The sequence below is a fragment of the Sipha flava genome, unplaced genomic scaffold (genome assembly GCF_003268045.1).
Source record: "Sipha flava isolate LNK unplaced genomic scaffold, YSA_version1 89_pilon_pilon, whole genome shotgun sequence".
In the NCBI taxonomy this organism is placed as follows: domain Eukaryota; kingdom Metazoa; phylum Arthropoda; class Insecta; order Hemiptera; family Aphididae; genus Sipha; species Sipha flava.
In genome coordinates this window covers 850,557-916,622 of record NW_020273631.1, presented here as the reverse complement: position 1 = coordinate 916,622, position 66,066 = coordinate 850,557, and the positions used below count along the sequence as shown (strand labels likewise).

Sequence of the window (66,066 nt, the reverse complement as noted above, 5' to 3'; positions counted from 1 at the left end):
ATGCGTATGCTTGCTCCCAGGTGGAGGAGCCTGTATACACTACTCCTACCTGGTAACGTGGAACGGGATAAAAACGGGAAGAGAGAGAAAGAGAGAGTGAGAGAGAAAGGGTGGGCGAGGATATCACGGATGTCGAGAAAAGGGTTATACAGACATAATGAGTTTCCATTGCCATTGTAACAAGCCTCATAATATTCATCCACGAGCGCGCCCCGCTGCACCTCTGTGAACCTCGTAGCTGACGGTCTTCTCGCTTTCCCCGCCATACATATCCACCCCCACACACTCAATCTTCGCTACCACTACCACCTTCCCCGACCACAATTGCTCTTTGCTGAATACAAACGGCGGTAGTATATGCGTACCGTTCAGTTATTCACACAGTCGAAATCTCCGAAAACTTCCCCGCCCTCTCTGGCCTCACAATCATATTGCTCACACCCGTACAACATTAATACTTACCCGTATATATTATATTATACACTACACCTGCGCTGCACCGACTTGCAGTCCTTGAATTCCTTCGTAATCATATCTACGCGTTTACTACCCTTCCGGACGAGGTCGCGGTGTGTGTGTGTGTGTGTGAAAACGATTATTAGCACTTTTGAACTTACAGCGTGTGGAAACTTTAAGAATCACATCTTAACGGTGGAGAGAGACTTAAAGAGACAGAGAAAGATAGAGAAAGAGAGAGCCATTGTGTACAACATTATAACCGGCATTGTGTCTAAACTATGCGCGTCGTCACTATTAATACAATGCATCGTACATCCGAACGCACGAACTATGTTTTGTATTATAATAATACACATCTAAATTATATATATAATATTATATCTTTACTTTGACTGTCACGACGAGGAAAGAACACTGCGTATTCATTCGCATCACACCGCCGTGCCTCTTATAACAGACGAATTATTATTATTACATACGAGCAGCAGTACGCCGTCATCTCCAACAAATAAGTTATATTTCGTTATATTGTTATGTTGCTGCTAACTCGCACAGAGTCGAAGATCACCGAACGCATGTTGTTACGTATGATTATTATGATATTGGTACATTGTGCAAAGTCTGCGGACGGAATGCAGTCAAATGCGATCGTTTTAATTATAGCTATACATTTAATGAACTGCAAAACGTGTAAATAATGCAAATAAAATAACGATAAATGTATTTGAAAAGTTATTTTCGATATGAATAACTACACCGTAAAATTTATTTCACAAATAAATCCGTTTGATCCATCAAATAAATTATATTGTTTAATATTGAAAAAAAACTCCCCGATGAGAATTCGATGAAATAAATATACACATTATCATGAGTGTACAAATAATTTGTAAATGAAAACCTACAAGATATGCTGATATGTGTGTACATAAAAGTGTTTTACAAAATGGTCACTATTAAAGATTTATTCGGATGAGATCACATTTTAACTATTTGAAAATAATACTCTACCTCCTAGAATAATATGTTTGTTTCGTAAAATCGGTTGTTGTATCATACATTTTTTCAGTAATTGTTAAATAACGAGACATAAAATATTGAACTAAAAATACATTTCTTAATTAGACAAAATCAGTGGCGTATTTACGAGGGTGGGGGTCCAGGGGTACTGGACCCCCCCAGAACATCTCCAAAAAATGTTATGTTTAAAATTGTTTGATAATAAAACGAATGTTGATAAAAAATAGTGTCTTATTACACCAACAAATTAAATGATGAAAAAAAAGGCATAAAAATATTCACAGCCTACTCTAGGCTAGTAAACATTAATACATTAATATATTTATACGTTTTATACTATAAACGGTAAATCGATTATAAATAAGGATTTCTTTCGACGTCTACGTGTAGATATTGACTCAGACGTCAGAATAGGTCTATCCTAGTTGGTCTTGGTAAATTGTACAGATTCACTTAGAGTTGTAATAATAATACATTTATTTTATTGTATTCATACTCATATCATTACTATCATAATTATTGTTAACTCTTATATTGTAACTTAGTGTCATATTAAAACATAATACACTTTCTGTACTATTAATACCAAAGGGTATCTACCCGTTTATAATGTAAAATAAAATAAAATAAAAATAAAATAAAATACATATTTACGTCGGATGAAAAGTAATATTTATTTATTTGTCGACAAAGCGATGGGTCACAACGTTTATATGAACGCCGTATCAATGACCGTTGAACGCGGAATGCGATAAAATATTAAAATAAACCGTAATCCTTTCTATGATATTAATTAATTATACATAACGGTTTCTCGTAGAAAAACGAGTGTGCACTGCTATGGTGCTGCGTCTAATAAAAACACGATAAGTAATCATGAAGCATAATAGCAAAAAATTAACAACAATTCTTACATATTTGCAGAATTGGGTATATTAAACATTCACAGGGAAGTTGAAATTAGTATTGATGAAGTGATAGAGGAGTTGGCTAAAAAATCGAGACAACTGGAATTTATTTTATAACAATATTTTATAATATATAATGCTAAATGATATATAGGTACATATATATAATATTACAAAAGACTTTACGATTATTACATTATATATTTAGTTCAACTTCCTCCAAAAACTGCATAAGGACGTAACTATTACAATATAATATATAGTTTATATTAATTATGTATAAACTGTGGACCCCCCTGAAAAAATTGAAAATACGCCACTGGACAAAATAGATAACACCAAGAAATGTATATAGAATCTATATCAAAGATAATAAATATAATATAATAATATTATGATATCATGATATAATATTATAATAGTTCTTAATTGTTTACTCTGATACTTTATTCAAGTTTTGACGAAGAAAGAAATGTTTGAAAGTTTCGACAAAGTGAAATAGAAACATGATTTTACTACATGTACTACATTCATCAATATCATATTTTTTTTTTTTTTTAGTTCGGCCGCAACGTTCAATATGAACGTTCAGTCCGCGCTCCGTTATTATATTGCTATTATATAATTTGTCACAATAATATTACATCATTATCATGCCGCATACAACTAAAACAACGAAGCGAAACCTATCTGACAGTTCGCCCAGACAAATCGACAAAAAAAAAAGTTTTTATCACCCCGAACCGTTACGCCGTACTCAACACCGATGAAGACAATATACTCGCCACACCTTCAACTAACACCACGGAAGATCCGGACAAACCACCTCACAAAGTTCACAATGCTAAGCCCGTGGCTCCTCCTATCCACATCAAAAACATATCCAACTTCTCAGCATTCAACACCGTCCTAAAAAATATCACCGGAACCAATGGTTACACCTATAAGTCAACTCCGTCACATCTCATTGTACAACCCACCGATAAACGAACTTACAATGCAATAATAGATCATTTACATGAAACAAACGCAAGTTTCCATTCATTTACCCCCCTCCCCCCAATTCATCGCACATACAGAGTCGTCATTAAAAATTTGCATAATTCCACCTTACACACCGATATTACTTCTGCTCTTACTGAACAGAGACATTCAGTCAAGATTATTTACAATGCCAAAAACAGGAACAACTGCCCACTTCCAGTATTCTTCGTGGATATCCGTCAGCAAGATAATAACAATGATATTCATGAAATTACATCTCTTCTCAACACAATAGTGAAAATCGAAAAACCATTCAAAAAAAGACGTGGCCTACCGCAATTCCATAATTGCCAAGACTATGGACATACAAAGAACTATTGCAACCATGAAGCTCGATGTGTCAAATGTGGTGAAAACCATCTGACAATCGAATGTACCAAGGACCGAAATAGTCCAGCCAAATGCGCTCTATGCGCCAAAGACCACACCGCAAACTTCAAAGGATGCCCAGCATTCGAGTCAATATTTAAAAAATCTGCTCAAAAGTTTCAACCAGTCAAAGATCCTGACCCTCACTCTCAACAGTCTCAACCCAGAACCAAAACCAAATCATATGCAGAAGCCACCAACAACCAAAACAAAATCACAGAACAAATATCAAATACCTTTTCAAAACTCATATCCAATTTAAGCTCTTTGATTAATCCATTAATTTCCCTCCTTACATCAGTCTTAAACACACTAATAGCTAAGGGTATTATCTCTCCATAATACTACTGCACACCGTCTCATAATACCTTTATAATCTTATCTTTTCTCAGACTTATCCTCATTAATTTTATCTAAAATTTTAATTGAAATTATGTAACGTCCAACCAAGTATATCATTATTAACGACTACATTTTGTTAATTTAGAATATATATATTATTATTATTACTATTATCTCTCTCTAAAATTAGTTATCCGTTATTTTCATTTCTTAACATCATTATTATATAAATAATACCTTGTAATAACATGTAATATGTTGACATATTATAAGTTTAAATAAATAAAAAAAAAATAATTTTTTTTCACCATATTCATTCCATGTACAATATTGACTGATAGTTTTCGAAATAATGTTTGATAATATTTTTCTTTTTTCTTTTACTTAATATGTAAATAATTATATTATATACCGTGGAAAAACGGACAAAAGAAATTCCATCTAAAAACTTCTCATCTTATGTAGATGTAAAGAAATATTCCGAAAACCATTTTTATTAGCATTTTTAAAATATTTCAGCACTGATACATATATCAATTTTTGAAGTACACTATCTATTTGTAAAACCGAGACGACCTCTGATTCGAGGTATATATTTTTCAATATAATTCGACAGTTTTAAATAAAATAATTTACCTATAGTTTTCGTAGATAGTTTGAATTAATTATATTTTATTGTAAAATATTAACTATGATACATATAATTTTAATTACATATTATAATGTTTTCGAATCCTTAGTATGAATCAGCGAATAATTTTAAGTGATTTTTTTTAATTGATTATGGTAATAGAAAAGAATAAATTTTAATTAAAAATAATCTTAAAGTGAGGAAAAACCAAATTACCAACAATTCAAGGTTTTCAAAATTAAAACAAACGTTTGAAGTTTTTCTTTTGCTTTTAATTTTTGTCAAGTGTTCGTTCTTGGTAATCAACCCCATAGTTAGTTTGAAATAATACTTCATTTTACCTTCATCCAACAATTGAGACAAATCTCAACTGCTCTTCAGAGCTTATGAAGAATCTAGTAAGAGGTTCAAATTGGTATTTATATACTTTATACACATTTATCATTTATGAAAAATTCTTAATTTTCATTGCACACATATATAACATGTACATGACTGGAATGATTGACAGCGCTCACGAGCACGCCCAAAAATTCATACCAAAAATCTACAATAATTCTGGTGAATTTAAATCCATTGAACTATTATAGTTACTTTAATAGGATATTTTAGTTAAGCGTTTTAATTTATTCTGATATACGTATTGAACACGTAGAATCGTGAACGTAGAATCGTAACTCTCTTAGAACCCGACCGTTAAGTATCTTTATGTAACGTTCGACAAATTATTACCAGGGGACCACACTTATGATCTAAGTTTCAACAAGCTCATCAACGCCTAGCATTGCTGTTCCCTATGGTAAATAAGAAATCTAGTTTAAAAAAAAAATGTTTTCTGCTTATTTATAAGCAAGTACTAGGCCCATTTCTTACATATGCTTATTTTATTTTAAGACGATGTGCACTAACTCACTTAAAAAAAAACTATAAATGTTTTGAAACAATAATTTCAAGTCCTCCATAAATTGTAAGAAATCAAAATATTCATAAAATCTCAAAACTTCATACTACGTTAAAAATTTTACTGATAGTTTCTTCAATTCCAATTCGAAGTTAACGGGTTCAATGAATAATTTCTTTAATAAACCACCACCATTTCAACATCATCTTAGACGAGGAAGCCTCCATAACCTAATTATTTAAATACATTTAGCGTTCAAGCCATTAATCACTTACATTATAACAAATGTTAATTTATTATTATTAATATTAATCATTATATTTGAGCAAAACGAAACTTAAATATAATTATTATCACTAGATAACCCAAGCCAGGAATTTCACATTGTACATAGAAAATAAAATTGAATAAAAAATAATAATAATAATGTTTTAAAATATTTTACTCATGATTCGAAGAACGTTTTTACAATACTTTAATCTTCATTGCATAGTTATAAAATATAATATTTGCAAAAAGACTTGAGACAAATCACAATAAAATATAAAACACAAATAAAATGTAATTATTATTGTTTAAACTACAACAGATGAATAAGATTAAATGTTTATTTTTTCAAAACTTTTAAACCATTGGGGATTGTCATTCAAATTGTTAATTCAACTATATTTACAATTACTTATATGTAATTTAGTCTTAATGTGAATTTTATATCACATTCCTTATCAGTATAAAAAATTCTTAAAAAAATAATTTATGATATAAATCCTATATATTCTTCATAACACACAAAATATAATTAATATCTATTCAATAGTGTATGTAATTGTATTTACTAAGAAAAAAATGTAAATAGCAATTTGAATAATCAAAAGATCAAATACTTGTAATAATTAAAATATGGAAGCAAAGATTTATTCAATAATGTGATTATTTATTTAAAAATTATTGCTAATGTTGTGGTATAATCACATACATTGAACTTGAATTAATAATTATCCCTAATATCCACGGAATTTAAAGAATTATTAGTTTGATTATTTTACCACTTGACTTTGTATTAATTTATATCAGTTGATAAATTTCAGTTCACATTTAATATACGTAAAATGTGCATAATTATATCATGAATGTACTTAAAAATTACCATACATTTAATTAAAATTAGTCTGGTGTATAATACATTTTCTTTAAAAAACCTGTCGTATATTAGTCAATATTTAAGAATAATACGAGTATAGGGTATTATCCAGTAGGCATATTACTCATAAAATAACATTTTATATTATAATACGCTTATAACTGTTTATCTACTAATGTGATTGTAATTTAAATAAATTAAATATAATAATCATATAATACATATTGTGTAAACCTAATTTATTTATATGTTTTCTAGCTAAAGAAAATACATTACTCCTTAAAGTCTACTTATATACAATTTCTATTAATAATTTGAACAGTTATTACTATAATAATGAAAAATCATACATGCATCTATATTGAGTTATATTACTCGTATATTTAATACTTACTTTATTTAACATCGTACACATAATTTAAAAAAAAAAAAAAATCATCCAACATATATATTTACTAGTTATCTAGTTATTAAATCAGTAAACAAATTCGGGAAATTATTTATCAACGACATACAACTAAAATTACGAGTTATTATAAAAAATCTAGACCCCACTATAGTTATTTTTAAATTAGTAGAACGTTTTTAGAACACGGTTGAACTGCATTTATTTTAGTCGAATTTCACTTGGGCTGAAAAAAAGGTAATGGTTAAACTAACTGCACATGGATAAATATCAGGTAGTGATCGAACTTCATACGAGCTCAAAAAAGGTATTTCAACAAAAGTATCATGATGCATTTGAAGCAGTGGCGAATTTAGCGAAGGAGTCTAGATTAGCCTAGAATAGGCCTGATTCCTCCCAGACTCAAATATATTTGATTTATTATATAACTATTCAGGGACGTAATTTAGAGGAGGGGTCAGGGTGTACGGTTGTAACCCTTACTTTTAAAATATTTCTAATTGGCATGCGCCCTTCTAAAATAATGCATGATTATTAGTATGATTAAAATTAAATTGTATTTATTTATCGATATTAATATACTGTGAATCATGATTTCAGCTTTAAATTACATTAGGTAGAACCGAATATCGTGCTATCAATTAATTAAATAAACAATAGTTTGATATAATAGATATGAAATACCTATTGCTAAATCATGAAATAATTGTACGTGCACAGCACAAAAGGCAAAGTTGTCTTAATGCGATTATACTTATGTATTTAGTTATGATTTTTGATTATTTATGTTGATGCAATGATTCGGCCTATGATGTATACAAGCCCAGATTATGATAATTTAGGAACCGAGGCCAAACCATTTTAGGTACCCATAACAATAGTTAAAATATTAGTGATATGTACATAAATATATTTCAAAGACAAAAAAAAAATATATTTTAATTTATAAATTTATTTCTTACTATTTTAAGTACAAAAATAAAAATGTTATTTGTGTAAATAATTTTTTTTTTGATTTTTGAGAAACAAGCCTTTTAATAATATCATTGGTATTAATTATCTCTAAAACATCACTCTCTGAACACAAAACCATAAAACTATTTAAATTTTCTTGAATATCTCGTTCTATATTTGTTTTTTATACGAACTAAAAAAAGAGTTAAAAAAACGAAAAAACCTACTATCCACTAGGGGCCCATTATTGTTTGATATCCGTTGTTGGCCCGGGGCCATGGCCCCTTCTGCCCCCCCCTTGATACGGGCTTGGATGTATGGAAATAACTGAAAGCAGAATAATGGACATATACGTATATCTATTTTTATATGGTCAAATTATTGAACATATTACTATATCCAACATAGCTATGTTAGCTATAATTATTTTTCTGCACGTAGTGGAATAGTGGAAAGCCGCCTAAAATGTGAACTTTCTTTCGAACAAGTACACTTCGATCCCTACCTACTTTTTACCCTAGTGTAATTCGACCATCCAACATTTTTAAAACATTAAAATACATTTATAAATAATAATTTATCGTTTGTTACTCATTTTTAAATGTAAATACATACACATTTTTCTATATCATAAGCTGAATAGTTAATATGCAAGGTTAAATTACATTTCTTAAATCGTAGTGCAGAATAAGGACTATTCGTTTTAGCAGCCATTAAAAATTATATTTTGTTAAATGTAACTATATAAAAATAAAACCAAATTAGTTTTTATTTTATTTTAATATTAAAATTTATGAAAAGTGATGTAAAAAATTCAAAAATTAAGTTAATTTTATTTCTTTTAAATAATTATTAAATATTTGTTTTACATTTTTGCACCTAAAATACATGGACAATCTATTTATGTTTTTAATGTTAAGATAAAATGTACAAATATTAAAGTATGTAAAATATATTATATCGACTCATTTTTTTTAATGACAATCATAATTATACATATTTAAACAGATTTAAAATTAAATACAAACGTGTTCCATAAAATTTGATTGTACTTTGGTATACATTAAATTAAGTGTAATAAGACTAAAAATTAATTAATTAATTATTAATAATATAATAAATATGTCGTTTACATTTAAGAGCGAAAAAGCGGGTGTACTGAATTATGTTGTATAATTGTTACTATGATTATGTATCATTATTACTATGATTATTATGATTATTACTATCAATGTTTACAAGACTATTAGCGGTTATTATACGGGGCGCAGGGCATGTGGGTAGGGCGACGTATCCAATGGGATTGGCGACCGTGGCTATGTGCATCCGCCCTCCATCCGAAACCACCCCAAACTGTGGGCTGCGCAGGGGTGAAGGGTAGCCGAGAACGCACGCACCCGCCGGTCCCTTTAGTTAGATACGACCAACGCACCATGTGTCATTCAGTTATCGTGAATGTGAGAGAAGGTCCACATCACCGCGATCACGTTGAAAGCATTCTCAATTTCGATAAGGATATTACGCCGTCGTTAAAAAGTGTTTAACTAACAAACTAACCAACTGATAATATAATAATATCTGTCTGCGCATCACCAATCACGAGGACACAATATGGATACAACCAAAACAGCCAGGAACGTTTACTCCATCGATCAAATTCTCGGCACAACTCATCCGTCGAAAAGCGGTAAGTTATTAATTAATACCTATTTTAAATCAAAGGAGAAACAAAAAAAAATCATTTGTGAATGGAAATCAAATCTTAAATAAAATATGTTTAAGTTATAATAGTATTCGTTCACATTGATAACCAACATGATCCAATTTCAAGTTGTGTTTAAATAAATAATATAATGTCTTAGCAAACCAAAGAAATAAACTTTGGTACTTGGATCTTTGCGGTTCAAAAAAAAATAAATTAAGAAAGTAATACATGCACTTCAATTCAGAATCGTAGTAAAAACTTATTAAATAATCATGAAAAGAGTAAATTATATTACATTTTGTGTTCTGTTCAAAGACCATTTTTATTATTTTTTATTTAAAACAGAATTATTCTAAATAAATCGATTAAAACAACAATATAATGTAATTTTTCATCAATAAATGATTTTATAAATATTAACAAATTTAAATTTGATGTGATGAACAATTAAAAAATGCAAATATCAGAATACTAATATTTTATCACGTTATTCAGTGAAATACTTTTCATGTTTGCTGTACAATATGAATAATTACTCATTTTTACTTAATTTGAAAATAAATTGTAATTATAATAAATTGTAATATAAATAAATTTGAAAATAAATAAGTCAGGAATTATTTTATCGATTATTATTCGTTTCTCTTATACCTATGTTTATCGGTTTCCAAGAAAACATTAATTCAATTCAGTACTGGAATTTCAATTTTAAGTGGATTTGGTCAAATACACTTAATTATAATGTATTCTGAAAAAATATTTATAATTAATACGCTAAAAGGTACACGAAACATATTAGCATCAAAGCCGTTCAAAATTTCACAATAAATATTGAAATAAACAGTAATTATTAGATTCAAAATTAAAAGGTTATATTATAATATTGAATTTGATATAACGAGCATATAATTTAAATTAAAATCGTAAATGATTCATGAACTAAAATAATTTATTTAATTAATAAAGATTAAACCATGCTTATTTCGTTCTCAATTGAAATTAACGATTGAACTATAATATTTCAATTGCTTAGTTTAATGAATATGCTAACAAATTATTTATTCCTTATACACCTGTATTTAACCTAAAACAATTAACAATACATAATTCGTTTTATACATACATACTTGTAGTCTGTAAATCGTATTATATCACAAGAATTATGTTAATACATTGTGCATTAAAATTAAAATAAAGTATTTTCACTCTTATGGTATATTTCAACAACATCAATGATTTTAATAAATTGAAAATTGATTATGGGTTATAGATATTTTTCACATGTACCTTTCTATATGGTTTTCATTCGTATATAATAATTAAATCTGAAATCAAGTTGTTGATATTTGATCTCAAAATACATAATGAATACTTTAATTAATTTTCAATTACACGAAAATTATTTTCTAATAGTTAAACACAAGAAAATCAACTTGAATGATCGACGATAATTGTATTTATAATTAACTCTTTTTATATTGAAATTTTTGAAAAACAATAATCTTTTCCACTCAGGGTTATAATATTTTTGTATGAAAAATAACAACGACAAAAAAGTAGTTGTAGAAAACGTAATTTATTAACTCTTATAAAATAATAACGATAATATTGTATCACGCAGGTGAGCATTATACGTGTACACTTATATTTAATAATAAAAAAAAAACTTTGAAGTAGGCATGTGATGGTGGAGCAATAACGGTAGTGGTGTTGGTGGAGGCTGCTGGGTGTATGGTGAATCCGGAAGGGACGGGAAACCCGTTGGATTTCGACGGAAGTCAAGTCGCACGCCGGCATGTGTGCGACGGAGATGGGAAGGGAGACTACAACGGGTGTAAAACGGACGAACGCACGTACGTACGTACATGAATTTCGTATCTGTTGCGCGAACATTGAAATGTCGAAACTCCGCCGCCGTTTCGCGTATATTTCGTGCGCAAAAAAACGTATAATCGTATAATAACGTTCGTGTAGTATGGGTTAGGTTCGTATATCGATATAAATGTACGCACGTATAGCCGCGCACTCGCACGCGCGCACACGATTCGAAAACCGAACATTTTGTAAGCCGATTATTATTACATATATGTATTTGCGGGACGAGGGTTGCATTATACAATCAACGCGCAATAACAAAAACTTTCGCGTAAGCGGCTCAGCACCGTTTTAATACACGATTATTATAATATTATATGACGTACAACGTGTGCTTACACGTTGCAGCCGCTGACGCCGCGTGTTCGACGGGTCTTGCAGACATTCGCTCGTAATTAGGTACGTGCTCGTGTACAGCGGAATAATAATAATAATAATAGTACAATGTGATACGGCGCACGCGTAATTATTAAAATTTCGTTTTTACCCTCAACGCGCACCACCCCCGCAACGACAGGAAACGCGTTTCGCGTTGAAACTACACGCGTGTACCAACATATACCTATGCACGCGCAATCGGAACGTGGTAATGAGGGACGATGGCCGGACGGGTGTAAGCCTGTACGTTCGTAATGGGCTTACGTTACTATTGTTTGTCTGCTACTCTGCACGACGACGAAGACGTTTGATTTTCAGACTGTTTTGATAACCTTTTTCAGCCCTAGTTTAATGCACCAACAATAAACGCGCGTTTACGGTATAAGATTTCGAGTGAAACTAACCAGAGAGATTACAATTATATTTGTAACCTTGGTGTATACAATAATAATTATAATGCGATTATCATTTACTCTTTCTTTTTCTTTTTTTTTTTGTGCTAGAACTTTAGTGCGCTACGTTTGCAACAACAGCTGTATCGGACGGATCGTTTTTTTTTTTTTTTTGTATCGATCGGAAGATAAAAACAATAATACAATAAACATTAATTTATCTAGCGAACTTATAAAATTGTTATACTCACGGTCACCGTACTTAAGATAAAATAAGAAATTGTTTTTTATTCACGACTAATTGTTCATAATTGAACCAAACTAACTTGTTAACTTGCGTTAACAATTTTGAAAACCATTCTATCGTATTTTTTTTTGTATTTTTAGTGTACATATTTTATGTTCAAAGTATTTAACTTCAGATCATTTTTACGAATGTTGGCGTTAATTTTATATCATAGTTTAATGGACATTTATTTTAAAAACATCCTTACATAAAATAAGAAAAGCATTTAAAATGTTCTAAAGATTATTTACACCTATATCCAAACAGAATTGTTCTATACACTCTGATCATCTAAATGTTAAACCGATTGGAATTTAAAGTACTATCTACTGCAGTATTAATTAATACTAATTTACCCGTTATACTTAGACTTTATTCCTGATAGCCCTCAGAAAAATTGTCTACAATTTTCCAACAATTATTTTCTGTCACTAGTTCGTTCCAATGATAACATATTATTCTACCATGCTATGGGCGAATTTAAAAGTTTCACTGTTCAACTCAACAAAAATAATAAAAAATAAAATAATTTTTATACTCGAATTAGAGAAATTGAAATATTATCTAAAAATATTTTTACAGACAATAATAGTGTTCATTGTCAATCAAAACTGGACGCTTTGTACGCCACCAGTGGAAACGTTTCATCATTACATCGGTCCGATGAAAACGATGACGATAAACCTCGAAAAGTTCGCCGGAGCAGAACAACATTTACCACGTACCAATTACATCAATTAGAAAGAGCTTTCGAGAAAACTCAGTATCCCGATGTATTTACCAGAGAAGAACTTGCGTTACGATTAGATCTCAGTGAAGCCAGAGTGCAGGTGAAATTGTTCATAAGATTTTAATTATATTTGTAAACTTAATATGTATTATTTCGTTCAGTAGTCGGTGTTTTGATTCTATTCAAAGGTATCTACATTATTAATTTCGTAAGAATTTTCCTCTTTGAATTAATACAGTCAAAATGTATTAAGACATAATAATATAAAATAAAGTTTTATGCATTATACAATAATAATTGTATTTGAACCGTTCTAGTATTATTGATCATATGCTTCACTTATTTAGTTGAAAACAAATGGATTCTGTAGCAAAATTAAGATTGTTGTCGCTGTTAATTTTATCAACGTAATTAATATTTGACTTAAATTCAAACGTTAAAACAATTTTCATGGTCTAAACAATATTAATATTAAATAATATTACACCTTTATTCCAAAGTATATTATTATTTTCATTGTGAATATTTATGTTCAAAATAATGACGTACAATGCTGCAATGGGTTTATGAATTGTTACCCAATAATTTCCATCAAAACTCATTATACAGTATATAACCTGTATAAATTACAAAAAATTAGAATAATATGTTCTCGATGTCTTTAATATTCAAATAAACCCAACTCAACCTACCGAAACTGGAGCATCTGTTATCCAAACAGCGCCTAAAGCAAGAAGCCTTAATTGTTACCTTCCTAAATATGTCACTGTGTTTTTGCTGGTTAAATCTTTTTTACTTGTTGTCATCCTATAATAAACACTGTTTGCGCATTTGCATTTTGTTGGTGATAAATAACAGTTGAGTATTTATATTAAGTACAGTCTATAATTACAGAATAATTCAATTGAATAAACAAACATTATAATAATTTTGAAAATTCAATTTTAATACCAAATTAATTAAAGATAATTAACAAAATGTACTGATGGTGTTTGAAACTTATTTCAATGCTAGGTATAACCCTATACTTTAATCAATAATAATATATATTTTATCTAAATGTAAATGTAGTGAGTGAATATAATTGTCTCACCTAGTATTTTTTTTAATTTATAAGAATTCCAAAATATTAAAACTCTAAATTGCTACAGTATTTATCGTAAAAATAAAAGTGTCACGTTGTAAAACATATTACTCGCTCTGCTTGAAATCCTATTAATCCGAATTGATATAAGGAGCCGTGAAATATGAAGAAATATTTATGTAATGAGATATAATCTTTAAGGTTTCATTGAATAGTCTGAAATACATTCAATTATCCATCGAGATATTATGTTAAAATAGTTAATTCTCTAATTTATATTGTATAATAGAAGTAATATAGGTTATAACTCTGATTCAAAATATGTTTTAATTAATTCAATATATTGTTATGAAGTAGTAAGCAGTTAAATTTTGATAACTTTAGTTACGTACCAATAAAAAAAACTTACCTACACACGTATATTTATACAATTTTAAAAATAATTTTTTTTAGTTGTCCTTGTACTATGATTAAATTAACATTATCTGTTTTTAACGATACAATTACTTCATTATTTCAAATACATATGTATACAATTTTTCTTATACGATCGCCCCAAGGGTTCCATTTTGAGTCTTAATTGTATATGGTTACTCTTATGGCTATCCTTTTGTTCCGGAATCATATAAGTAACAGCTTAATTTAAATCTACTACATTTACGATGTAAGACTTAAATAATTCCAAAAGCAGTTGAAAACAATGGAAGCAGATTAATAGATTTTTTTTTCCAAGTATAGTCGCACAAAAACACCACGCTAATAGTATACCACAGAACACTCAGAGCGGACACAAAGACGGCGAAAAAAAAAGAGAGAGGCTACAAAATCTCTACATTATATACGTCAAAATTTTCTTTTTTCTTTCTCTCTCTTTCTTTCTCTTTTTTTTCTATTGCCTAGGCCGCCTGCTCGACACTGTCGATTGTCTCGCTCTTTAAACGATTCAATAAACCAATTGAGATGGACTTAAAACCCGGCGTGCGCGGTCTGCCCGGTAATGAATTACAAGTTAATTGGGGTGCAATTTCTCGACAACCGATTTAACATCTCTCTAATTTCCTAACGATCATTTAAGTGCATTGTTCGTATGGCCTATATGTATAGGGAGAGTCCCATTGTGTTGCACAACACACCCTCGTACGCGCGCGACGCGCACAATCAACCCCAATCGGACGTCCAAATAGAGCATTAACCCTCCTCCACGTGTCCACCCCGCCGACTGACGACGCCGACGCCGCGCCGTAGCCGCTACCGACGGATCGTTCTACAATGGCTTTTGGGTGCCGAAACTTCCACCGGTTTATTAAACTCCCGTTTTAAGTGTATTGTCAATATTTTAACCTGACCAATAAAAAAGGGATTTCTCTCTTTCTCTTTCACTCCTCTTCTCTACACTTTCCATCCGTAAACTGTATTCGTATATTAACCCTCTTACTCTACAGTTTCCAAGCACACGCGCCGTTAAGCCAAACTAAATTAATTATACCCCCGATAAACAATCTTCGATGGTCGGTTCGTATCGACTGCGCGCGGCAGACAGTGTTCATCGTACATATTGTTAATAAAATGTAATCGTCTATAATAACTGGTGAGCGGTAATATATACAGCATTTGTTACCTGCCTAAGCGTAATTTCAACAAATTAACGATTTACATTTTGTAATTTTTGATTTTTTTCATAATTAATTCCCATACCATCGCCTTCGTTTTTTTAATATTTCTTCCGAAATTAACTTATTTTGAATAAATATGAACTATTACCAGTGAGTTCATTATTTTTAGCGTTAAATAAAAAATATTTTAAAATCGAATTAATACAACGGTTTTGAGAATGATTTTTTTTTTGTCCTGTCTTTACCATTTATATTTTTATTTTTCTGTAAATATTTCAATATAGAATATTTAATTTATAATGTCTCATTTATATTTTCAACAAATGCATACATATAACAGAAAGATAATATATTTATATTATTGAATATAATATGGTATAATATCGTGAAGATAAAATTAAATTCGATAAAAATATTAATTTAAAATAAGAATTTATTTTTATTTTTCCGATGAAATCGTTCAGTTATAAAATACGTGATTGCGTTCGATAAGACTATAATTTTAATACTGAATAACTATAGAAATTTAGTATTATAAATTATAGGTACCTGTAATATATAATATAATAATGTATTTTTTGTGTAGGTATGGTTTCAAAATCGGAGAGCTAAATGGAGAAAACGGGAAAAGTCAATGGGCAGAGAGTCCAATCCATACATACCAGACCACGCATGTAAGTATTGAATAGTTGCATAGTATAGTATAACAACATATAATGACGCATAATAATTTTTGAATGCAAACCATATTTTTTTTACTAAATAAATGTAGTTATCATCAATTTGACCAAACCATTTCATGAAAATATAATATTTATTTTAAATGTATATCTAGTTTAATTTTCTATTAATATTTTCATTTGCTAAAAGTATACAAAATAATTTTGAATTTGAATACATTTTCAATAGCCAATAGGTATATATATACATATATGTATATGTCTTAAACACGTTTTACATAATATTTATATATATTTCTCAGTAAAAATTATCAATGAAACATAATTTTTAATAATTCTATATCGAAACTATTTTTTTCAATTCATACACAATTAATTTTCAATTTGTAGAACATAATGATACATTTATTCATTCACATATAATATCATATAGATATCACATGAATCGTAGACACTCGTACAAATCAATAAATAATAGTATTACAGTATTATGCACTCATATATGTTAATGGTATAACGGTACATGGCTAACCAAGCACTAAATATCCCATTAACATTAGTCTCAATATCAATATAAATATACCTACAAATAAACCAATAAACATACCTAATATAGTATAATATTACTCGTGTATTACAATAATATTAATTTAAATCAAAACGATCGTATATTTAAACGAAAAAAAAAACAAAATAACAATCCTCCGGGTACTATTATAGAAGAATCTAAATCAAATAAATAAATAATAAATAAATCTGATGTAGTTTTATAAAATATAACAATTCAATTTAAACTTATGTTGATTAATAATAATTTATCCCAATAGAATCATGTTTTTTACAATTAAACGTCTGTAACGCTTCAGTGTTAGAACATTGATATTTAAAATATCTCTGCTCTTATTGATATTAAAACACCATTAGCATTAATTCATTGCCGATCAACGAATTACCATCTGTTAGTTTTTAAATGAAATATTAATTATTTAACGTCACATTGATGTAACACGATTTATTTATATAAGTCAAGCGTCTATGCATAAGGTTGCACGGTCTTTGCTGTGTTATACTTTAACGGCTTCTCTTAATATTTGTTTAAATGTATCATGATAAAATAATAAAAAATCAAATTAAAATTAAAAGTATTTAAATGTTTAATTCTCATAAATAATATATAAATTAATATAAAAATAAATAAATATATAAATAAATAAACAAATATTTTATATATAGAAATGAATAAATACATAAATAAAACAATTAAAGATTAGCCTGGACTATTATTATATTTCTAAAGTACAACCGGTTTCAAGTTAAAAATTCATCTGTAGCTATATATAAAGTTAATAAAATTGCAACTGAATATGAACAATAAAATCGAAACTCAGATTTTTTTCTCATTCAGTCATAATTTTTTTAACTTTTTATATACCTGATAATGAATTTTTAATTTGGTAACGATCATACTTTACAAATATAATAACCCTCCAAGATAAGCTTTTATTTATTTCTATATATACACTATTTGTTTAATAAACTATTATAAACTATTTGTATATTACCACTTTTTACTAACCAAAAACTATAATATAATACATAAAAACAATAACGAGTTTCATCCCGATGGATTCTATGTTTTTATATTATAAAAATATATAATATTTATATTATATTATATTATTAGGTCTTACTCATATTGAACTTTGCTCACTACTCCCATTCCTTTATACAATTGTTGAACATTTAAAAAAATTAATTTTTTCGGATTATTTATTTATTGAGTATTTATACTCTTTGTCGAGTGTCGACTAATAATATTATCATAATTATTTTATTACTATTGGAGAAATTTATTGAATATTGATTATTTACTAGAAGCAAATTTCCAGCCGAAGTATTAATTTAAACATGGTATATAAAATGTATTTTCGTATATCATATATAAATATAACCTAACCTTTAAATGCACCAAATCTCTGATTGATGTCGGTATAACGAAATATCTTGAACAAAATAACATACGGCATAGGTGCGCGTTAAAAATATATTATTATAAGCACACCCTAGCCATATTTCATACTATAATTTTTTTAATTATATGTTTTGTATTTTTGTTTTAAATATCATAGCTTACAACAAATAAAATTTATGTGTGAGCATAATAAAAGAGAAACAAATAGGAATAAACAAATAGTTAATATGAATTAAATGTTATTTTTAGTTTTTCGCTGCATTATATCATCACAAGCCACCACAAACTTTTATTACTGATATAGTTTATTCATAGTTTAAATTATACCTAAGTTGCATATGAATTTAAAAAAACAATCTATTAATACACAATTATAATTTCCTCCCCTGGTCTTACGATATTCAAATTTGGGGCCAAGCCAATCCCTCAAAAACATTAAAACACATACAAGTGCATTGCATAATTATCGTAACAGTAAACGAATTAGTAACCAGGTGAAACAAGAAAACTCCGTTTTACCTGTACCTATGTCATAAAGCACCGTTCAAAGCAACTCATCGAGAATACTTTAAGGAAAATCACTAAGATACGCTTTTACCTATAAAAAAAAATTTTCCCATTCAGAACTTATTAATTTAAATATGAGCTACTATTACTGAACCCCCAACCAATATCAAACCAACCATTTTATAATAAAATCCTATCCAATTTACTATGCATCTTTTTTGTAGATTGTATTTAAAGTAGGGTAAGTTAAAGTAGGTAAATTAGTTTCATAATGATTTTTTGTGGTTTATGGTTTTAGTTAATCTAATATTTTATTCGGTTTTAAAAAATGATTAATATTGATCTTATATTTTATAGTTTTTTAAAATCGGATAATTTTGTTCTTTTAAAAAAATACATTTTTTTATAACAATTTTATACCTCAGACAATTCATTATCATAATTATGAAATTATTAATTAGAAAATTCGACTGTATTGAGATATTCTTGAAATAAGTTCATAATTTCTATATTAATATACAATAAATAATATGATACACATTTTTAAGTTTTTATTACAATATTAAATATACTAACACACATTATGAACAACATAACTGCAATATTTATTATAAAAAAGAAAGTTAAAAAAAACCCATATTAATTCAAAATGTTGAACAAATTTACAAATACTTGATACAATTTAAGATAACACCATCGTCCATTAAAAGCGGTATTGTAATAATAAACAATGTGGTTTTTGGTTGTCATTAATCGTCTTCACGTATTATCTACAGTAGTGTGGGGTTACCAATAGTCCCACTTACCAATTGTTCATTTTTATCTTGTGAATTAATTTATATTTATCTAATAATTTTTACCTGACTTTGTCAAACAAAACAGGCTGACCAACAACAAAATGTGTAAAAACTAAAATTAAATATTAATTATTTTTTATAATTAAAAATGTATTTATTTCCGTTTGAGAATGAAAAATATTTTTCTGGTTAACTATTTCGTTTTCGTTCTATAAAATTAGTAATTGTGGTTCCATTTTTGTTCTCGTTCATACACATTTTCCAATAAAACCGGTTAGTAAAAAAACCGGTCTTAACCGATTTGAAGCCCTGATTTAAAGCATATTTAAAAATTATAATAGTACAAAAGAAAAAGATGTATACATAAATCGATATAAATCGTACGATGAAATATTGCTCATTCTGGCGGTGGTGGATCATACAAACCCAACAATCATTTTTAATAACAATACAGTCGTCACCTCTTCCTCTTCCTCCACTGGCATTTTAGTTACATTTTTTATCTCAATCCAGAGATTGGCGTATAACAAATTCCGTTCTGCGTTTCCCTGTCGATTTCTATTTAAGCTCCTGTAGGAAGTGAACCTTTCATTATTCGATTAATATATACTGTGTCTTCTAGACCAGCGATTCTCAAAGTGGGGGGGGGGGGTCGCCAACAACTTTTTTAGGGTCACATCATGTGAAAAAAAAATTATTTCAAATCATCAACAGAAAAAGAGTCATTAAATTAACAAAATATTAAAATTACATAATTTTTATTTATTTTTTTCCATTAATTAACGTCATTTGGCTTTTATAATATACTTTTTTTTTGTAAAATTTTTCAATGCTTACATTACAAAAGGGTCATTAGACATATTGGTAACATTATAGGGGGTCACGAACTCAAAACGGTTGAGAACCGCTGTTCTAGATCATGTTCTTTCTACCATGCGCCTACGGTTAGTAAATAGTGTAATTCGTCTTCGCGCCTCATCGCGTGTCCCATAAACAGCAATCTCTTTATGAATATCTATTAGTATTAATTTTTCTTTTACTGTTCTTTAAAAAATCTTCATTCGTCCTTGTTTGTTTTTCCAGTGTTCAGAAACGATTGTTTGCCGCCGTCGGCTCTGGGTGGCGGAGGCGGTGGAGGCGGAGGCGGTGGTGGTCCGCTCCCGTTCCTCACGCCCGAACAGTTTTGGCCCAGCATCGTGTTCAACCCGGCGGCCGCGTCCGCGATCCTACTCGGACTGCCGTGGCCTCACCATAACCAACAACTTCACCATCATCATGGGCAGTCGTCGGCCGCGTCACCGTACGACCATCACTCGTCCATCATCCACAAGGCGCTCTCCGAACGGATAATGTGCACCGCGGCCGCCAACCAGTGGCCGGTCGTCGCGCACACTTCGTCTTCCGAGCCGCACAGCCCGTCGTCCGCAACGTCGTCCAGCTCTCCACCCCCGTCACCGCCCGCCCGCGAGTCGCTCGCCGAAGCCGAAGCCGCCGCCACCGCCGCGGAAAGTCGATCGCCCGAACGGCGGCCGGACGCGCGCAGTTCGCCGCCCACCGTTCTGATGGAGAACGTGTCCTGTTAGTGGGCGGTCGTCGCGCGTTCACCCGAAGACCGGCAGCGTAACGCGACCGATCGAAACGAAAGGGTTTCGTCAGTCCCACGTTTGATCGCGGGACGCCCATAGTTTTCGGCCGTAATCGGCCCCGCGAACCGATACTCCGGCTACTCGACATTTCGTTATCCGTTACGTTTCGTTTTTTCGTTTTCTCCGTTCGACTTTTACGCTCCGCACTAACAACGAACTGACTGCATACGTATACCTGCACTCGAACAACATCACGGTCGATCACGAATTCTCGACGTTGTCGTTTATTCCAAAACTTAAGGAATTCGGTTGCACGAGTGCATCGATCATTTATCGGCTGTCAAATATAAATCATATACCCTTGTTCGTGACTTTTTTAAAATAAAATAAAAATCATATTTCTTCCCCGTACATCAATTTCTTTACGAAAAACTATATTTATTCAAATGATATCCGATAAACTATTTGTCCTTTTCGGTATAGCAATTCAAATTTCATTTTTCATTTTTTCATTTACATACTTTAAAGTTTGAACAAAAATCCGTTATTGTGTATTAGTCGAAACTGAGACAATATCATATATTATCGGGAATTTTAATCAGTGTCTTTACCAAAATTAAACTGTACCGATCGGTTATTCAACATAAACTATTTAATAATCTATCCATTAAAAAAAAAAAAAAAAAAACCGTGAGAAAATTCTCATCCATAAGCCCGACTGAAATTACAGAAGAATAAGAAGTTTTATTAATCATCTACTTAAGTAAAACAAATTTATAATAATAACAATTTTATTTTTTATGCAGTGCGTATCAATGTAACGAAAGAAGTTTGATACCAATCAAGAGCATGATACCAAAAAGCAGGCAAAAAAAGGTGTTGTGTTAAGTTCAATGTTTACTCCCATAAAAATATGTATGATATAACCATATGACCATATGTTTTATAAGAAATGTTAATATATAACCTCATGACCTCATGTGCATGCGACCAAATTTCATCGATTTCGCTAAATGATATTGTTATTATTATTATTATTACTATTGTTATTATTAATATTATTATGTATTTTTATTCATTATTATTACTATTACAACTATTTTACTAAAAAATGTTGATCTCATACGTGTATATTTATATTATATTAAATTTTCTCTCGATTTCCCATGCGATAAATCTCGTTCGTTAGTTCTCCGCGTTTACGTCATGACGAACCGTCTAACTAGGTAATAATGTAATTTACCAAGTACAGTCAATGTAATACTTTAATAATAATATTTAAATATATTATAATGATATATATATATATATAATATTGCACATTTTATCCCATTTTATTACTATCGCGATGTAAATATATTTGTATGTGTGTATGTGTGTGTATGAGTGTGAGTATACTTACTCACGAATGTTGTTATACATTTTCTGAAACTATGTTCCAAGAACTTTAATATTGTAAAATACACTTTAAACGAAATTTAATTTACCGTTTATACACGTACTTGTAAAATTGTTCACTGCAATACATTATTATAATACTTAATAGTTAAACGTTATGATTATATGCGCATTTACCATATAAGGAAGTGCAGTTCTTGAATAATTAACATTTTAAAATAAATTAGTTACGCAGTAATTGAATGTAAATATAATTTTGTAAAACTATGTATGCATAGTATATTAGCCGTTCGTGGATCAAAAATATTGCTACGTAAAAATGCTATTGATTATTTTAGAAAAATGTCAAAATAATATAATATAATTCAAATCAATAAACTACTGTTTTATCCGTATCGAAAAACATCCAAGAAAATGTCTCGATAAAACCTCGAAAATGAAATTCGTATTTAATTTCATGCGTATTTAATTACGAACCACCTTTAAAATGTTACAATTTGGTTTATGTAAATAGATTATACTTACATTATAATTATTTGTAGTTTGTTTATTATACGTATCAGCGATTGTTTATAGTAAATATTTATTTATAACCTCATGAGTACCTACCAATAAATATTAAATAGATGTTAAGTTCATCGGAAAACTATTCTGTTAACAATCATCAAGTGATATCTTGTTTATATTATTTTTTTTATAATAATATAAATTATAATAGTATAAATCATTTAATCATGTCAAGAATTTCATGATCATATTTTTTTTTGTATTTATATATTGATGGCGATTAAACAATTTTAAATACAATATTTGTTCGAATATAATATATTAGTCGAATATAGGTACAATTATATTAGAGTTTTTAAAATATTACATCATTTCATATTATAATATGTCCATTCTATTTAACTATTTATAAAGTAAAAAACAAGGATAGGTCAAATATTGTCTCGACAGAGTTTTGAAAAAACACATATTGTCATAAATAAATAAATATATTTATTTTACTCGTAGATAAAAAACGTGCCTTCCGTTGCAAGTATTACTTTTTCTTTTTCAAAAATATTGGCCCGACAATTTTTCATAAAACACCTCCACCGAGTTACATTTGTTTGTGACGTATAACCAATAACATATTTAAACCCATCAAAAATCAACATTGTTTTACCTCTTTTACCTACAGCAAATTCCATTTTAAGAACGGTAAGTAAGTAAGAACGTTTAAGTGTTCTGGTGACAAAAAGAACAGATACTGAATGGAAGTATAAGAATTTAACATTTGTCAGATAATTATTGTGTGCGAATTATAAATAAACTATGATACAGTATATCGAACAATGTACCGTTATTATCGACGATTATCAGTGTATACATTACTAATTTCTTTTACACATACCCGAATATATATTCAATATTGCTTAAAAATTAAAACCAATGATTTCCAAACTTTTTTGGTGGAAATGACTTTTGGCGGAAACGGGAATCGTACCTTTTTCGTTTTTGGCGGAAAAGGGCTATAGCAGAAACGGTCAATATTATTTTGGCGGAAACGGGAAACTCCCACTGGCGAAAGGTACAATGAACATCGGACTATTACCACCAGCAATTAGATGACAGTGTTTTAAGGAGGAGGGAGATTAGCAATAACGTTTTTGAAAAACGGAAAACCCCTAACCTAACTAAAAACGATCTATGTCCAATTTTTAATGTCATATTGTCATATGTATTTTTTTAAATCGTTTAGATTGTAGACATAACGAATACAAATTAATAGCGGTGTAATTTGCCATGTATAAATATATATGGAATTATCATATAATAATAAAAAAAAAAAAATGCTATTTAAATATTATAAAATTATGATATAATCGATAAATTATAAATCAACGACAAAAAAAAATCATGTAAACGGAATCCGCAAATTCTTGAGCCGTACACACATAAGTTACAAAACCAACTAGTTGACGGAAAACTAGAAAACGAAGAATATGGAAGCGACTCAGAAGCGTATAAGGAATACGGATAAATATAGACATATTCAGTCGTCCAGTGTAGAAACTTTACCTGTCATGACCATCGTTGTTTTACTATTAATTCGTTTATGTTGATTTATTTAAAACGTTAATAAAAATAAAATAAAATCGTCACCAGTATTCTATATTATTTATTGAATACAATCTAACACTTAAACATTGCTGCGTTGTCACACACTTGTCACGTTACGCCGGTTTGATCTAGTTCTATTGTACGATATTTTCTATTTCGTATAAACTGCAGGCGAGACCAAAACGAAAACCGTGAATAATGATGAATACTTTTAATACCCTAACACGCGAACAGCGATTATTAACATTCGGTCAAAACATAAAAACATTTATATTATATATAGAAAGTAAAAAGAAAAATAACTATAGTATTGGTAGTCATTAGTTGACCGCGTTTAAACAAGGAATCGTGTACCGTCTAGATACGAAACAGTGTCGTAACAAGGGTATGACGAATTGTGCCTACGCCAGGGGTGCAAATTGCAATTTTATCCTACAGTCAAATTGAAAATTTTCCATTATATTTTTTGAAATATGTAGATGTTGTCTATATTTACACATTACGTGTGAACTCAATGATGAAATTATGAAAATGGTAGAAAGACCTTTAAATAAAATATTCATATGAAGAAATGATCGATGAATTTACCAGTCATAGAGCGAGAAATGCAAATTTTCAAAATTACGAGGCCTTCCTACGTCACTGTTAGGAATATGCAAACCGGTCGTGGAAACTCGTTGGATGTTGTCGAAAAACGTCGGGCGTTACTAGATAAATCACCATGGCCGAAAAAAGTTGACGAGACCGATTGACCACAAAAAAAAGCAGGTCGTTTATAGCAAAATCTTATACAAAAAACATCTCTGTTGTTCGATTCAAATAAAACTGACAATTTTCCAATTGAACGTCCCGTGTTGTAATACATTTTTCGTATACAGCAGCCACGAAAAACTCCCGGTACAAGGACATACGGAAGCCGACAGCAGCGAGCGGTGGCGAGTGGGTTTGCTGCCACTGGTGTTCTGGTCCTCCCGCGGCGTTTTGCCATGCCGAAGAAGTCGGTGGTCAGGTGTGACGCGTTCACACAAACTGAGTGGAACTTCGGTCGACGCGATTTCGGATCGCAGACGACACCGAAGTGTTCCGACGTTGAAGTTCAAACCACTGACATTGGAATTAAACCATCGACTGTTCAACGGAAACGGAAATATTTACGCCCGCGTGGGTCGTACCCGCGAAGAAGAATTACTGTTCAGTCAACCAAGTTGGCGTACCGCCTCCGGAGGCCACGAAAGAGCCCGTCACCAACCCCACAGACCCAAGGACAATGGAGAAACCGAAAGTCAATAACAATTATGATTAACTATATTTTAAATTAAAACACAAACATTTAATCATTTCTTCTTTATGCGTTACACTTTCAGACCAATACTTTGACCGCAACGTTAAAGTATTGGAAGAGGCGATACTCTTTGTTCTCGAGGTTCGACGAAGGCGTTGTGTTGGTCAATGGTATGTACAATTCGAGAAATTTAATTTTTTTTTTTCAGGTCATTTTATAATTAATTATATTTGCTAACACATAATTTTCATTATTCAGCAAAATTCTTTTCCGTGTGCCACGAAATACTCGCGGTACACATAGCGTCAAGATGCGCGTTCAACACAGTCGTCGATCCTTTTTGTGGTGCTGTTGGCGATGCCATACAACTAGCTCTGACATGTCGCCGTGGTAAGGCTTACGTTTTTTTTTTTTTTTTTAACAATTTTAAACATTTAATATAACATTTATATTGTGTATAATTTGACGTTCGAGCTATAATTTTGTATTTTTTTTTCAGTTATCGCTGTTTATATTGAGCTGGCTAAAATTTAATTAGCACGGCGAAATTCCCAAATATACGGAGTCGATGAAAAAATCGACTTCCATGTAGGCGATTGTTTCAACATTTTAGACCGGGTTCGTACACATGCAGTAGTGACATCGCCTCCGTTGGGCGGACCCGAATAACAGCAACCAAAACGATCGTTGCGTGTGTAACGCAGACGTGCGTCACGGATGAACAATTTTGCCCCGTGTAATTCCGCTTGGCGACCAATGCGAAAAGATTGCGTGAGTAAACGAAAAAGACAAAGGCAGAACCGCAAAGGCCGAGTTGCAGACCGGTCATCAGGATTGCCCCGAGATGTAGAGGGGGGAATGACATTGGTTATATTACAATTATTTTTAACAACGTTATATTGAATTAAGTTCAAAAATTATTTTCTCATTCTGACATAGTTTTCTTATAATTATGTTGCAGGATAACAGGCCACTTGGACCTGCTATCACTACAAAAGTAGAATTGGACACCGGATATAAAAATTGGTGGTCACATTCCAATGGCATTGGTGATTATTCCACATATTTGGAGAAAACTGCACATTTTTTGACCTCCAAAAAACTTTGACTTCGGGAAAATTTTTCCAATATATTTTTGTTTCTATTTTTTTTTAAAATTCTTTTCCAGTTTAAGATTTTTTTTTTCTCTTAACCCGGCATCAGTGGCTTCGATTTTTTTGACCGACAGTTTTTTAATTTCTTAAATAATTTATAGTTGGAACCATATCCGTCTTTTTCTACTCAGTACCTTTTCTTCGATCCATGAACAGTACTTGTTTTGTGTTTTAATGTAAATTTATATCGTTAACATGAACTTATACCATTCATTGATAAAATTACGATCAAAATGACCAATGTCACTATTTTCGTTCATTTGATTTCAACATTGTTTTCTTCCAAGATTATACTGACATTTGACTAATATTATCTAAAATTTTATTCATTGTATTCATTGTAATTCACCCATCTGCCGAAAACATATTGTACCAGCATGTCCCAAATGTTCTAGAAGCATGGTAGTAGACGAAACTGAAAATTCAGACAAATATATGTAAAGTCACTCATTTTATAAAATAATTTTTTTTTTTAAATCAAATCTATTTTTAATTTTTACAATTTATAATTTTATTTATAAACTACAGAATTTTAATTTTGAATAAATGTATTGATGAATGAAATTATTTATAATTTTTTATTTATTAATATTATTAAGTATTTGGTTATTTTTGGGATTTTGAAAACTTATTTCATTACTTGAAAATTATAAAACACGAAATACAAAAAATTATATGTAAGTAAAATATACAGCATATTAAATAAATATTATGTTTACATGAAAAATAATAATATTAATCATTTTAGTTAGAATAATAGATATGTATAATTTTGTATTCTTCGGTCAAAAAAAACCGATGACACCTCTCACGTATTTTTAAACGATGCCACTGATGCCGGGTTAATTATTTTTTTACCTTTTTCACTTTTTCATTGTTTACATTTTTTTCTGTTTTGGTTTTTTTCACTTACTCAGAGTTTTTTTTTTTTTTTTTTGTCTCAATTATTTTATACAAATCATAAATGATCTTTTATTATTTATTTTTTTAATGTTATAACTTTTTTCTATTTTTATACTTTGTTACAATTTTACAGTTTAAGTTAATTTTCTTTTGAGTTTTTTTTTTATTTATATACATTTGTTATTGTTCACATTTCTTTTTCTTCCGTGGATTTATAATTATTATTTATTTTTAAGTTATAATTATTATGACTAGTATTTTTGTTCACCAAACTTTTATAATGTTTATAACTTATTGTTGCAATTATTTTTTTTTTTGCAACTTATTGTTTTATTATACATACATGAAAATACATTATGATTAACTATGTAACTGTATTATTTTAATTTTAATTTTATGTATTAAAAAGATGTTTAATTATTTTTTTCATCAAAATTATTATATCATTTAAGTTTTATTTTATTTATCTGATTGAATGGTTTTAAATTTCAAAATGTATTCAATTTTAAATCATAATATTTTCCTCTTAATAATAATTTTCTAACAATTAGTAATACAAGTCAAAAAAGTAGCTAAAAATATTATATTTCAAAGATATTTACTGCATAATAAATATTAAATTGTTAATTGTTTATGGCTTATGAAGTATATATGTTTAAATGTTCTTATGCATCAATATATAAACATGAATCATAACTAAAAAATCATGAAATCTTCTAAATTTCAAAAAATTTAAGAATTAATAGAATTTTTTTTTTAATATTTTAAAAATAAGATAAACGGTTTACAACGGATAAATCAAACTTTGCATTTATATAATTTAATATATATATAGAGTTGGAACGAGAAATTTTTACGCCGGGGAAAAATATTAAAATTACGCCCTAGTATCATAGACCAATAATCAAATACTCTTATCGAGAATTTTTTTCTAATATTTAATAAAAAAAAAAGTATGCCAAAAAAGGCTTAGTTTCCTGGTTACCGAATGCTGGGGGATATATAAATATGTATCCTAATTTTAATCATTATTTATGTACTTAAAAATCATAATTAGATATTATTAAAAACATTAAACTTTCAAATTTAATAAAAAATGTAAAGAAGTATCTTGAGGCCTAGATTACTCATGCATATGAATCAAAAAAATATTTATTATAATAAAAAAAAAAACACTAATGCAATTAAATTTATAAATTTATAATATTAATAATTTAAATGAATATTAAATGGAGAAAAATTGATTTAAGTAATGGACAAATTTTATTTAAATACCCGAGACTACTTCATTATTATTAGTTTTAAAAAGGTAATAGATTATATTAAAAAATAAACTAGAATCTAAGAAACATAAATCTAATTAATTTTATTAGGATTGCATTTGTTATTCAAAATAAAAACGACGTACCTGTATTTGTGGAAGTAAATAGGTATGTATTAGTCTCTTGTAAGTTCGTTTCACTCTGGATTCGGCTCCTGAATTTCGACTATTTACTGTAATAAAGTAAAAATCACAATATTTAAATAATCAAGTATGCTTTAAGATTTAAAAAAGAAATTAATTTTGATTTTAGTTTTTATAAATTTGTTTTTATCTATTATGAACCAAAAATAATGTAAGAAATGTAACTTGTCAAATGAAAATATTTAACAAATGCAAATAGAATACGACAAGTAAAATTGGACATAGATTATCTGCCTCGTCGTTGCTAACCACAGATTACATGAATTCTGAACGATAACGGAAATGATGGATGCATTTATCAATGAGTACATTTATTATCAAGTTAAATTGTTTTAAAAAGTCATTCAAAATAAAATCACAAAATGACCTTTCTAAAGTCTTTACAAGTTTCTCGGTATTTCTGAGATTCCTGATCTGAAAATGTCTGTATAAAACTTTTAATGCAGATTTTCCATTTAAATTTTAAAATATGATTAGCTGTAGTAATATTAATGGTACCACGGAATAGTGATGTCGAAATGGTATTTGCTGAAAATTTAGCGAGTTGCCATTATTTTAATTTATAGAAAACATCGAAAATTATTTTAATAAAATACTTTTGCATAAGATAATATAAAATAATTTTTTGTTTTTAGATTCATGAATTTTTCCACGCTTCAAAGAAAGTCACGATTAACTCGACTGATTATGAGTTTGCACAACCAAATACAAGAAAACCTACATTGTTTCCGAATAGCGTACAACTGCGTTACGAAATAGAACATGTTAGACAGTGTTTAAAAAAAGGTTGGAAAGTTGTTCGCCTGAAGTATTGATATTGAATACAATAATTTATTCAATTTTCGTTAGGTTTGATTGAGTCGCCAATAGTTACACTTGAAAATAGCTATAATGTACAGCAAACGATGGACTTACTAAGAAAACAAATTGGACAACAATTTGAAGAAGACGACGATTTATCAACGAATGTTTGAATATAATATATTATTGTCAGTTACTATGAAACTCTATTTTCTAATATTTATATATAGAAGTTCTGGGAAAATAAATGTTTCAAATTAAATTACTTAACAATTTTAAATTATAACTTGATATCAGTTATTTGATGTAACAAATTTAAAATAAACACTTATTTACATTATTTTTCAGTTTATAAAATTATTTACAATTAAACAATAACAAAAATTAGAAAAAAATATTTTTTAAATAATTAATTCTTAAAATCCAATGTTTTAAAATGATTTCCTATATATTCTATCGTGCAATTTATTGCTGCCAATAAATATTATTTAATGGTTTATGTTTTTTATATACAACAATTTATTTTAACTATAACATACATTAACCGATGAAATACTAAGATCAGTACCAGGCGAAATAATGTAATATGCATTATTTTGGATTTACAACGAGTAAATATAATAAATCATGATGAAAAATACATAATATATTTATAACGATGCCGGCCCTGAATATAACAATATATTGTTATTTGAAACATGGATAAAATATTAAAAATTTATAATATTTTATAAAAATAAATAATATTCTGAAAAAATATAAAAAATAAAAATATAAAATATAAAATATTCTGAATCACGATAAAAAAAAATATGTTAAAAAAGGGGTATTGAGGCAGGTTTTAGAAAGTCATATTTTAGTATGCTGGGTTATAGAATATCAAGTTGTAAAAACACTGTGTTTTAGAAAATAAAACTTAGAATTTAAATTTTTAGAAATATTTTTATTTTTTATGCTGTTTTCTCTCATATATATTGTTTTCTAATAATTATTTTATAGTAAAAAATAAATGTAATAATTGCTAATATTTAAAATTATTAACAATAACTCGTAAATTCATCTAAATTATAATTAGAATCATCAACTATTCGTTTACATAGTTTCATTGTATTTTCATTTCTTGAATACCTACTTTATTTGAAATCAACGATTCGATTGTTGCTTCAGTTTCATGTTGCTCTTTTTGAATTTTGGAGATAAATTAATATATACTAGGATAAGTTAATAATAAACGATTGAAAATATTTTATATTCTAAAATACAGATTTTCTAAAAGTTTCATATTCTAAAATATAGATTTTCTAAATATTATCTTTCTAAAACTCTACATTCTAATGCTTGACTTTCGAAATTATGCATCTAAATCAAAAAAAGCTTAGTTTCCTGTTTCCCGAATGCTGGGGGAAGTATAAATATATATCCTAATTTTAATCATTATTTATGTACTTAAAAAATCATAGTTAGATATTATTAAAAACATTAAACTTTCAATTTTTAATAAAAAATGTAAAGAGGTATCCTGAGGTCTAGAGATTACTCATGCATGTGAATCAAAAATATATTTATTATAATAAAGAAAAGAAAAAAACACTAATGCAATTATATTTATAAATTTAGAATATTAATAATTTAAATGTATATTAAATGGAGAAATATTGATTTAAGTAATAGACAAATTTTATTTAAATACTCGAGACTAATTCGTTACTGTTAGTTTTAAAAAGGTAATAGATTATATTAAAAAATAAACTAGAATCTAAGAAACATAAATCTAATTAATTTTATTAGGATTGCATTTGTTATTCAAAATAAAAACGACGTACCTGTATTTATGGAAGTAAATAGGTATGTTTAAGCCTCTGTAAGTTCGTTTCACTCTGGATCGGCTCCTTGATTTCGACTGTTTACTGTAATAAAGTAAACAATGACAATTTTTAAATAATCAAGTACGCTTTAAAATTAAAAAAAATAAATTATTCATGAATATAGTTTTTTTAAATTTTTTTTTATCTATTATGAACCAAAAATAATGTAAGAAATGTAACTTGTCAAATGAAAATATTTAACAAACGCAAATAGAATATGACAAGTAAAATTGGACATAGATTATCTACCTCGTCGTTGCTAACCACAGATTACATGAATATAATTCATACTATTCATATAATCTGTATTGCAACCGTTGTTGTTTGCCGCCAAAAAATATTATTTAAATATTAATGATTTTTATAAACGAATATACCATATTGGTATATTTTATATACCAGTACATTAATTTAATTTAATTATAAAATACACTAACCGATGAAATACTAAGGTCTGTTAAATTTGTAATATTTTATATACACCCTCATTTAAGTTTCTGTTTGAAAACAATTTTTATTAAAACTATTAGTATCGTACGAGCTTATCATCAAGTACCCATCGAACCGAGTCATGCCCAAAAGACCACGGTTACGACACCCTTTTTCGATTTTTCGAGTTCCCTGTTATATATTTCGGGTTATGCAACGCCGCCCAAACGTTCCAACGAATGATAAATGATAATCCAGTGGTGGATTGAGACAATTGATATTAGGTGTGCACATTTCATTCAGACCACCCACTTACATTTTAAACATTGCCGCTACCATAAGGGGGAAAGGACCATGAGCCTCCCTCTATTTTTTGGCCAAAATAGAAGAAAAAAATGGGGGGAAATACGTTTGAGCGCGTTTACCCAAAACAGAACACTTTAGGGAGTTTAGTATCTTCAAATACATAATTGTCAAGTATATAATCATTAAAGTTAGTCACATCGGGCGGCGCTATAGACATAAGCTTAACAAAACCAAGTTCAACCTCATCAGACGATAAAAAACTCAAGCTAAAAAAATGTTGAAGCCAAATCCCAGTATCTGATCTTCGGTATAATTTTTCAACAAATGTTTGCATTTTTGTATTTTACGAAACCAACTTTGGTGTAACTGAAATCGGCAACCAATTATTCGACAATTAGAGAAAATATTTTTGACCGAAATATGAGCTGATTTTTGAAAATCTAAGCGGAGAAATTTAACTTTTAAACATTGACCAAGTATGTCTAGACATAAATTCTTAATCGTAGTCAAAAATGTTGAATACATTTCGGTTGATTTTGATTTTAAAAATGCATAAATTACCGGTACATAAAATTCATTTTTCCAAACATGGGCAGTGTACATTGTAAAAAAAAAATTCGGTGCATACGAAAATGTGCCATCCGCAAAAACATGATTTGATTCACAAAATAATTTTAAATTAGAAATGCACGTAAAAATTGGAATGCTATCAGTGGTTTTCATGTAACAAAACTGTTCTGTGTAACAGAAAATGTAATGGTTAATGTAATGTAATTAATGGTAAATGTAATGTAAAATGTAATGGTTATACATTTGTTCTGTAGCTTCCACAATATTTTTTGGAAGAATTGGTATTTTTTTCATTCTAGCTTCATACATAGATTTTTTAATAAGACAAATATCTGAGTGAGATATATAATAACAGTCGTCTGTAATATTTAACGTATAATTTTATTAGGTCTAGTAAATATATCTGAAATAACTTTTCTTTTTGATGAAGATGTTAATTTTTGACGATTAATAATACTGTTCGAAATAGGTGGATAATTGTGTTCATTATTAATGTCTATTATTTGCTCAATATATTTACAAATTACTGCACTTGATTTACAATTATGATTAGTTAATCTAAAACATAACTTTTCGTTTTTCATTTTCCTACTTTTTTCTAAATTTATAGCCGTAAATTATAATACATAAATTACCTCTTCAAGTTTCAAATTAGTTATCGATTTTCAATTCCATATTATTGAAAACGAAATATTTTAAAACACTTTGAAAACAAAACTTTAGTAAAGTGTTCAATGTTAAAACACATTGTACATACACGAGAGCTCAATACACTGCAACGAACATAAATTATCAAACGGCGAACAGTCACACAGAACATATTATCTGTACTTGTAGATAAATATCTAAAGCGATATTTGATGTAGTATTTTCTATATTTTCTATATATTAAACGATTAAGTACTTATTAAATAAGATTACACAAGACTTTCGATTACTAGTTACAGTGTTTATTGTGCCCTAAGGTGTTTTCATATATGCGCCCAAACGTGCTAACAATTTTCTGGTAAATTTCTTATAGTGCACCCAAACGGGTTATCCCCAAAAAAATCAGGGGGGGAGAAATAACAAATAATCAATATATTATATTAGTTATATTTTTAAATGGTAATTATTTGCGTTTTTACATTTTCTCTATAACATAAGTTAAGAATGGGGCTGACATAAATAATACAATATAGGTAGATAAGCAACTAAATATTGATGGAGAAAATTAAACAAAATAACAATGTATTCAGGCTAGTAAATGTATTCTTAATTATTTTTATACTTTAACTATATATTTATCAATATATATATATTTTAAGTATATTTATACTTAAAGTTGGAATCCTAATAATTTCACTAATTTGCATATATAGATCACCTAATGATCAATGGCGTGCCGAGATAAAAATTTTTTTTGATGCCAATTTCAAAGTCTAGTTTACCATCCACCCACCCACCCATATTTAAATTCATCTCATTCAGAACTCATACATCAATATTTCTCTACCTAAATATATACGATAATTATGTGATTTACATATTATCTAACAACTACCCACCCCTTTTTAACTTGATGCCTGGGCTTCATTTAGACCTATATTCGACACGCTACTGATGATTTTGAACATTTTTTACAAAGATTTATTTTTACCTCAAATAAATAGAAAATGTTAAGTATTTTTTGCGGTGACATTAATATTAACATAATGAAAAATTCTAATAATTGCAATAACTATTTAAATACAATAGCTAAAAATGGATTTTTACCATGCATCAATAATTTTACTTGAGAAAAATCATTTTAAAACATGCGATAACCATATTTTTACTAATAATATTGAATCAAATAAAATTAATTCTCATATTTTGAGATCTGGTTTAACAACAATATTAATGTTGTCCGATTTATACATACACGATAAAAATACTAAAAAAAAATATACAAAACCAGATAAAATAGACACCACTCATTTAGGCTTACAAATAAAAACAGAAAATTGGTATTCATGTTTGGCTATAATAATGTTGATACAACAGTTGATTTTTTTTAACTTTAAAATTAGCGAATTTTTTAACTATTCATCTTTTTCTGATACAAATTATAGACCAAAAAAGTTATCAGTTAAATTAAGAATCAGACCTTTTGATACTCATTTCAAACAATATTATATTTCTTCCAGTAATATATTAAATTAAATTCATTATTGCGAAAATCCAAACAACTATACTATCAAAACAGATTACAAAGCTCTAAATCCAATACCAAACAAATTTGGAATATTATAAATGAAATCATAGGAAAACCTTTTCTAATGATGCTATTGTGTCAATTATCCTGTTTATTTTATGCAGACCCGGTTTAACACTATCGTAGGCTCTAGGCTCCTAGTCCTTGCAGGGCCATTGTCTAGTATTTAAATGTTTAGTAAGCCTTCTCTTTGGGAGACGAAGTATTGAATTTCTAAGCTTTTAAAAGCAATAATATTTACAACATAAAAATCAAATCTAAACTTTTATATGATAACTATTATACATTTGTATACGATAAAAGTTTTAACAAATGTTAAAAAAAATTAATTTTAATCTAAAACATATATAATATAAATTGTCAAAAAACATAAAAAAAATTTTTATATAAATTTGCATAATATAAATCGTAGTCACACATTTTCATAGGCTCAAAAATGTTCGTAGGCCCAATAGGGGCACAGTGCCTATAGTGCATATGCGCTAATACGGCCCTGATTTTATGGATATTATAGAATGGTGGTTATAGAAGCCAAATTGTATGACAGTTGTGATTTTGGAGTTGTTTACGTTAGAATTTATTTAAGAACCAATGCTTCGAGAACTTTCGAGAAGAATAGTAGTAGACTAAATGGTCCATATGACGAGGGAGTTTCTGGAATTTATCATATTAGGGTATTATTATAATGGTTAAAAATCTGGAGGAGAAAATATTCGCCGACATTTTACCTGTAATTTGACTAGTAAATTTTTGGGATATTAAAAAATTGCACCTAGCTTGGAGGTACTTAGCGGTGCCGTTGCTAGAAATTGGCGAAATGGGTGGTTGCTAAATGCGTAGAAAAGTAAGTAGGCGAATTTGAATTAAATAAAATTAGTTTATTTATATGAAATAAGCGTCAAAATAAAATACGTCATAAAGAGTAGTTACGGTACTGAGTACTTAGACGGTTATTTTGGTAACAATTTCAACTAGTAACATGGAAACGGCGAGCACGAAAAAATAGAAATAGTTATCGGAACAATGAAGTATATGGGTGCTTGAAAGGACTTTTAAAGGAGTATAAAAACTTTTTGGTAGCGTACCTACTCGTATGTGTCGTATAAAGCTAATCATATTATTTTACTATAAAAATGAGCCATCAGCAAAATACATTGAGATATTTTGGACAAGTATATTTGACATTTTTTCCTAGTCAAAAACATTCCAAAATTTATTTTTATTTTGGTTTTTATATGTATCATATGAGTTAAATAATTAAAATTTTGATTATTCCAGTGATTTAAGAATTGTTGGCGATTTTTTTTTTTTTTTTTTTTGTAAAAACTGAACAGACTTTGTGATCAAACATCGGATTGAACGGTGTGTTAACTAGAGCCGTAACTAGGGTGAGGCGAGCGAGGCACTTGCTTTGGGCGCCTGAAGCTGAGGGACGCAAAAATATTAAATAATTAACTTATTTTAAGAAATGCTATTTCTTGTTTTGCTAGAAACCTAATTACAATTTTTAAGATTTTTCAGAATCGTATTATACATATTAAAAACTGTAAGTGTGAACACACCCTACAACCTAGGGGGCGCATTGCTTCAATTCTGCCTCAGGATAAAAAATGGCTCGGTACGGCTCTGATATAAATCATTTTCGGTACTACGAAGTTCTTATCGAATTACTTTATTAAGACTTTTTATGGAGTCATTCGACATTTAGATAATTAGAGAAAAACGTGCGATATTTATTAATCGGTTTATTTATGCTTAAAGTTTTTCATTTAGCCTGCAAAGCAAAGAATGTCGTCACCAAAATTACAATACGCAACTGTAATCAATTATAATCCAAAATTCATTGGGACTCTTATTGTAGCTAATACCGTAATATTTTTATGTATTTCAAGGTAGCTGTAGAAAGTTTTGGAGGTTGAACTTCTAATCTAAGACTTTAAGACTCTTACATTGCAGAAATAATTGATTACACAAAACTTAATACACTCATAATCAATTGCGAGTAGTTAAATTGTAAAATAATTTTAATCTCGTTGATTTATATCGACGAATGTTGCACGGATTTCATTTTCTGTACGAGCATAGAAAACGAAAACAATTAAATATTATTTGCATTGTTTACTCGTGTTCACTAGTGTAGCCAACCTACGAGTTATTACATAGAATGTTATAATTTTTATTTTTGTACTCGTAGATACCTACTTTACCGGCTAATGTTTTGTTATTGTAAGTCTACTGTTGTTCAACGTTCAGTCGCGCGATCGCCGTGTGTTCGATAATGACCGTGTTCGTTGATACAGCACGGTGACGGTTTCGCCAACTTTTTTGATAACGGAACGACAGTTTGATTATAATTGTTGGTGAGTATTAATGATCCATTTTTATTAACTAAAATATTCTGTAATACTATTGGTATACATAATATAATATTCATGCACAGTTTAAAACGAACATATTTTATAAAATTAATTTATTGTTACTCGTAAATACTTAGGCCTTTTAAACATCGCATTGGGACTTTTACTCGAGGACGAATTAAAAACTTTGGTAGCAAAAATATTCAAATATCTAAGGAAATTAATCTTCATATTATTCTTAATCTGTATTTACACAGAATTACATGTGTATGTGTGTGTGTGTTTACTTCTATTTTTCTGAAGTTTATGATTGTATTTGATGACGGATTATTTATAGTAACACTGCACATAAAATTACACAACATTTTGGAAATATTAATGTCTAATATCTATTTTTATGTGAAACTAAATCAGCGGTTCCCAACCCATGAGCCGTGGACCATAATGACTAACGTCTTTAATTTTGGTTTGGTACTGTGGTATATTAGTCCCAATGAATATGTTTTCCTTAAATCTTATATAATTTTTTAAGATAACTTCATTTATAATTCGTATTTTTGTTATCAATTGTAGCTATTATATTATCATGAAAAGTTCTAGCACGAAAATGTAGAAAATTTAGTTTAATTTTTTTCATTACGGGACATCATTTATTTTTCACTAAATTTTTGAGAATAAATTAAATGTAATTTAAGCCACATCAATTAAAATACGGGCCCCTTACTCTTAGACTTAAATTTTAAGACTTAAAAGTCCCATTTACAACATTTCAGGAAGTATCCGGACACGCTTAGCATTCCTTGTGCGTACATCATGTATATAGATTTTGATAGGTTACATATATATATATGTGTATATATATACCTAGCTGTTAGTGGGCCTCAAAAATAGTTTACAAAATTGGTGAATCTCACAACTAAGAAAGTTGGGAACCACTGCACTAAAAAAATGTCCTTACGAATATCAAAATCATAGATTTCAAACATACAAATTTAATTTGAATTTCTTTATTTTTTATAATAATTGCATATCTACTTATACACAATTTTAATATTTATGTTCTTTTTCATAGATAAGATAATATCAATTATATTTCAAAGTCAAGGACTTTTGAATCAGAATTCCGTTTAAAGAACGTTTAAATAACTTTATGTTAAATCTTCCTTCGTAAATATACTACTATGGCCGATTATATTAATCTAAACAATGTTGTACTATTTCCTAATTTAGGTAAATTAAATATTTGACAAAGTTTATAAATTTAGTTACGAATAATGTTATAAAAATTTTTAACGTTTTTTTGATCTATAATAAGATAGAAAACTATTTGATAAAATTTAAAAGTATGTAAAAGTAAATAGTTATTTTTTATACCTTTATATTTTAATTACCTCGGAATAATGAATTAAACAATGTTTTTTTATTTATGTTTTCTTTAAACTATATAAATATGATTAAACATGGAATTATTCGCCGTCGTTCATATTGAAATACTTCGTTGTTTAGAAATAAACTATAATACACGTAGTTGAATAAATTATAATTATTAATTAAATATTTAAACAAAATCATATAACCCTACTTCATAATATACCATTATGCAGTTATTTGTACTTAGTATTTTATAAATTATTGCTGTTCCGTACTTTGGAATAGTATGCAATAGTTAACGTTACTCGAATGTAGAGTAATATTCAACAAATCTGTGTAAACCAAGGAGCAACGTGACTTTCGTTGCCTACGGGTTTTTGTTTTAGATTATTCAATCGGCGTAATAATCATTTCTTATTATTATTATTTTGTTTCTTTTTTTTATTTGCTTTTTCTCTACATAACTATAAGTATTGTAACAAATCTGTCAATAAACATAAATTATATCGCTATAGAAATTACTTTTTATTGTTCATATCAGTTCGACAGATGACTCCTGAGAAATGTTTGTTTATAATATGCTGTAATTTATCTAATTTATCTACTAAAATTTTCAAATTATATTTAATTAAAAATTAAATGTGTCATAAAGATAAGGGATAGTGTTAGGTACTCTTGTATTAAAATCACAAATTAAAAACATAACATTTGATTCTTTCTTCTGAATTTTATTTCAATCGAAACAACTATTATAATTAAAAAATTATCTTTGATGTGCCTGAAAATAATAAAATGGTCAAATAATATACAATAAAAAACGTAGCTTATATTTAACTCAAAATTTGGTCACAAAAAAGTTAAAAGAACAACCATCAATGTTCAGGACAACATAAAATTTGATTAAAAAAATGATTTTATTTATGAATATAATCTTATTAACATGTTATGGTGAAAAAACTATCTCGATTAAACACCTAATTCAATTTTTTAATTCACGAATTTCAACTAATATAATAACAAGTTTTTCTACGATGACGATAAATTAATACTAGGATTTATTAAAATCATCACACATTCATACTACACTATCACATAGTAACTATGTGTGAGAGCTTATTATACAGCATGCTGCTCTGCATTTTTAAGATTATAATATAGATTATATGTAAGATTATACTACTGGCGGACACCCTCCTTGAAAAAATCCTAGCTGCCCCACTGCAATTGCTATGTTTTATCGCCTTAACCGCGTAATTTGTTGTCTCAACGCATGCAACAATATTACATTCATATTAAAATATGTTTGCTAATTAATTAGTTGTAAATACTATAGATAGTAAATTAAATTTTTCTGATAATGGTATAATTCTACTACATAGTATTACTATATATTTTGTGAACAAAATATTGTCTGATTATCACAATTTTTTATTTCATTTTATAGACTAGGTATAATTTTCATCTCGCTAACTATGGCCACGAAATGGGGAATACTAAGTGCTTCCAAAATCTCCCACGACTTCGTCCTAGCTTTGGAAACATTATCAGCTGAAGATCATAAAGTAGTGGCCGTAGCTGCTAAAGACAAATCAAGAGCAGAAAATTTTGCCAACGATTTTGGGATTTCTACTTATTATGGTTCATACGAAGAACTCGGCAATGATGCCAACGTCGGTACGTCATATTATTATATTATTATACGAATTATCTGACCGTAGCACTATTATACAACAAAAAAAAAAAAAAATATTATATTATAAATTTACACATCAATAATTCGTTTTATAAAATATTTAAGTAGAATAGATTATGCAAATCAAACAAGTACCTATATTTTATGCTTGATATCAAGTAATAAATGTATTTAAAATCTAAAATAATATTAACAGATGTTGTTTACATCGGCGCTCTTAATCACCAACACTATGAATTAACTAAACTTATGCTTGAAAGTGGTAAACCCGTTTTGTGTGAAAAACCATTTTGCATCAATGCTAAACAACTCAACGAACTCATAAAGGTAAAAAAAATGTACATTTTCATCGGGTTAGTCTAAACGATGATATTCGATTGCGTACGGTTGTCCCTTTTACTAGCATAATTGTGTACGATTTCTCTACCTAGCTTTTAAAAACATTATGGTTGCTTACGAAAATAAGTGCAACGTCGCCAATATGTACCATAATAAAAATATTGTTATTATACTATATTCGTTGACGAATATATTTTACCAATATTATATTTGTAAACCAGATTTTTGTCTCTTATTATTTAAAGAGTAATACCTTAATTAATTAATATGACAAATCTATAAGTTAGTTATAAATAAAAATATTATTATTGTAAATTAAAAACGATATATATAATATACAATAAAACAAAAATATAAATCATAAGTTAGAAATTATAAATTAAGACATTGGTATGGATAACTGGTCCCATCCATTTTGAATTGTTCGTATATTTTTATTACATGATTAATTTTTTGGATATCCTTAGCTGGAATAGCTTTGAATATATTTTTATATTGATTTCAGTCTACATTTTTTTTCAGTGATTCGATAATAAATTATATGAACATACGTTAAAGGATTGAGCATTAAAATTTTTGTGGAATCTCTCTGGAACATTTGTTGTTCTAACATTAAAATAAGTATAAATTATGTAATTAATTATAATATATAATTATTTTATAAAACTTTATTTTTATGTATCAGAACATAAACTTTGAAGTTTATAATAGATTATCAAATAGTATTAGGTTGAGATTAATAGTCAAAGTAACATTTATGAAATTATCAAATATAACCAATAATTTCCTAAAATGAGTTATGCTCGTATTATTCATTTTTACTGTTGCGAAAAACAGCAAAGTTAAATTGAGTTTGGGTAGGCAGAACGTATACAATACGTTAATGAAAAGGCCCATACGCAATCGTAACGAACTTAACCTAAAAAACTCCGATGGTGAACTACGTACAGTATAAAATAGTATTATTTAGATTTCAAAAGAAAAACGGTTGTTTCTGATGGAAGCCATGTGGAGTCGTTTTACACCAGCCTATCAAAAAGTACTCGAAGAAATACAAAACGGAGCTATTGGTGCAGTTTTAAAAGTACAGGCCAACTTCGGTGTACCAATATCAAATATCGAACGAATTTGGTAAAATTATAATTATAAGTAACCTATGTTTATTATATGTTAGTCAGCTAAAAATTATTTTTATAAATCATGCAATTACATAAAGTGGCGTATCCATAGGGGTTTGAGGGTCAGAACCCCCCTCCATGAACCTGAGATGGTAAATTAACTTTTACATGAAACACGGTTATCTCTTAATACTAATTAACTCTTAATAAAATAATTAACGTTTTTTTCGTGGTATTTATACTTGAATTATGTCATGATTATATTATACTATTATAGTTGAATTTAATTTTCCAGCTATTTTTTTTAAATATTTTTTATAATTAATTATCTCCAAATAGCCCCAATTAATGGCCGTCGAGTATTGCTTATCTGTTGTGAATATCATATATATATAGGTATAGCTATACATTATAAATACCGTCATAAACGTCGTCGTCGTGGTGCCCTGATTAAGAAATAGTTGGTGGAATAGAGGCTTAGTCCATTAAGTATTTATAATATTTTAATACTATCGTTTTAATATCTGCTAATCCATTTTTTTGGGGTACTATATTATATACAATATAACCTAAAAGTTCTGTGGCGATGTATCAATCTTAGTGTCATCTTAGAAAATTATTATATTTAATTTCGGTTTTTTCCGTTATAAATAAGAAAATTATAACAATACAATTTTTTTATGCAATTTAGTTTTTCGATTATCATTATCTTGATCATAAAATGTTTTAAAATTTAAAGCAGTTTGATAAATAAATATTGAAATTGAGTGAAATCGACCAAATTAAAGCATATTAAGTTTTTGATCTTGTAATAATAAAAGTTATATTATCAACCCACGACTCGCCTAAATAAACGGTTTTAAAAATATGATTAAAAAATTGAAAAATATGATTTTTAAAAACCGGTTTTAACCGGTAACCGATCCTCAACAAACCTTATCATCGGCTTTTAAACGATTAACGGTTATTATAGTTTTTGAAATATCCTTAAAGAAACAGTTACCGATTACCATGATATCAAAATTATACGTTAACCGGTTACCGGTTTTAAAAAATTTTCGGCTCTTACCGATTACCAACTTTATTAGGAACGGTTTTAAGCACTGATTTTTTTATTTATTAATAGTTTGTATTTAAAAATGTTTGCCCGTAAAAATAATCTAAAGCTCGTATGATACTAGGAAATATAACTTGCCTGATGGCTATGTATGTACTTGGGTAGTACTCACTTATAAAGGTGACTTTTTTTTTTTTTTTTACTTGTCTCAGATTTTAAAATTGTTTCATTTTGTTTAAAAATTCCTAATTGAAAGTTTGGTACCAATCAATAAATATTTGAAAATCGCTCAAAGAATTTCAATTTTAGATGTTGCGTATTCTTATTATTATGCTATCTAGTGCAGTGGTTCTTAATCTTTTGTAGCTCACGGACCCCTGATGAAATATAATTAAGGGCCCCTTACCAATTTTTTTTCGAATAAATTACATTACATGACATAACGAAACATGCATATTCATAATTATTTTTATTATACTTAATTTTTCAGTTAATTTAAATTTAATTATTTTAGTTTTAATTTTTTTTTTATATTCTTAAAATTTAATATTTACCAACTGAATGCGATGGTTGATGTTATACTTGAGATACAAATTTTTAAATCGTATAAATATAAGATGTATCTATTATATAATAAAAAATATACGAAAAAAAAATAATAATAATCCAACAATATTGTAATAATGCACCATGTCACGTATTGACGTATGTTATGTGTCAATATTTTATTCAAATACTGGACTTATTTCATTTAGTGGAAAAGTGAATTGGTGGAAAAGGGAAAAGTATACTTTGTGGAAACCAGTCATACCCACTGGTAGAGATGTTTTTTCTTACTATGTAATTAAACTAGTGGCATAATCTAGGAGGGAGAGGGTGAAAACTGGGGCTTTCAAGAGTTTAGTTTTAAAAAATATAAAAAGTCTTCAAAGAGGTCAATTTTATCAACAAATATATATCAGCTTACCCCCTGAACCTCTCCTAAATGTGCGCTGGTCTCAAATCAACCTAGCCAACATGAAAAGTCATAGTAATCATATTCCTGAATTAAATTAAAATTATGTTATTCTTATCATAATCTTGAAATATTGTTGACTTGATTTAATAGAATTAGGTACTACCGCTATAGTTTAAAAATTTTTGTTCTCTTGATCAAAGTCGAATAAATATAAGTATTTTGAAAAATTGTGATAAGTTTTGTTAACAGTTACATACACGAACACAATAATAATTCGATAATATTGGCTTTGGAAAAATATAAAAGCGAAAATAAATTAAAATTTGTAGTAGAGTTTGAGTGTACCGAGAAAAAAAATTTTTTAGTAGGTGCTTATTGAATCTCACTCCAATATTATGTTGTTTAGGGACCTATTATCAACTGCTACTACCTATATAAGTATTAAAGCTGCACCTGTTTATATTATGCAGTGTATGTTTATAGGAAAAAAGAAGTAGGAGGAGGCTCTATACTGGATCTCGGTGTCTATACGCTTCATTTGGTTGACGCGATATTTGGACCCGGCAAACCGGAATTCGTGGTGAGCAAAGGTGTAATGAACAGTCACGGAACGGATGAAAACGTATCTGCTATCCTCACGTACTCCGAAGGAAGGATTGCCGTCGTCTCGACGCACACTAAAGTGAAATTGAACTGTTCGGCTTTTATATACGGCACCAACGGAATGATTACGGTAATTCCAAATCGCAATCGATTGTTGACTGGTGGGATTTCACACTCAACAGCAAAGACATTATTATTGAACAAATCCAGGACATGCTAAGATATCCTCGGTCAACCGTGTGTTCCCTGTACATTGAATTCTACAAAACCCAATAACACAGGGCTAGTTCTGTAGTGTAATAATACTGGATTTTTACTGGCTAAGTAAAAATTTTTAAATTTTTTTAATTTTTTTATTTTTTTTTATTTTTTATTTTTTTTAATTTTTTAAATTTTTTTTAAATTTTTTTTTCAATCATACAATTCAGAAATACATTCCTAATGAAAATTAAAATTTTATTATATATATATATATATACACTATTATTATAATTATATTACATTGAATAAGCTATAGGTACGCCTGAAGTCATAACGTATCAAAACTCAAAACTGATGGTATTTTGTCTCTACGACAATTAAAAATACTTATGAGTATTAAAGTATTAAATTATTAACCTCACTTAAACTAGATGAATAATGACAAATATACCCGTATAACCATTCATCGCTGTCATCCATACTCCAGTCTCTGATAGAAACTATTGATGGGCTACAGAATTTATTTTCTAAAGTCCATTTAATTTAATCTCTATATTCGGTATTATGATTTTTGTTTATAATTTTCGAATTCTGAACGATAACGGAATGATGATTTAAGAATTAATAGAATTTTTTTTTTTAATATTTTAAAAATAAGATAAACGGTTTACAACGGATAAATCAAACTTTGCATTTATATAATTTAATATATATATAGAGTTGGAACGAGAAATTTTTACGCCGGGGAAAAATATTAAAATTACGCCCTAGTATCATAGACCAATAATCAAATACTCTTATCGAGAATTTTTTTCTAATATTTAATAAAAAAAAAGTATGCCAAAAAAGGCTTAGTTTCCTGGTTACCGAATGCTGGGGGATATATAAATATGTATCCTAATTTTAATCATTATTTATGTACTTAAAAATCATAATTAGATATTATTAAAAACATTAAACTTTCAAATTTAATAAAAAATGTAAAGAAGTATCTTGAGGCCTAGATTACTCATGCATATGAATCAAAAAAATATTTATTATAATAAAAAAAAAAAACACTAATGCAATTAAATTTATAAATTTATAATATTAATAATTTAAATGAATATTAAATGGAGAAAAATTGATTTAAGTAATGGACAAATTTTATTTAAATACCCGAGACTACTTCATTATTATTAGTTTTAAAAAGGTAATAGATTATATTAAAAAATAAACTAGAATCTAAGAAACATAAATCTAATTAATTTTATTAGGATTGCATTTGTTATTCAAAATAAAAACGACGTACCTGTATTTGTGGAAGTAAATAGGTATGTATTAGTCTCTTGTAAGTTCGTTTCACTCTGGATTCGGCTCCTGAATTTCGACTATTTACTGTAATAAAGTAAAAATCACAATATTTAAATAATCAAGTATGCTTTAAGATTTAAAAAAGAAATTAATTTTGATTTTAGTTTTTATAAATTTGTTTTTATCTATTATGAACCAAAAATAATGTAAGAAATGTAACTTGTCAAATGAAAATATTTAACAAATGCAAATAGAATACGACAAGTAAAATTGGACATAGATTATCTGCCTCGTCGTTGCTAACCACAGATTACATGAATTCTGAACGATAACGGAAATGATGGATGCATTTATCAATGAGTACATTTATTATCAAGTTAAATTGTTTTAAAAAGTCATTCAAAATAAAATCACAAAATGACCTTTCTAAAGTCTTTACAAGTTTCTCGGTATTTCTGAGATTCCTGATCTGAAAATGTCTGTATAAAACTTTTAATGCAGATTTTCCATTTAAATTTTAAAATATGATTAGCTGTAGTAATATTAATGGTACCACGTAATAGTGATGTCGAAATGGTATTTGCTGAAAATTTAGCGAGTTGCCATTATTTTAATTTATAGAAAACATCGAAAATTATTTTAATAAAATACTTTTGCATAAGATAATATAAAATAATTTTTTGTTTTTAGATTCATGAATTTTTCCACGCTTCAAAGAAAGTCACGATTAACTCGACTGATTATGAGTTTGCACAACCAAATACAAGAAAACCTACATTGTTTCCGAATAGCGTACAACTGCGTTACGAAATAGAACATGTTAGACAGTGTTTAAAAAAAGGTTGGAAAGTTGTTCGCCTGAAGTATTGATATTGAATACAATAATTTACAATATAATAATACAATACAATAATTACAATAATTCAATTTTCGTTAGGTTTGATTGAGTCGCCAATAGTTACACTTGAAAATAGCTATAATGTACAGCAAACGATGGACTTACTAAGAAAACAAATTGGACAACAATTTGAAGAAGACGACGATTTATCAACGAATGTTTGAATATAATATATTATTGTCAGTTACTATGAAACTCTATTTTCTAATATTTATATATAGAAGTTCTGGGAAAATAAATGTTTCAAATTAAATTACTTAACAATTTTAAATTATAACTTGATATCAGTTATTTGATGTAACAAATTTAAAATAAACACTTATTTACATTATTTTTCAGTTTATAAAATTATTTACAATTAAACAATAACAAAAATTAGAAAAAAATATTTTTTAAATAATTAATTCTTAAAATCCAATGTTTTAAAATGATTTCCTATATATTCTATCGTGCAATTTATCGCTGCCAATAAATATTATTTAAATATAATATATATAATATATTATATATATATATAATATTATATTATATATATATATTATATTATATTATATATAATATAATATATATAATATATAATATATCGCGACATCGCGATTAACCCGGCCAAGTACTGACTTTCTGCCTTATTAACTATTGTTGAATTCTTGAAGACTTTATTTTTTGCGTCTTGTTTGTTTTAACTTTTAACAGTGAAGTTTTAAAATAATAAAAGTAATACTAAAAAAAAAAATAAAAACACTTAATTTTCTTATTTTAGTACAAATAAAAAAATTTGTTTGGAAAATTATGAGGTAAGTATAAAAATTAATAAAGTAATTAATTATAATTATAAATTGTCCTTTGTCTTTATTTTATTAATTTGTTTAGATTTTTATGCACTATTTGATTGCACAATATTATTATTGATTTTAATTTAATTTTTAACCTTTTTAATTTTTTAAACTTATTATTTATAAATTACATTCGATGTTAAATACAATTTAGTATTTTGTACCAATCTATTTTTGAGTTTTTTATTTCCAAAATTATAGTATTATATTTTTTAGGTTTTTAAGGAGAATCCAATTTGTGATTAACCAATCACTGTCATAAGTTTCGATAATATTGGTAATATTGTTGATAAGTCGTTTTTAAAAGATACGGTTATAAAACTTGTAAATTCTTTTATTTCTTATTATTTTTACATCGTTTCTGATTTAAATACATTCTTATTCAATATAAATTCAATATAAAAAAATTGAGTGCTACTTCTTTTGTTTTAGGTTCTTACTAATCTGTGAGTTCCAGTTACAAAGTATAACTTTCCTATACTTGAAAGTAATAAAAAACATGGACTGAAATTTCAACATAAGTGACTTCATGAATTTAAATGGCTTTGTTATTCGGAAATTAAAAATGGTGCCTTCTGTAAAAACTGTGTTTTATTTGCTAAGAGTGGTGGTGTTGGTTATCAATCTTAAGTAACTGAACCGTTTACAAGTTAGAAAAAAGCTAAATAGGTTCTAATTTTTTTTTTTTGTAATTTGTAATTTACTTACTATTTTTTTAATTTACTTTTTTAACAACTATTAAAATGTTTTCCAGGTTTTTCGAAATCATATGAACTGTAAATATAATTTGTCAGCAGTTCTCGATTTTGAGCATTTTTTAAGGTTTTAAACAAAGAAGAATCATCTATAATCGAACGAATTAATCGAAATATGTATTATTATTTTTTAATTTTCATACTCTAGAATAAATTTAAATAAATCAGAATTTACTTATATTTTATTTTATTTATATGTATTATACTTTGTGCCAATTACCAATTTATGACCTCACCTTCTTTTCTTTTTGGCTTTATGACTCTCCAAGAGTCTTCGCCGCCACCGTCAAAGCCTTCCATCTCTCCCCATCCTATACTATATCCTTCCAATCTTCTACTTCCAGTGTTCTTAAATCCTGTCTCACCCCGTCAAACCATCGCTTCCTTGGTCTACCCCTAGGTCTTTTCCCACTTGGTTGGTATTCTATGGTTTCTTATTCTAATATATGACCTCATGGGTGTTATACATGTTTATTAATTATAATATATATTTCATCCCTCCTCACAAAATTCCTAAATACGCCACTGTGCTGCCACAAGTGGCCGTTACCTGCAACTAAAAAGCAACTCCAATGCTTCCTGAGATCGTTGAACTTTTACCACAGGCGCCGCTGTACGATATGATCACCGAAATAAAGAAGCTGGATGGACCGCTTCAAAGGTCGGACTCAGCTCGAATATGTTTTGACACCTGTCGTCAAGCTCTCGCCGATACCACGCAACTTATGTACCCGAGCACCGACGCAGCATTTCGTCTCAGCACTAACGCATCGAACACTTCCGTGGGCGCCGTCCTCGAACAGGAAGTCGACGAAAAGTGGCAACCACTCGGTTTCTTTTCGAAAAAATTGTCTCCCACCGAACGAACATATAACACGTACAACCGAAAACTTCTCGCCGCATACCTGGGAATGAGTCACTTCATCTACCTAATCGAAGGGTGACGTACAACACTTCTATCCGACCACAAGCCACTCACTTATATGTTCACGCTCAAGTCCGAAAATATCATCGATCGATAAGTCCAACAAATCTCGTTCCTGTCTCAATACCTTAACGACCTTGAGCATACTTATGGGAAGGACAACATTGTACCGGACACGCTGTCAAGACTCGATGTCGCTGAAACGCAGCAACTACCCACTCTACGACAATGGTCAGTCAACCAGGCAGCTGACCAGTAGCATTAGGCAATTATCATCAATGACTTTCGAAGCTCATTGCTGCAGCCTCGCGTCTCACCTGATGGCATACTATACGCGGATTACTCAACCGGCAAAGCACGTATGTACGTGTACTGTACGTAAACCGGCGTAGAGTATTTAACGCGTTACACGGTCAAGCTCACGGCGGAATTCAAGCCAAGCTCATCAAATCGAGATACTGCTGGCCGGACATGAACCACAAAATCACTCAATAGACCCGATGCTGCGAACTATGTCAACGTGCCAAGGTGCACGGACACTCGTCGACCAGTATTACGTCTTTCGCCCCACCCGAGCAACGTTTCGGGCACATCCACATCGACCTGGTTGGTTCACTACCTCTGTCCAAGGGATTCTCCAAGTACCTGCTCACTGTCGTCAACAGATTCATTCACTGGCCAGAAGCATAGCTACTGGAAAATATATCCGCATACGCAGTCACCCACTTCCTAACGTCGAACTGGATAGCATATATCAGTGTACCCGATAAGATCACCACAAAGTCGACAGTTCGAGTCGGACCTATTCCAGTCACTTGCATCCACATTCGGCATGGAAGAGCGCTTCCATCGAACTTTGAAAGTCACACTCACCGCTCACAAGTCACCACATTAGACCACAACTCTGCCCATCGTGCTACTCACGCTGTGAAATACACTGAAGCCCGACATCGGACAATCTCCAGCCGCATTAGTCTATGATACAGCGCTGCGACTCCCAGTTAAGTATTTTCATCGTGTTCGGTCTGAACCTCGACCACCCGAGCTGGTAGCCATCCTACTCGACGCTATGTGACGATTACGACATACTCCTGGTTCGAATCACCATAACACGACATGATACGTTCAAGCCGACGGACCTCATTCAGGTCAGTTATGTGTTCTTCCAAGTCAATGCAGTCAAGCAGCCGCTCCAGCCACGGTACGAGGGCCCACATGCAGTTCTGAAATGTCGAGAGAAAACGTTCAAGGTTTAACGCGACTGTACCACTTCGTGGATTTCCATTGACCGACTCAAACCAGCCTTCATTCAACGCGAAGCCTCGACCACCGACCACAGCTACGCAGCTCAGGCAGTCGACGCTACCAAAAAGCGAGTTCGCTTTTTGATTTCCGAGGAGGAGTAATGTGGTGATACGATGTGTAGCCCCACTATCACATATTACCAACTGCTCCCCCATATTGTATATTTTACTATTATCATTGTAAATTGTTATATATTCCTTGTTAATATTAAAATTGTTAAAGCTGTCTGTTCGAAATTCGACTGTTACAACAATCGCTCGATCGAGCTTTGCTCGCTCTCACCATCAATCCATCGTTAATAATTATTTAACTGACTATGAATATTGTTCAGATATATTTAATTTTATTTAACATCATATTTTTATCGTTTTTTCGGTTGAATATTTGACCACAAATAAACTAAATTATGTAATATGTGGTTCATTTTTTTAGATTCTCATTTTTGTTTCAATATTTATTTATTTTTTTGTCTGTGGTTCTTGACCTGTGACATACTGCTGAATTTTTAAATTATTAATGTTTTCTTCTTTTTTAAATACTTAAATAAATTTCCAAATCGATGGATGTTTAGACGAATTAAGAGCTTTTTCGAAAAAAATATTCTATAACTTCATTCGTATTAGTTCTACTAATGTAGATATAAAAAAATTAGAATACATTAAAATCTGTCAACAGAATAAAACTTCCGTCTTTAGATAATTTTAGCTCGAACAATTTACGCATAGATCCATTATTACTATGTAGCACACAAAAACCGTAATGCGTGTATATACGTACATTGTATTTGTAATAAACTTGATATTTAGATTTCGTTGAATCTATTAAAGACGTAATTATCTACACACTGAATCCATCCTTATAAATAAAATACTCATTATTAGTAACTCACTCCGCGCTCTAACTTCTCTACTATTAACAAGTCCAACAAATGAAATATCTCACGAATACTCAAATTACGGTCAACTCAAATAATTCCATCGAGTTTCTGCGAGTAACTTCGCATACCGCTTATTACCGGTAATAAAGAAGCCAGCCAATAAAAAAAAACCGCCATGAGCTTGACTATGAACACTATTTCAACGCATATATTTTTCGGTTTATTCTATTGCTGATAACTTGAAAAAATTGAATTGTTCTCGTATATAATTTGCGAAAGTCACCTGATCACATATCAATTGTGTATTTTAAAATTATAATTCGTATCGTTATTATGACAAGCAAATGAACAACAATGCAAAGTATTGCCACGGTAAATCACACAGCTTATCCGTTTAGTAAATCGAAGCGAACGTTTCCCGTCAACCGTAAATTGTAATCGTTTCGTATTGAAAGTTTTATTCAAGAAAATCAAAAGAAAAGATGGAATCCATGACAGATATGCAGATTTCCCCAAAGGAAAGTTCAACGGACTTCGCTCACAGCGACGAACTTGTACTTGACGTGTTGTTTCAGATGAAGACGACCGGCCAAGCGGGTGCGAACGCCATGATGGTGAAGGTGGCGACGGCAGTAGCCGCGGCCAAGACGACTGGGGCGAACGGCAAGTCGTCCAAGATTACAGTACGCTACAATAAAGCGGCAACGCTAGCTAAGATAGCGATGACGGCCCTGGCGTCTCTAAAAGACGTTGGTATCCGGGCATTACCCGAGCCTAGAAAAGCGCCACAAGCGACCAGAGTGGCCGTCCGGTACAACAACGTGGCAACGTTGGCCCAGGTAGCGGTGACGGCCAAGACGACGGCCCGGGCGTCTCTGGAGAACGTTGGTGTCCGGGCGTTGCCCAAGCCTAGAAAAGCACCGAAGATACCGGACCGCACTTAAGCGTTCTCCGACAGCTGGTGGCCAACGGTCCGCACGGGATCGATGTCGTGTCGAAGACTTCCGTCAGTCAACAACCCTACAGACGACCAGGTCGGGGACGTGAATTCGGATCCGTCTCCCACGTACATCTGCGATCCGATTTCGAACGCTTAGTCGATAAGTTGCGGCACGTTCTATAAACTCAATTTTTTTAATGATTTATTATTTTTTTAAAAGTATAAAAACTACATTGTAATAAACAAATTTTTTATTAGAGTCACTCAAAATTCACCACATATTTTCTTAAAAGAATAAACATATTTTATAAATATAAAATTTTAAATTATCACATAAGCAACATTCTCAGTGTCGCGACAAATTTTCGGAAACCCCCAGCATTAAGACATATCCATGTTAAAAATAACAATCTTTAACAATGGTGTTTTTCATTTCGGAGGGGGCCCGGACCCCTCGCCCCCCATAAATACGCCCCTGGGTGTTAATATTGCATTCCAGCATCTATAGTTCGTAACTATGGTTGTGTAATTATACAGACTATAATAAAGAAAAATAAGTATATGAAAATTAATGCAAAAATGTAATCAATGAAGTTAGACTTTCATTTCGACTAGCTATGGATAGCAACAAACAGAAAGCCGGAGATCGCAAACAGAATAATACTAATCGAAAATTAAAAAAATGCTCCACCATGAAAACATTTTCAAAGAAGATAGGTAATTTTTATAAATAAATAAAAAAAAAAATTACATTCGCATCCAATTCAACATTTTAAGATATAATACTATTTTGTAAGATGTAAAATTTTAATCACGATTATCATTATTTTAACCATCTGAACCAAAGTGCACGTTTTAGTAAAACTGATGCGTCTCATAATAAATTATAATACCTACTTAGAATGCGACAGCAATATCATGATTGATTTAAACCGATCTTTTCACCATTTCCAATCAATACAAAGTTTATCTTTCTAATTAATAAAATATTTCAACTCTAAATAATAATGATATTATCAACAGTGCCGGATTACCCATTAGGCGGAGAAGGCGCCCGCCTTATGACCTCACTCATTTAAGGGGCCCCGTGAAAACGAAAAATTATATTTTTTTTTCTATTTAATAATACCTGTATTTCATTTACGAATTTACGGAACAAAAGTCATTATGAAATATAATATATATTAATTTGTAAGTGTTATATGCAGTAATAATAATTAAATTATTTTGAAAAAGATAGAAATAATATAATAATTAATTAATTTTTCTTGCAAATATAAAAATTTAATAAACATGATTTTATTTATGAATAGAGCTCTTAATACACGTGAATTCACGGAATTCACGTGTCACGTGTCACGTGTAAAATCCAAAATAAAAACGTATATCCTTAACTTAATACTGTACTATTAATATTTTATTAAAACTTCAAGTGTATAACATAAAATTACTAATTTTACCATGGTAAAAATGGATATATATTTTGGATAAACATGTATTTTACGTGTACACGTGTTTTAAGAGCTCTATTTATGAATAATAGTCGATTATTTTTAAGACTGTTAATTTTAATTATTGGATAGTAATGTTAAAGATGTACGTAAAAAACAATTTTGTAGGACCTAAAATTTTAATTGCCTAGGGTCCTACAAATGTTTAATCCGGCACTGAATATCAATTATGAATTCCACAATAATTCAGCACTAATTATTGAATATATAATATTCAATATAATAATATATATCCACCTTGAAATGAATTGAACCATGACAATAGTTTTATCAATTTCGACATACATCATCGCAATAGATGTCAACGTATTTAATGTGAGAAGGCACGTGGCAATGAGAGCATTGAGCAGGTAAATAAAAAAAAAAAACTGGAAGAGTTTACACTTTTATTATCTTTTTATCTTAACCGATATTCTAGCGGAGTTTACAATCGCCAATATGGAATATACATTCAGGATTTAGGTTTGGGATAACTGAACACCATAATATTTAAAAATCAAAATCAAGGGGGCCAGTTCGGGGCCACTGATTTTTCTTAGGGGGCCAAACCTCCTAAGGCTCCCCCTCGACGACGTGCCTGCGACTATCGGTCGATAAAAAGTTTTTAGTTTGCACCTTAGGGTGACCGCACACTGGTAAAACAAAACTGCTTTAAAGCGCCTAAAAGCGCTTTATTGTGATTTATGAAAAATAAAACATTTATATTTTATGGAAAACACGCACACTGATAAAGCGCAGTCAAAACAAATCATTTTTGACTTTAGTAATGACTAATATTGCTTTATTGAAATAGAACGTGCGCTATTTTGATTAGTCATAATCAAGCAGTCACTGAATGGTTATATCAAAATGATGCCAACAATTATTTATTTATGCTAAACTATCTACAATATAAAGATAATTATATTATATTTATACATGTACATAATTTTAACATATACTATATACTATACGTATCACCTGAAAAGTTTTAAAAATTAAGTAAATAAGTAGAAGGTACCATATTATGTGTATATTATTTATTTTATTCAATAGGCTTATAAAATGTTTGTTGAGCATGAAATTTACTTCGTGTTATTGTGAGAAAAAAAAATTAAATTAAATTTTTTATTTAGACATGGTATCTCATATAATTGCGTCAACTGGTGGTGATTTTGCACCAATTGCACGTGGACAAGGACGCCCAAGTATACATACTAATGATCGTCAATGGAGAGATGATGATAATGTTGTTGATGATTTTATGTTAAACCTTGATATTACAAACTCAGGTATAAATCCTGACCTATTTGATGTACTAATGCACGGCTCACCGCTTTTTTTTTATATGCTTATAGTAGATAGTAAAATTATAAATAATATAGTAATCGAAACTAATAAATTTGCTGCACAACAAAAAGAAGCTAAATTACAATCACCTTTGTTGCACGTTTAAATAAATGGTATGATACAAATTTAACTGAGATAAAACAATTATTTGGCATTTTAATTTGGACTGGCTTAGTTGCATTACCATCGTATGAACTTTATTGAAGTACTTCTAATATATTTTCTACAAATTTTGGACTTATAATGAGCAGAAATCGATTTGAAATTTTAATGCAAATGCTTCATTTTTCAGATAATACAACTGCTGATACAACAAATCGCTTGTATAAACTTGGCTCAGTAATTGATGATATAATGATTAATTCTAACCACTGCATGCAATCACAAGAAGATTTATGTATAGATGAATCACTTGTAAAATTTATGGGTAGGCTTGCATTTAAGCAATATATTAAAAACAAACGTGACAGATTTGGTGTAAAAGAGTTCAAGCTGTGTGTTCCTCCATGCTTCACAATAGCTTTAAAAATATATGCTGGTAAAAAAGGCTAGCACTGAAACTAGTGTTGGGACAAAAATTGTGATGGAATTAGGAGAACCTTTTTTGGATTCTGGAAGGACATTATATGAAGATAACTGGTATTCTAGTGTTGAGTTAGCTGAACAGTTAAAATCCAGACAAATTCATCTTGTAGGAACTATTAGGTCGAATAGAAAGTCAAATCCTAAAGATGTAGTCCAAAAAAAATTAAAAAAAGGAGAAATAGTATCAAAGAGAAGTGACACTAATATTTTGATTTTAAAATAGAAGGATAAAAGGGATTTGTATATGATATCCACAAAACATACCAGTGAAGTTGTAGAAAATGTTGTAAGAGGTAAAATTGTTAAAAAACCTAAAGTAGTAATAGACTACAATACAGGAAAAACACCCATTGATTTTTCTGATCAAATGTGTTCCTATTCGAACTCTCTTAGGCGTAGCGCTAAGTGGTATAGGAAGGTAGCTTTAGATGCGCTTTTAAACATAGCTGTTGTTAATTCAATGGTATTATTTAACAGAATTACTTCATCAAAAATGTCAATTAACGATTTTCGTACTTCACTTGTCGAACATTTAATTAAAAAATAAACTGTTGATGTTGACAACTCTTTGCAAACTATAAAACACCAATTAGAAGTCGTTGGCAAAAGCAGGTGTTATATATGCTATTCAATTATGTCACAGAATAAAGGAAGAAATTATGCTCAATCACATAGTACAAAAGTACAAACTAAATGTTTAGCGTGTAACAAGTACTACTGTCTTCAGTGTTTTTTCAAAAATCATAAAATCACAAAGTAATTGACAGAAAAACACAATACAAAAGGATTATGTATTTTTATGTTATTTTGATCTAATCATTTTTTATTATGTTTTAAAATATTAAATACACTGTTATTGTTTGTTATTATCATTCTTATTACTTAAGTTTTCTTAGTCTCCGGATTGTTTTTATATATAATGTTATTATTCATCATACAAAATTAAGAAATTTGTTTTTCATATAATTATGTTTTTATCATATAAATGTTTTGTTATAATTATTATACAATTTATAAGAATAAAGGCAACATAAATTGTATGCACATTGTTTTTATTTAATTCCTTTATAACTCAAATAATGTATTTGATGCAATAAATAAATACCTATTTGAGATTGAAGTTTAGTTGAGTAGATTTAACCTCAATTGAAATACTTATTCAAAGTGAGATTTAGTTTGAGATCTCATAGTAATGGTCAAAAAATTAATTTTTATAATAGTGACATCCTACGGCCATGAGATCTAATTTGAGATCTCAATTTATATTAAGTTAAAACGAAAAGGAACATTTTAACAGAACAATTTTAAATATAGGTACAAATTTTAAATGAAATCAGACAATTTTTTTTCCTTAAATTTTTTTTAGTAAACCTACATTAAACCCTGTGGAGGTCAGGACAATGTTTGATGAGGTCTCATATAAGATCTCATGGTGGTCAACGTGTTAAATTCCTTCAGTCAATTTTACTTTACCAGTGTGCAATCAGCCTTAAACCTCGCTAACGGCCGACGAACACAACATGGCGGTTTTCGCTTGGACCGGTTTCACCGGTTATCAGTCGATCGACGTCCGTTATCCGAAGCCATGACGTGATAAAGCCACTCGTGCGATTACGTTTCTTTGTCTACGGGCAAATAACTTACGACCATCATCTGTCGACTGTTCGAATCAAATGGTCTGCGACAACAGATCTGTTCGCCTGCCCGACACACGTCGAATGCCCATTTAAATCGCGTTACGACATTTGCGGCGTACAATCGCGCCCGAACGACACCTCTGTCGGGTCACTTTGTGTTGGAAACTTTCACCTCATCCCCTTGCGTTCGCCACTCACAATGTAAGATATATACGTTTAAGCAGATACCATTCATCTGTCGTACGGGGTTCTCGTCTCGTTTCCATCAGTTCACAATACCCACTGTCACCAACACCAGCTACGTTGTTCATCCGACAACGTTTTCTTCCATTACAGACATGGTAAGTAATTACGATACTATCAACGCAAATCTTTTGCAATATATTGTATTTATTGTACACACTATATGTTTATGATATTGCGTTATTATGTTAACATTTATTGCGGTTAATTTTTTTCCAAGACTTGTGTACTTTTATCCGGTGTTAGATACTTTTAACTACATAGAATATGGTCCATCGCAATTTGTTATACAAAAAATAGGTATACACTATCAGTATTAATACATTTAATAATGTCTAACAAAATGTATACTTGTGTTCCAGTCTATAGCTGAGTTCTTAGATGGTATGCCATCATTTGATGAGCGAAATTTTTCCAGTTTCCATTCGGACAATGGACGAAGTAAACGTGTGCCTGTTTATATATCGACTGAAGATCAACCAAATGACCAAAGTTAGTAGTTATTACACATGATAAAATACATTTATCATATTGCTAAAAGTTTCGTAAGGATACTGTTACTAAGACAAATTCTATGATATCTATCTTCACTAATTAATTATTGATGATTTTATCCTATTATTTAGTATATTAAATAAATTAAATTTATTTGCTTTGATGAAGTATTGAAAAGCTTGTATTTATAGTTTTTTTAATTTACTATACATTTTAGGTAAATAAAGGTTTTTATTATATATATATATTTTAATAAACATTGTTAATGAATAAATAATTCTTCATAAATTGTATGATTGATTTTCTTTTTAACTATTTCTATGTGGTATCTACTTAAAATTTTAATAAAAACAGTATTTGAATAGTACATTTTATATTAAGACTAATATATTAATTGTATGCATCTAAAATTTGTTTTATCTCAATAATAATTTAATATATTTGTCTAATTAGTGTTATTTTCATTTCATAGTTATTGTTACCGACAAGTCAAATTTATTACTCCGGTATTTACACAATCAATGGGATAAAAAGGTAATGCAAAATATAAATATAATTTAATCATTTGGTGATATGACCTGCACTAAAAATTAAATAAATGTATCTAATTATTTTTTTCTCCTTCACCTTTCTTGACCATCTTTGTCCTACACCTCCACTCATTTCAATTTTCTACATCCCCTATGCACACACCATTACAGTATATATATATATATATATATATATATATATATATGTTAAAATTACAATGAAAAATACATTAAAATTACATAATAAAATCATATCAGAAATAATAATTTGTATATTTTATCATGTATAGTATACAAAAATTGCAAATTCGTTGAAAATTGCAAAAAATTGCATTATTAAATTAAATAGGAAGACTAATAAATCCGATTCGTATACATATTTGATCAAATTTGATTTACCTGGTATCAATAAAAAGTTACAATATCTATTAAATCCTGTCTTTAGTTATGACCTATAAAATATAATAAAAACAAACCATTCAATTAGACTGTACTACATTATACTTAGCAGCTCACTATATCTAGTAATATATGAATACAATCTAAGAATTTTTAACAGATTTTGTGTTTTGTTGTTGAATTATAATAATATTAAATAACTTAATAATATTTTTTATTTTTTCTTACATTTTCATCTCTTTATATTTTTATAAAACCTGTTATGATCAAATTAATTTTAATAAAATGTGTTTGCTTTATTGTTTTAGCATGGAGGTAAGAAGAGAGAATTAGTTGATTCTACCGAAGAAGGAGGCTCAACATCAAGAAAACGTGCAAGATTAGACTTAGGTAGGAATGAGCAAAGATTTTTGAACATCGATTTTTGATATATCGATACATCAAAATTTGAAACATTAATTCTCACAATGAATAATATTGATAATCATAAAAATCAATGTACAAACGAAAAACATTGATGTTTACCAATATTTTCATACAGTAAATTTTACCTTAAAAGCTGTAATTTTAGTGTGCGGTGGAAGTTTTAATCGTTATATTGTGCTAATTACAAAAATAATTTTTAGTTATTTTTGTAATTTTTTAGCTACCATTAAATGGTAATTAAATGGGTAAATCTCAAATATAAAATTATTTATTTCGATAATTATAGATTGAAAATTGTTTTTATTTATTTTTTATAAATCATTAGTAACACACAATTAGTAGTACATATTGTTGCGTCCTGCGTAGTCACACACTAGATCAATTGGGCGAATTTCAACTATTTAGTGTCATAGATTTAACATCGGGATTTTATCAAATACCGCTTGCTGAATCATCTCGCGAATTAACAGCATTTTCGATGAATCAAGGTCAATGGCATTTTAAAAGAATGGCAATGGGCATGAAAACGTCAACAGCCACATTTCAGAGATTAATGAATAATGTATTATCGGGATTAATCGGAATAAAATGTTTAGTATATTTGGACGACATAATCGTATATGGAAAAGACTTAAAAGATCATAATCATAAATTAATGGAGGTATTCGAACGTTTAAGAGAACAAAATTTAAAAATACAACCGGATAAATGCGAATTTTTAACCCAAGAATGCGTATACTTAAGTCAATGTGCCACAGTCTAGACAAATATAGACCAGTCAAGATGCAAGGGAGACCAATTATATTAACAAGAGACAATAAGGTGAGGATGTTTAACAAAAAGAGTTTGAACACCTTAAAACAGTATTTGAAAGGAATTTTCTGAAAGAAACCGGATGTGTTGAAACCTTTATTGGTGCAGATTAATATTAGTATCAAACACCAGGGGGTAACAAGTCTCGGATCGGTATTCATGTCAAAATACTTGTTTTTTGATAACACCCAAGCAATTATTGTCACCTGGAGTGGAGCAATGGATGTTAAAATATTTATAAAACTAAGAATACCAGGGATTAAGAGATTTATAGACATAATTACATATAGCGATAATAATGATAATATTTTTAGTTTAAAATTAATAGACAATAGCAACAACAAATTGTTATACTCAGAGAGCATAGGACATGTGCAAGAGAATGGAAGGATGTTAAATTTGAAAGAGCAAATGACATTTTGTGTGAAAGGAAACACGAAGTGACGTATTGTCATGATCTCATGACGGATGTTATATATACAAAGTGTATTTTCAATTATTTAATAAAAAAAAATAAAACCCCATAAATTATTTTAAATATTTAATAGAATGTAACAATACATAAATTAATCTAAAAAAAAAAAAAAAAAAAAAATAATAATAACGAATACTCTATGCTTTTAACATAAAAAATTATTACAGAGAAGGTAGGAAGTAGGAACGGTAACAATAATTCATTATCAAAGACCTCCGAGTATATATTATGATAATTATGAAATCAAAGAAAAATTGATAAAGGAAGCGCGTATAAAACTTAAATGGTTTAAGGATTCATATCCAAACGAACAAAAAGAGTTGGAAGAGGAATGGGAAAATTACATAAATTCATTGAAAACATTAGAACCTTATGTAGCAGAAGAAGAATGGTAGAATATATATTTAAAAAAAAATAATAATTCTGGATAAGTTCTCAGAAATAATGCACCTATTTGAATATATTATGTAAAAGCACTAATAATACTAACCAATATATATATGTATCAAAAAAAAAAATTAATGAAAAAAAAAATAAATGATAAAAAAAAATGTAATAATAACCACTATTATATATAATAAAAAAAAAATGTAATTCAAGTCATATGTAACACTAACCTATTTAAACTAACACTAAATTATATAAATCACATTTATATTATATTATAAAATTTTAAGTCCATTTAAAATTACTGTTAAATTATAAACCTGTAATAATATCTTTGTATTGTAAACAATTCTGTTAACATTGTAAAATCTTTGTAATAATTGTAAAATTGTAAACCGCTGTAATCATTGTAAAATTGTAAACTTGTAACTAATTATAAAACTATAACTATAAGGAATTAATTTCTGTTTTGCAAACAAATTAATTTTTTAGGTGGGGATGTGTCGCGTTCTGCGTAGTCACACATGAACACTTACATAACAAGTATTTTTATATATATTTATATTTAAATACCTCATTCACCTAAATGTATGGATTTAATATATAGAAATTTATTTAAATCAATTTAGGTGTCTGAACTATCACGCTTGGTAAGAAGCACAATTCAATGTACTACTCATGTTATTTTGTGATTTTTGTTTGAAGATACATTTTTGCAAAACTACAGTTATAAAGGACAAAAAAATAAGAAAGTCTTCTCTATTTTGGTTTTTTGTTCAACAATTTGTGGTAAATAATGTAGACTCCTATTTAATTCTAATATTAATGAAAATTTTTCTTTAGAGGACGCTATACTCGCATATGTTATCTCCGTCAAACATAGTATTAATACTTATTAATATTTTATACAAAAATAACGTTTATTATGATGAAATTAAAATAACTATACTAGGTATATTAAATTATATTTCTTACATTAAGTGTAATCTGAATTATTTATTCTGTAATTATAATAGTTGTTTTACAAGTTATCAATAAAATTAATTTGTATAATTTATTTATTTTATTTTAAAAGTATAAATATTTTAATCAAAATTGTATAATATATTATCTAACAAATCAATCATAAAAGCAGAAAATCTGAGATATATTTTTTTTAAGTACAAGAAAATAAAATATTCCTTATATTCAAGTTAAAATGTTATGATATTAAAATATATACTTTTGTACTTACCTTTTTATCAGTCTTAATAATATTTTCTGTTAAATCTTACTCCTTTGTTTTACTCTGATAAAATTAGGATATGACTAGTGAGGATTTTACATTATCGTAATAAAATTAATAATTATGTTATAAATTGATTTCAGAATCCATATAGAATATAAGTAAATTTCATAACTGTAATACATTTGAAGTGGTGCAGTCAATAAAAGTATTTATTGTTTGAGCGAAATTTTATGAACAATCAAAGAATCAACAACAAAAATTATTATAATATGGTAAAAGGTTGTTTTTGAATTGAAATTGAACAATAAAAAAAAATGAGATTGTTTATTTTGTATCATTTTTGTATTTTATAAATTATATCTTCATGAACATTGGTCATAGTATTATTTGTATCTCTGACATAAATAATAGCTGGAAATAATTATAATGGAATAAATAATAACTAAAGGAAAAAGCTTCTAACAGCTTTGGCCATTATGTTATAAGACATAATATATTAATTATATTTTTATGGGAACCCCAAAGTATACTCTCATATAGAAGATGTAATTTACTGGAATGGCTGGGACATGATTGGAGAACATATAAGGATGTATTAAAAAATGTTCTAATAGGAAAAATAAACAAAAAAAAAAAAAACTGCTGAGCAAACTATGAACCAGACAGAAAGGATACATTAAATATTGTAATATGCATATATTACTAAGAAATAATAATACGCATATTCCTGAGTCAATAAAGAAAAACGTACCAAGAATAACTTTACACACATAAACTTTAATGAGTGCCACGTGCGAATTACAAATCACAAAAACATCCGCAAACAACACCACGTTCGAATAAGACAGTAAAGACCAAGGATAACCACGGACGAAACATCATTTGAATATGACGATCAAGATCAAGGACAACCACGTGCCGAAAACAACAATCAAAACAGAATCAAACAGAGTATATAAAGGCTCCGTTTCACCACCAACGGCAGACGTGTCTAGAGCTATCAGTACAAGCCCTTCTGAGTTTCGTCTTTGATATTGTTAGCGCGCAAATTTATAATTTGTATCTGTATCTGTATCTGTAATTGTATTTGTATTTATTAAAAGTGTTTACAAGTGTTTAAATTAATTATTTAATCAATTTATCCTGATCCAGCGCCATCATTACGATAGGTACCTGTTTTTATTGGGTACCCCGTAACAATATAAAAAAATATGAGATTGGTAAATTAAAATACAATTATAGAGTTGAATTTAAGTAGAGAAAAATGAAAAGGCTTAAAATGACAGCACATGTCCTCAATGGATTGTAAAGCTGTTGATGATATATTTTTAGTGGTACAATAAGTTGTGTGTATGTGCTTAATAATTTAAAAACCATCCAAAAACTGGCAAAAATAACATGCTTATAAAGTGTGTAAGGGTATATTGCACAGACATCTATATTATACTAGATAAGTTACTCGTGACGTTGCACATAGGAAATAGTGAAGCCAGATTTTAAGCGCTTATCACCTGTCCACCACATGCCTGATTGGTAAAACATTTAAATTTACTATACAGGAACGAGTAAAATATACTACACATATTTGATACTTCCTTTCATTACTCACAAGTTAGTAACTTTAAATTTTATATCTGATTCTGACAGCGTATTATGTATTTTTTTTTGCAAACAAAAAAGAGATAGGTAACATTTTATTTTTATTTGTAATTTGTGTATTTTGTAAAGCAACAGATTTCTCCATCAATCCATGGAATATTATCCGATGTAATATCATAGCTACGATAAAATATTTTAAATATTTTATTTATAAGCAATATTATTCATACCAATACAGCTTTAAACTATTCAAAGATCCGTCATGCGTTTGGATGTATATATTGAATTATTTGAGTAAATAAAACAGAAAATATGTAATCTGCGTACAGATTAGAAAATTTTTTTCTGAGTTTAAATTAAGTAAATAAAAAAATGTCATCGACTAGGTACTATTTAACAACTTAATTTGGGTGGTTAAACTTTAGAGGTGTTCCATTAAAACAAAAAAATAATAAGTTATTTTGATTTAAAATAAAATATTTTTGCAACTCACGTAACCTGTGATATATATTACAATAGTTATAATTTTTTAGGGTCTAAAATAATGCGCCATGGAAGTAATATGAAAGTCAACTCGTGATACCGTCGATT

At 29.0% G+C, this 66,066-nt stretch overlaps 3 protein-coding genes and 1 long non-coding RNA gene across 9 annotated transcripts in view; 3 read left to right on the top strand and 1 right to left on the bottom strand.

The window, feature by feature from the left end:
• The first annotated feature begins 9,605 nt into the window (after nt 1-9,605).
• On the top strand, nt 9,606-22,481 carry LOC112693688 (retinal homeobox protein Rx3-like). Its single transcript, XM_025568877.1, has 4 exons — nt 9,606-9,862; nt 13,394-13,641; nt 16,825-16,912; nt 21,278-22,481. Exons 1-4 carry the CDS (start codon nt 9,787-9,789, stop codon nt 21,775-21,777), a joined length of 912 nt encoding a protein of 303 aa, XP_025424662.1. The 5' UTR covers nt 9,606-9,786; the 3' UTR covers nt 21,778-22,481.
• Nucleotides 22,482-25,068: 2,587 nt separating this feature from the next.
• Nucleotides 25,069-47,433, bottom strand: LOC112693605. Its single transcript, XR_003149501.1, has 4 exons — nt 47,284-47,433; nt 32,713-32,796; nt 30,032-30,117; nt 25,069-28,135 (listed from the first exon to the last, which is right to left on the bottom strand). It is a non-coding gene; the product is annotated as an uncharacterized LOC112693605 (long non-coding RNA).
• LOC112693602 (trans-1,2-dihydrobenzene-1,2-diol dehydrogenase-like) lies at nt 38,530-48,417 on the top strand. The gene is made up of 7 exons (XM_025568731.1): nt 38,530-38,655; nt 41,468-41,697; nt 41,913-42,043; nt 43,026-43,186; nt 45,672-45,921; nt 47,976-48,126; nt 48,223-48,417. Exons 2-7 carry the CDS (start codon nt 41,496-41,498, stop codon nt 48,345-48,347), a joined length of 1,020 nt encoding a protein of 339 aa, XP_025424516.1. The 5' UTR covers nt 38,530-38,655; nt 41,468-41,495; the 3' UTR covers nt 48,348-48,417.
• Nucleotides 48,418-59,133: 10,716 nt separating this feature from the next.
• LOC112693604 (DET1- and DDB1-associated protein 1-like) overlaps nt 59,134-66,066 on the top strand; it is a 7,327-nt gene continuing 394 nt past the window's right edge. The window contains exons 1-7 of one of the 6 annotated variants that reach the window (XR_003149498.1): nt 59,134-59,221; nt 59,486-59,615; nt 60,091-60,152; nt 60,856-60,937; nt 63,141-63,191; nt 63,278-63,437; nt 64,017-64,516. Coding sequence is in view for 2 of the 6 variants with exons in the window: in XM_025568735.1 (XP_025424520.1) it covers nt 59,219-59,221; nt 59,486-59,615; nt 60,091-60,152; nt 60,856-60,975 (315 nt within the window). In the remaining 4 variants the exon portion in view is untranslated. Of the gene's footprint in view, nt 59,222-59,485; nt 59,616-60,090; nt 60,153-60,855; nt 62,349-63,140; nt 63,192-63,277; nt 63,438-63,491; nt 63,594-64,016; nt 64,517-66,008 lie in introns of those variants that run through there. The other 5 variants (XR_003149499.1, XR_003149500.1, XR_003149497.1 and 2 more) reach the window with 5 other exon arrangements.

Excerpts from the sequence above, each read along its gene's own strand:
- LOC112693602 (XM_025568731.1), top strand. The coding sequence starts at position 41,496 with ATGGCCACGAAATGGGGAATACTAAGTGCTTCCAAAATCTCCCACGAC. Across the intron at positions 41,698-41,912 it reads CGGCAATGATGCCAACGTCG|ATGTTGTTTACATCGGCGCT; the intron begins GTACGTCATATT and ends TAATATTAACAG. Across the intron at positions 42,044-43,025 it reads AACTCAACGAACTCATAAAG|ATTTCAAAAGAAAAACGGTT; the intron begins GTAAAAAAAATG and ends AGTATTATTTAG.
- LOC112693688 (XM_025568877.1), top strand. The coding sequence starts at position 9,787 with ATGGATACAACCAAAACAGCCAGGAACGTTTACTCCATCGATCAAATT. Across the intron at positions 9,863-13,393 it reads AACTCATCCGTCGAAAAGCG|ACAATAATAGTGTTCATTGT; the intron begins GTAAGTTATTAA and ends ATATTTTTACAG. Across the intron at positions 16,913-21,277 it reads ATACATACCAGACCACGCAT|TGTTCAGAAACGATTGTTTG; the intron begins GTAAGTATTGAA and ends TTGTTTTTCCAG.